General features: G+C 35.4%; 3 protein-coding genes across 7 annotated transcripts in view; all 3 read left to right on the forward strand.

Annotated features, from left to right (window-relative positions):
* Positions 1-36,165: 36,165 nt before the first annotated feature.
* On the forward strand, positions 36,166-40,646 carry LOC148547393 (G-type lectin S-receptor-like serine/threonine-protein kinase At4g27290). Its single transcript, XM_088496879.1, has 7 exons — positions 36,166-37,493; positions 37,614-37,754; positions 37,862-38,028; positions 38,503-38,713; positions 39,104-39,341; positions 39,636-39,786; positions 40,213-40,646. Exons 1-7 carry the CDS (start codon positions 36,212-36,214, stop codon positions 40,498-40,500), a joined length of 2,478 nt encoding a protein of 825 aa, XP_088353005.1. The 5' UTR covers positions 36,166-36,211; the 3' UTR covers positions 40,501-40,646.
* A 961-nt stretch (positions 40,647-41,607) lies between these two features.
* Positions 41,608-45,743, forward strand: LOC107610656 (G-type lectin S-receptor-like serine/threonine-protein kinase At4g27290). Of its 3 annotated transcripts, none has more exons than XM_088495972.1 (8): positions 41,608-41,809; positions 41,902-43,171; positions 43,436-43,582; positions 43,670-43,836; positions 44,231-44,441; positions 44,603-44,840; positions 45,100-45,250; positions 45,335-45,743. In XM_088495972.1, exons 2-8 carry the CDS (start codon positions 41,905-41,907, stop codon positions 45,638-45,640), a joined length of 2,487 nt encoding a protein of 828 aa, XP_088352098.1. In that variant the 5' UTR covers positions 41,608-41,809; positions 41,902-41,904; the 3' UTR covers positions 45,641-45,743. The 3 variants fall into 3 exon arrangements, with proteins under 3 accessions (XP_088352098.1, XP_088352099.1, XP_088352097.1); XM_088495971.1 differs by having other exon boundaries at positions 41,760-41,818; XM_088495973.1 differs by lacking the exon at positions 43,436-43,582 and having other exon boundaries at positions 41,660-41,809.
* A 22,762-nt stretch (positions 45,744-68,505) lies between these two features.
* Positions 68,506-72,089, forward strand: part of LOC107612459 (G-type lectin S-receptor-like serine/threonine-protein kinase At4g27290) — a 4,201-nt gene continuing 617 nt past the window's right edge. For 2 of the 3 annotated variants that reach the window (XR_015896867.1, XM_016314158.3), the window contains exons 1-7: positions 68,506-69,894; positions 70,001-70,141; positions 70,598-70,758; positions 70,933-71,143; positions 71,408-71,645; positions 71,742-71,892; positions 72,047-72,089. The exon at positions 72,047-72,089 is cut by the window's right edge. Coding sequence is in view for 2 of the 3 variants with exons in the window: in XM_016314158.3 (XP_016169644.1) it covers positions 68,613-69,894; positions 70,001-70,141; positions 70,598-70,758; positions 70,933-71,143; positions 71,408-71,645; positions 71,742-71,892; positions 72,047-72,089 (2,227 nt within the window). In the remaining variant the exon portion in view is untranslated. The remainder of the gene's footprint in view (positions 69,895-70,000; positions 70,142-70,597; positions 70,759-70,932; positions 71,144-71,407; positions 71,646-71,741; positions 71,893-72,046) is intronic. The other variant, XM_088497546.1, reaches the window with a different exon arrangement.

Consider the following 72,089-nt stretch of genomic DNA (forward strand, 5'->3'; position numbering starts at 1 on the left):
AGGAAGAGGTACAAAAAGAAAAAACTTTAATTTTTGGAAGACCAAGGAGAAAGGACCAGGGTTTGAAGTTTTTGTTCGGAGAAGGTTTCTCTGAGTAAATTTCATCAACTTGGATAGTGCTTTCTAGTTAAAAGAAGCATTTCACCAGAATGAGGAACGAAATCAAGGTCAAGTGAATCCGGTTCAACCTATAGCAACAGAGGCTGTTGAAGCATTAATCTCCTTCATGTTTTACAAATTGTAATTTCATTTTCAATGTATATCTTTCTGTAATTTCTTGAGTGAAAAAAGACTGAAAGAGAGGAATTAAGAAAAAGCCAAAGAGTGATAAAAGGCTGAGTGATACACTTGAGAGAAAAGCCTAGAGTGATTTCAGATTTCTTTAGGTTGTTTCTATTGTCTTGTATCCAGTACATGTGAGGTACCCCTTTCTTAGTTGGGTTAGCATTAAGAGTGAAGAGTTAGATATTAGCATAACCAAGTCAAGTTAGGTTAGAACTTGTGAGGAAAATGATTGTGTCAATCCTTTGGAATGGGTGTATGTAATACTTTAACTATAGTGAAAATTCCACCACTATTGTGGTGGAGACTAGATGTAGGTTGCATTGCACAAGGCAACTGAACCAGGATATACAATGGTGTCAGCTTCTCTCTTCCCTTCTCTGTTCTGTTTTCTGAAATTCATGAGACAAAACCAAATTGTCTCATAAATGTTCCATTGCTGAGTTCAAACAGATTCAGATTTAAAGTTTGAAATTAAAGGATTATTTCGTTAAAGTAAAAAAAGGCCATAGATTCAACCCCCCTTCTCTAAGCGTTCTACAACCTTCAATTGGTATCTAGAGCCAAGGTCTCTAGAATCAAGCGTCACCGCTTAGAGCAAAGGTCCAATGGCGAACAACTTGGGTACAACCACAGTTACCTATACTCTAACAGAAGGCCAGTCAAACAACAGTCCTCCCTTTTTCAACGGGAAGAACTATGCCTACTGGAAAGAAAGTATGCGGATCTTCATCCAATCCATTGATTACAACATATGGAAGATTGTTGTAAGTGGCCCCAAAATTCCAATAAAAATAAGTGCTGATGGAGTGGTGACTCCAAAAGAAGAAACTAAATGGAATGAAGATGACAAGAAGAAAGTCGAGCTGAATGCTAAAGCCGTCAACCTTCTTCACTGTGCTATCATCTTTGAAGAGTATTGAAAAGTGTCTAGATGCAAGACAGCCAAAGAAATTTGGGAGAAACTCTAGGTTACACACAAAGGCACTAAACAGGTCAAGAAAACGAGGATTGATATGCTGCAAAAAGAGTACGAGATGTTTAACATAAAGGATGGAGAAAGTATTGATGAAGTGTTTGAGAGATTCTCAATCATAATCAATAACCTTGATGCTATGGGTACAACCTACTCAGAACAAATCCTAGTGAGAAAAATCCTTAGAAGTCTCACAAAGGAATGGGAAACAAAGGTCACTATCTTAGTCGAAAGCAATAACTTAAGTCCCATAACCTATGATGAGCTAAAAGGGAAACTCCTTGCCTATGAAACCATAAATACAAACCAAGACTAAAAAAAAGGAATATCGCTTAAATCAAGAGTTGAATCAAAAGAAAGTGAGTCTAGTGATAGCTTTTCAGATGATGAATTTGTATTTTTTGCTAGGAGACTTAGAAGGATAATGAGGAACAAACGTAAGAACAAGGGCTCAAGCTCAAAGGAGTATAAGAAGGACTTGAGCAAAGTGGTATGTCACCATTGCAAGGAGGCTGGACGTTTCAAATACAATTGTCCAAAACTCAAGAAGGAGGACAAAGGGAAGAAAGAAAAGAAAAGAGTGCTCATGGCATCTTGGGAGGATCTTGAGAATGATTCGGATGAAGAGGAAGACTCCGAATGTGAAGCTCAAATATGCTACATGACTGGTGAAGATCAACTTGATGAGGTAAATTATTATGACTTGTCCATAGATGATTTACATGTTATCATTGATGATCTCACCCTCAATTCTGAAAAATTGCTGAACAAATATAATAAATGTAAATCTAAAAAAGAAATGTTGAAAGCTAAAAATGATTTTTTGAATGAGAAGGTGAAGGAATCCGAATGTGTTTTGGACATTATTGAGGAAAATAGATTTCTGAAATCTGAACTTGAGAAACTAAAAGGAAAGCACATTGTGGATCCTTCTCAAGAACTTATTGCTGAAAACGAAAGATTAAATGAAATGATTAAAAGATTGAATAGTGATTTAGCAAAGTTTGCTCATAGCTCTAGTAACTTGGACAAACTACTTGCAAATCAAAGACCATTATTTGAAAAATCTGGCTTAGGATATGTAACAAAAGATGATGCAGTTTTTTATAACTTCTCCACAAAATTCATGGCCTCTTCCTCAAAAACAAAATCCTTCATTAACAAATCTGGTATGGGACACGTTCCCACCTATGAAGAAGAATTTGGAAATTCTTATTTTGAGGAAACTAAATCATCTTTAAGAACTGAACCTATATCAAACAAATCAGGTCTGGGCTATATTTCAACCAATGAGGTTACATTCAAAAATTCATCTTTTCAAAACAGAACCTCATTTTCAAAAGGCCCATATGCTTTCAAAAATTCTGGTTTGAATGCTTTTGCAAAAAGGAACAATAACAAAAATCAATATGTCAAAAGAAATGCACATCTTCCAAAAACCATAAAAGCTAAGGTCTTTAATCATTTCCAGCATTATAATTCACATCCTTTTCAGCAACATGCTTCAGAAAATCATTGCTTTAATTGTAAAAAAAATTGGTCACTCTTACTTATAATGCTTCATTGAAAAAAGAAAAGTAGGAAATCAAATTTACAATATTGTTTGTGACATTAATGCACTTGGGCAACCAAGGTGGATTAACTTCAAAGGATCCAAATTAATTTGGATACCTAAGGTTGATTGAAATCTTATGTAGATGTGCCTAGCATCCAAGAAAAAGAAAGATATGTGGTATTTGGATAGTGAGTGTTCTAGGCACATGACTGGAAGGTCAACCTTGTTCATCAAACTCAACAAGTATGATGGAGGTTTTGTGACCTTTGGAGATGATGGAAAAGGTAAAATTATTGCTGTTGGAAAAGTAGGTGATAATCACTCTATTTTAATTGATGATGTCTTTTTGGTTAATGGTTTAAGGCATAATCTTTTGAGTATAAGACAATTGTGTGATTTGGGTTATTTAGTGACTTTCAAAAGATTGGAATGATGTGTTGTATATGAAAAGACCAATGATGTATTGTTTATAGCTAAGTGTTTCGATAATGTGTATGGACTTACTCTTGATAAACTCAAGGATCAAAATGTAGCTTGTTTTCACTCTAAAGAATCTGAAAAGTGGCAATGGCACAAGAGATCGGGCCATGCTAGCATATTTCAAATAAATAAGCTTGTCAAGAAAGGATTAGTGAGAGGTCTTCCTTTGATAAAATTTGACAAATATATCACTTGTGATGCTTGTCAAATGGAAAAACAAACAAAGAGTTTATTTAAATCAAAGGAAGACATTTCTACTAAAAGACCACTTGAATTGCTACATATTGATTTATTTGGTCCAACAAGAACTCAAAACTTAGGTGGTAAACACTATGGTTTAGTAATTGTGGATGACTACTCTAGGTTTGGTTGGGTTTTATTTCTTGCACACAAAAATGAAGCCTTTTCGGCCTTTGAAATTTTTAGCAAGAAAGTTCAAAATAAAAAGGATTTAAAGATCACCTCAATAAGAAGTGATCATGAAACTAAATTTGAAAACCAATTATTTGAATCCTTTTGTAAGGAATTTAGAATATCACATAACTTCTCTTGTCCAAGAACACCACAATAAAATGGTGTTGTGGAAAGAAGAAACAGATGTATTCAAGAAATGACAAGAGCCATGCTATGTGAGAGTAATGTTCCAAAATTCCTTTGGGCTGAAGTGATTAACACAGCTTGCCACATTTTGAATAGAACTATCATAAGAAAATTTTTGAAGAAAACACCTTATGAACTTTGGAAAGGTTACCCACCAAATTTAAATTACTTGCATATCTTTGGATGTAAATGTTTTGTTCTAAATAACAAAGATAATTTGGAAAAATTTGATCCAAAGGCATATGAGTGTTTATTTGTAGGATACTCCACAAATAGTAAAGCATATAGAGTTTATCATCAAGATGCTAGAATAATTGAGGAGTCCATACATGTTACATTTTGTGATACTAACTTGGTTTAAAATATTTTGGAGGATTGTGATGCAAGAAACCAGGATAAAAAAGATGATGAAAAGGCCAAAATCGTGAGAGTGAAAATTCTGAACTAAATGAATCTAAAACTGTAGCTGTAGAAAATCCTGCACGAGAAAATTCTGTTTTGTCTCATGAATCTGGTGAAAATCTTGAAACCACCAGTTCATTGAATCCCTCAGTGACCAAATCTGCTTCTAAATCCACAAGACCTCGTGAATGGAGATTCCTCAAGAACTATCCTCAGGAGTTTGTCATTGGGGATGTTTCACAAGGTGTCAAAACTCGTTCCTCCACTAGAAAAGTAAATGAAGAAACAAACATTGCTTTTCTCTCTCAAATGGAGCCTCAAAACATCAAGTAAACTCTTGATGACCCCTCTTGGGTAAAGGCAATGGAGGAAGGGCGTCATGAGTTTGAAAAGAACCAAGTTTGGACACTTGTGCCAATGCCAATTAGAATGAAAGTGACTGGTACCAAGTGGATATTTTGAAACAAGTTAGGAAAGGATGGTAGCATTACAAGAAACAAAGCAAGGCTAGTGGCACAAGGATATAACCAAGAGGAAGGAATAGATTTTGATGAATCCTTTGCCCCTGTTGCCCGAATGGAAGCCATAAGACTTCTTCTAGCTTATGCTGCTTATTGTGGTTTCAAATTGTATCAAATGAATGTGAAATGTGCTTTCTTGAATGGTGTGATAGATAGAGAAGTGTATGTGGCATAGCCACCTGGTTTTGAAAATAAAGAATTTTCTAACCATGTTTTCAAACTATCAAAAGCTCTATATGGTTTAAGGCAAGCTCCTAGAGCTTGGTATGAGAGACTTAGCTCTTTTCTTTTGAAAAATGATTTTCAAAGAGTCACCATGGACACTACTCTATTTATTAAGAATTCTAATGATTCTTTCATTCTAGTCCAAATTTATGTTGATGACATTATTTTTAGATCAGCCAATGAATCCCTTTGTACTGAATTTGGAAAACTTATGATAAGGGAATTTGACATGAGTATGATGGGTGAACTTAATTTTTTCCTTGGGCTTCAAATTAAGCAAACTAAAAATAGTATTTTTATTCATCAAGAGAAGTATGCCAAGGAACTAGTTAAGAAATTTGGTATGAAAAATGCCAAACCCATGGGAACTCCCATGCACCGTAATTCAAAATCAGAAAAGAGTGAAACTGAGAAAGATGTAGATGAGACTAGGTATAGAGGAATAATTAGCTCTCTTATGTACTTAACTTCCTCTAGACCTGACATTGTACAGAGTGTTGGAATGTGTTCTAGATTCCAATCCAAACCTAAAGAGTCACATCTTTCAGCAGTTAAGAGGATCATTAGATATGTTCATGGCACATCCAATTTTGGTCTATAGTATCCTAAGATTGATGATTTTTCTGCAGTTGGTTATTGTGATGCAGATTTTGCTAGAGATAGAGTGGATAGAAGGAGTACATCAGGCATATGCTATTTTCTTGGGAAGTCTCTAAATGTTTGGTCTAGTAAGAAGTAGTCCACGGTGGCTTTATCCACTACAGAGGCTGAGTATATTGCTTCTTCTTCCTGTTGTTCTCAGCTTATTTGGTTGAAGACTCAACTTTTTTATTATAAATTAAATGTACATAACATTCCCTTGCTATGTGACAATATGAGTGCCATCAATATTTTCAAAAATCCAGTTTTACACTCTAGAACTAAATATATTGAGGTGAGATTTCACTCAATAAGAGAACATGTTTAAAGAGGGAATATTAGCATTCAATTTATTAAATAAGAAGATCAATTAGCAGATATTTTCACCAAACCTCTAGCTGAAGACAGATTTTGCAAGCTTAGGACAAATTTAGGGATTTTAAATCATGATTCATTGTTTGCGCATTACTAATGTGTTTGTTGAAGTTTTTGTCTCACAAGTTGGGATGAGACCATTCTGGGCAAATGAAGAATTTAGGGATGTCAACGGGGCAGGGCGGGGGCGGGGATGTCTCCCTGTTCCCCATCCCCGCCCTCAGACTTGCTCCCCATCCCCGTCCCTATTCCCTGCTATGGGGGAATATTGCTCCCCATCCCCATTCCCCATCTACATAATAGTTCTAACTAATTATTAATTTTATATGAATAGAGCTACAAGTATCTATCTTATACAAAAACTGCAAGATTTTATACAAAAAAATCTAAATGACACGATGGTGACTTCTTTCGAAATGACGCAATGGGGGGACGCAACAATGAGCTAAAGGACAAAGCAGTAGACGAGGTGGGAGACGCGGCAACAGAGAAGAGAATGGACACGACAGCAGAGTTACAAAAAGGAACGCCGCAAATAAAAATTATGACGCGGTAAGGGTGATGGTACGGTGAGGTGTGACGATTGATGAGCGGATAATTTATACACTTTTTGGCATTGTGTTTAGTATGTTTTTAGTATATTTTAGTGAGTTTTTATTATGTTTTTATTAGTTTTTATTCAAAAATCACATTTCTAGACTTTACTATGAATTTGTGTATTTTTTCTGTGATTTCAGGTATTTTCTGGCTGAAATTGAGGGACCTGAGCAAAAATCTGATTCAGAGGCTGAAAAAGGACTGCAGATGCTGTTGGATTCTGACCTCCCTGCACTCGAAGTGGATTTTCTGGAGCTAAAAAAGCCCAATTGGCACGCTCTCAATTGCGTTGGAAAGTAGACATCCTGGGCTTTCCAGCAATATATAATAGTTCATACTTTGCCTGAGATTTGATGGCCTAAACCGGCGTTCCAAGTCAGCATAAAAATTCTGGCGTCAAAACGCCAGAACTGGCATAAAAGCTGGAGTTAAACACCCAAACTGGCACAAAAGCTGGCGTTTAACTCCAAGAAAAGTCTCTACATGTAAAAGCTTCAATGCTCAACCCAAACACACACTAAGTGGGCCCTGGAAGTGGATTTCTACACTAACTATTCTAGCTTACTCATTTTCTGTAACCCTAGGTCACTAGTTTATTATAAAAACTACTTTTAGTGATTTATTTTGTACCTCATGACATTTCATTTCTGAATTTGTATCTTCTACAGCATGAGTCTCTAAACCCCATGGTTGGGGGGTGAGGAGCTCTGCTGTGTTTTGATGAATTAATGCAATTACTACTGTTTTTCATTCAATCACGCTTGCTTCTATTCTAAGATATTTACTCGCACTTCAACTTGGTGAATGTGATGATCCGTGACACTCATCACCATTCTCAACCTATGAACGCGTGCCTGACAACCACCTCCGTTCTACCTTAGACTGAGTGCATATCTCTTAGCCTCCTGATTCAGATCAGAGTCTTCGTGGTATAGGCTAGAATTATTAGCAGCCATTCTTGAGATCCGGAAAGTCTAAACCTTGTCTGTGGTATTCTGAGTAGGATCTGGGAAGGGATGACTGTGACGAGCTTCAAACTCGTGAGTGTTGGGCATAGTGACAGATGCAAAAGGATCAATGGATCCTATTCCAACACGATCGAGAACCGACAGATGATTAGCCGTGCGGTGACAGTGCATTTGGACCATTTTCACTGAGAGGACGGATGGTAGCCATTGACAACGGTGATCCACCAACATACAGCTTGCCATGGAAGGAGCCTTGCGTGCGTGAAGAAGAAGACAGTAGGAAAGCAGAGATTCAGAAGATAGAGCATCTCCAAAACCTCAACCTATTCGCCATTATTGCATAACAAGTATTTATTTCATGTTCTTTTACTCTTTACAATTAAATATGAGAATTATTGATATCCTGACTAAGAGTTACAAGATAACCATAGCTTGCTTCAAGCCAACAATCTCCGTGGGATCGACCCTTACTCACGTAAAGTATTACTTGGACGACCCAGTGCACTTGCTGGTTAGTTGTGCGGAGTTATGAAAAGTGTAATCATAATTTTGTGCACCAAGTTTTTGGCGCCATTGCCGGGAATTGTTCGAGTTTGGACAACTGACGGTTTATCTTGTTGCTTAGATTAGGAATAATTTATTTTTGTTGGTTTAGAGTCTTTTATTTGAGTTTAGTTTCATATTTTAAGTTTGGTGTTAATTGCATGCTTTTATTTTCTTTCAATTTTTTGAATTTGCATGTTCTTAGTTCTTTCTTGATCTTTAAAAATTCTAAGTTCGGTGTCCCTTGTGCTTTTATTTACTTAAAAATTTTTCAAAAATTTGTTCTTGGTGTTCATCTTGATCTTCAAAGTGTTCTTGGTGTTCATCTTGACATTCAAAGTTTTCTTGTTTGTTCTCTTTGTTTTGATCTAAAATTTCTAAGTTTAGTGTCATTTTGTTGTTTTTCTCTTTCCTCATTAAAATTCAAAAAAAAAATACTTTTTCCTTATTTTACTCATAAATTTCGAAATTTTGCATTAAATTAGTCAAAGATTTTCAAAATCATATATTTTTTTTAGTCAAGTCAAAATTCTAATTTCGAAAATTGATCTTTTCAAATCTTTTTCAAAAATCAAATCTTTTTAATTTCTTCAATCATATCTTTTTTTTTAAATTGCAATCATATCTTCTCAATAATATCTTTTTCAAAATAATTTTCAATCATATCTTTTTGATTGCTAATTTCAAAATCTTTTTAATTAAATAATTTAGTTATCAATTTGCTTTTATTTCATTTTCTTCTAATTTTCGAAACTTTTATTTTATCTTCCATTTATTTTGTTTTATTTTATTCGGTTACTTTTAGTTAAATAAAATAAAAAAAAAATTTAAAAATATAATTTATTTGCAATTCATATCATCAATTCTCTTTTCTCCATCATGGACATAAGTGGAAATGAACGGTCCAGAAGGACTCTGGGGTCATATGCTAACCCCATTACAGCTGCATATGGGAGTAGCATCTGTATACCTCCCATCAAAGCAAGCATTTTTGAGCTAAATCCTCAGCTCATTATCATGGTGCAGCAAAATTGCCAGTATTCCGGTCTTCCACAGAAAGAACCTACTGAGTTTCTGGCACAGTTCTTACAAATTGCTGACACAGTACGTGATAAAGAAGTGGATCAGGATGTCTACAGATTATTACTGTTTCCATTTGCTGTAAAAGATCAAGCTAAGAGGTGGTTAAATAATCAACCCACAGCAAGCATAAAAACATGGAGACAGTTATCAGAAAAATTCCTGAATCAATTTTACCCTCCAAAAAGGATGACACAGCTGAGGCTGGACATCCAAGGCTTTAAACAAGAGGATCATGAATCCCTTTATAATGCTTGGGAGAGGTACAGAGGGATGCTAAGGAAATGCCCCTCTGAAATGTTTTCAGAGTGGGTACAGTTAGACATCTTCTACTATGGGCTTACAGAAAGAGCTCAAATGTCTCTAGATCACTCGGCTGGTGGATCTATACACATGAGAAAGACAATTGAAGAGGCTCAAGAACTCATAGATACGGTTGCTAGAAATCAACATCTATACTCAAGCAGTGAGTCCTCATTAAAAGAAAAGGCTAGAGCAGTAACTACTGATCCTAATCCTCAAGAACAGATCGTTGAACTTAATCAGCAATTGCTCCTTATGACAAAACAATTAGCAGAATTTAAAGAGATGCTCCAAGACACTAAAAATGCTAACAAGAATATGGAAGCACAATTGAATCAAACAAGACAGCAACTATCTAAACAGATAACAGAAGAATGCCAAGCTGTTCAACTAAGGAGCGGGAAGACATTGAATAATTCAGCTCAAAGTAGCAGAAAGCCAAAAAGGGAACAACTGACAGAGGATGAACAAACCACTGTCCAAAATCTCTCTGAGGACAGAAAGAGCCCAGAAAGGAATAATTCTGGCGTTCAAACGCCAGAAAATGGTGAAAAATTGGCGTCAAACGCCCAGTGGATGCCCACTTCTGGCGTTCAAACACCAGAAAAGGGAGAAAAGTTGGCGTTGAACGCCCATTCCTTGCCCAGTTCTGGCGTTCAAACGCCAGAAAAGGGTGGGAAGCTGGCGTTAAACGCCCATCCAGCACCCAATCCTGGCGTTCAAACGCCAATGAGGGATCAGACACCTGCAAGTGCTGATAGTAACCCCTCTAAGAAGGCTTCTCCAACCACCTCTGTAGGGAATAAACCTGCAGCAACTAAGGTTGAAGAATATAAAGCCAAGATGCCTTATCCACAGAAACTCTGCTAAGCGGAACAGGATAAACAATTTGCCTACTTTGCAGACTATCTCAGGACTCTTGAGATAAAGATCCTGTTTGTAGAGGCACTTGAGCAAATACCCTCTTATGCTAAGTTCATGAAAGAGATCTTAAGTCATAAGAAGGATTGGAAAGAAACTGAAAAAGTGTTTCTCACTGAAGAATGCACTGCAGTCATTCTGAAAAGCTTACCAGAGAAGCTTAAAGATCCAGGAAGTTTTATGATACCATGCACATTAGAGAAAGACAGCTCTATGTGACCTTGGAGCAAGTATCAACCTAATACCTGCATCCATTATCAGAAAGCTTGGCTTGACTGAAGAAGTCAAACCAACCCAAATATGTCCTCAACTTGCTAATGGCTCCATTAAATATCCATCACGCATAATTGAGGACATGATTGTCAAGGTTGGTCCATTTACCTTTCCCACTGACTTTGTAGTGCTGGAAATGGAGGAGCACAAGAGTGCAACTCTCATTCTAGGAAGACCTTTCCTAGCAACTAGACGAACTCTTATTGATGTACAAAAAGGGAAAGTGACCCTAAGAGTCAATGAGGATGAGTTTAAGTTAAATGCTGTCAAAGCTATGCAGCATCCAGACACATCAAATGACTGCATGAGTGCTGATATTATTGACTCTTTGGTGGAAGAGATCAATATGACTGAAAGTCTGGAATCATAGCTAGAGGACATCTTTAAAGATGTTCAGCCAGATCTGGAGGAATCAGAGGAAATAAAAGAACCTCTAAAAATTCCTCAGGAAGAGGAGAAACCTCCCAAACCCGAGTTCAAACCACTACCACCATCCCTGAAATATGCATTTCTGGGAGAAGGTGACACTTTTCCAGTGATCATAAGCTCTGCTTTAAATCCACAGGAAGAGAAAGCACTAATTCACGTGCTAAGAATGCACAAGACAGCTCTTGGTTGGTCCATAAGTGATCTTAAGGGCATTAGCCCAGCAAGATGCATGCACAAGATCCTATTGGAGGATGATGCTAAGCCAGTGGTTCAACCACAGAGGCGGCTGAATCCAGCCATGAAGGAGGTGGTGCAGAAAGAGGTCACTAAGTTACTAGAGGCTGGGATTATTTATCCTATTTCAGATAGCCCCTGGGTGAGCCCTGTCCAAGTTGTCCCCAAGAAGGGAGGCATGACAGTGGTTCATAATTAAAAGAATGAACTAGTTCCTACAAGAACAGTTACAGGGTGGCGTATGTGTATTGACTACAGAAGGCTCAATACAGCCATCAGAAAGGATCATTTTCCTTTACCATTCATAGACCAAATGCTAGAGAGACTAGCAGGTCATGAATACTACTGCTTTTTGGATGGCTATTCAGGGTACAACCAAATTGCAGTGGATCCTCAAGACCAAGAGAAAACAGCATTCACATGTCCATCTGGAGTATTTGCCTATAGAAGGATGCCTTTTGGTCTGTGCAATGCACCTGCAACCTTTCAGAGGTGCATGCTCTCTATCTTTTCTGATATGATAGAGAAGTTTCTGGAGGTCTTCATGGATGACTTCTCAGTATTTGGAGACTCATTCAGCTCCTGTCTTAATCATCTAGCACTTGTCCTGAAAAGGTGCTAAGAGACTAACCTGGTCTTAAACTGGGAAAAATGTCACTTTATGGTGACTGAAGGAATTGTCCTTGGGCACAAAATTTCAAGCAATGGAATAGAGGTGGATAAAGCCAAGGTAGAGGTAATCAAAAAATTACCACCACCTGCCAATGTTAAGGTAATCAGAAGCTTTCTGGGGCTTGTAGGATTCTATAGGATGTTTATAAAGGATTTTTCAAAAATTGCAAAACCTCTGAGCAATCTGCTAGCTGCTGACACACCATTTGTATTTGACACAGAGTGTCTGCAGGCATTTGAAACCCTGAAAGCTAAGCTGGTCACAGCACCAGTCATCTCTGCACCTGACTGGACATTACCATTCGAATTAATATGTGATGCCAGTGACCATGTCATTGGTGCAGTGTTGGGACAAAGGTAGAACAAGCTTCTGCACGTCATTTACTATGCCAGTCGTGTTCTCAATGAAGCACAGAAGAACTACACAACCACAGAGAAAGAGCTGCTTGCGGTGGTTTATGCCATTGACAAGTTTAGATCCTATTTAGTAGGATCAAAAGTGATTGTGTACACTGACCATGCTGCTCTTAAATATCTACTCACAAAGCAGGATTCAAAACCCAGGCTCATAAGATGGGTGTTGCTTCTGCAAGAGTTTGATATAGAAATAAGAGACAGAAAAGGGGACAGAGAACCAGGTAGCTGATCACCTGTCCCGAATAGAACCAGTAGCAGGGGCGTCCCTCCCTCCTACTGAGATCTCCAAGACCTTTCCGGATGAGCAACTCTTCGCCATTCAGGAAGCACCATAGTTTGCAGACATTGCAAATTATAAAGCTGTGAGGTTCATACCCAAGGAGTACAGCAGGGCGCAAATGACAAAACTAATTTCTGATGCAAAGTACTACTTATGGGATAAACCATATCTCTTTAAGAGATGTGCAAACGGAATGATCCGCAGATGCATACCTAGAGAGAAGGCACAGAAGATCCTATGGCATTGCCATGGATCACAGTATGGAGGATATTTCGGAGGTGAGAGAACAGCCACTAAGGTCCTCCAATGTGGCTTCTACTGGCCTACTATCTATAAAGATGCTTGAGAATTTGTGCGTAACTGTGACAGTTGCCAAAGAGCTGGCAACTTGCCTCATGGTTACGCCATGCCTCAACAAGGGAATCTTAGAGATTAAGTTGTTTGATGTATGGGGAATTGATTTCATGGGTCCTTTTCCACCATCATACTCAAACACTTACATTCTGGTGGCAGTAGACTACGTATCTAAATGGGTAGAAGTAATTGCCACACCCACTAATGATACTAAGACTGTGCTAAAGTTCCTCCAGAAATATATCTTCAGCAGATTTGGTGTTCCCAGAGTATTAATCAGTGACGGAGGCACTCATTTCTGCAATAAACAGCTTTACTCTGCTATGGTCTGATATGGAATTAGCCACAAAGTAGCAACTCCATATCATCCACAGACAAATGGGCAAGCTGAAGTCTCTAATAGAGAACTAAAAAGAATCCTGGAACGGACTGTAATTGCCCGTAGAAGGGATTGGGCAAAGAGCTTGGATGATGCTCTGTGGGCATACAAAACAGCCTTAAAGACCCCTATAGGAACCTCTCCATACCAGCTTGTGTATGGCAAGGCCTATCATCTGCCCGTGGAACTGGAACATAAGGCCTACTGGGCAACTAGATTCCTAAACCTGGATGCTAAGTTAGCTGGAGAGAAAAGATTGCTCCAGCTGAATGAGCTAGAGGAATTCAGACTCAATGCTTTTGAAAATACAAAAATTTATAAGGAAAAAGCAAAAATATGGCATGACAAGAAACTGTCATCTAGAGTCTTTGAGCCAGGACAAAAGGTTCTGCTGTTTAACTCTAGACTCAGATTATTCTCCGAGAAATTAAAATCCCGGTAGAGGGGACCATATGTGATTACAGGTGTATCACCATATGGATATGTTGAGCTTCAGGATATTGACTCTGACAAAAAGTTTATTGTTAATGGACAGAGAATCAAACATTATCTTGAAAGCAATTTTGAGCAAGAATGCTCAAAACTGAGACTAGAATAAAACTCAGTCAAGGTCCAGCTAAAGACAATAAAGAAGCACTTGCTGGGAGGCAACCCAGCCATTAGCAAGTTATTTGCTTTTTAAGTAATACCTATAGAAGTTTGATATAAAGTGTCTTCAAGATTAATCATCAAATTGTAGGAATTCACAGAGTTACAGAAGGATTCAGTGCAAAAAGCAGAGAAAAAGAGTTCACTGGCAAGAAAATGCCAGAAAGGGGCATTTTGGGCGTTAAACGCTAGAATGGATACCATTCTGGGCATTTAATGCCAGTAAAGATACCATTTTGGGCGTTAAACGCCAGAATGGGCACCATTCTGGGCGTTTAACGCCATAATTGCAACATCCTGGGCATTCAGAAAACGCCCAGTAACAAAAGATTTCTGGCGTTTAACGCCAGCCAGGGTACCTGGCTAGGCGTTAAACGCCCACAATGGCCAACATATGGGCGTTAAACGCCAGAATGGATACCATTCTAGGCGTTTAACGCCAAAAAGGCAGGGGGAGGAGATTTTATTTTCCACTTCAAAATTTTTTAAACTTTCATGTTTTGATTCATAAATTTCTGCATAAACATGTTACAAATTTTCATCATTCACCTTCAATTTTCAAAAATTCAATAATTTTCTAAATTCCTTTACAATTTTCTTTCATATCCTTTCCAAATCTTCTTCAAAAACTCAAGTATCTTCTCAATTTCTTTCCATATCTTTTCCAACTCATCCTATCATCTTTTAATTCTTAGATGCATCAACAAATTTTCAGATTTAACTCCTTTGTATCTTTTCCACCTTAAAAATCTCATCTTTTTCATATAATGATTCTATTTTTTTTTCTTTTCTTTCACCAATCATATCCTTGTGTCATATCTTTTTCAAATTTTTGAAATCCCTCCCGTCCACTTATAAATACACATTCGGCCATCCCCATCTCTCCACCATTCGAATTTGCCTCTCCTCCTATTACTCTCCTTTCCTTTCTTTTGCTTAAGGGCAAGCAAACCTCTAAGTTTGGTGTGTCTTTCTGTGATCACCGAGCTAAGACTCATTAAGATCATGGCTCCTAAGGGAAAACAAACCAACTCAAGAGGCAAGAAAGAGAATAATCCAAAGAGTCTTTGGAATCAAGAGAGGTTCTTTACCAAAGAACATGCAGACCATTACCATAAAATAATGGGTATGAGGTCAGTGATCCCGGAAGTTAAATTCAATCTGAAAGAAGACGAATATCCAGAGATCCAAGAGCAAATTCAAAACAGAGGATGGAAAATTCTAGGTAATCCTGAGACAAAGGTTGGAAGAAATATGGTTTAGGAATTCTACTCAAATTTGTGGCTAACAGATAAGCAGAGAATAACTGGAACCGCCTTTCATACCTACCGAACTATGGTCAGAGGGAGGATTATTTACTTCCACCTGGACAAAATAAGAGAGGTCTTCAAACTGCCTCAACTACAAGATGATCCAGAATCCTTTAATAGGAGAATGGTGAGAGTAGATAAGGGGTTGGACCAAGTTCTAGAGGACATATGCCTCCCTAGAACTAAGTGGATAACCAATTCAAAAGGTGTCCCAAACCAACTCAAGAGAGGAGATCTCAAACCAGTCGTAAGAGGCTGGTTAGACTTCATTGGGCGTTCTATACTGCTCACTAGCAACCGCTCTGAGGTCACTGTCAAAAGAGCAGTGATGATTCATTGTATTATGCTGGGAAACGAAGTGGAGATTCATCATCTAATTTCTTGTGAGATTTACAAAATTGCAAACAAGAACTCCACTGAAGCCAAACTGGCTTACCCAAGCTTAATTTCTCTGCTATGTAAAGATGCTGGGGTGAGGATGGGAGTAGATGAATTCATCCCAATCGAACACCCAATCACTAAGAAGTCAATAGAAGGACAACAAGTGCAAGATAACTCTATTAAAAGGAGGGCACAGGAGTTCCTCCCAGAAATCCCTGAAATTGACTACTGGACCCGCCTAGAAGTATCTGTCACCAAGCTGCAAGAAGCTGTGGATCAACTTAAGGAAGAACAGTAGAATCAAAACTGCATGCTCTACAAGCTGCTTAAGGAACAGGAGAAGCAGGGGCGTGAGCTACAGGAGCTGAAGCGCCGAAGCTCTCCCTTAAAGGACCAAACACCGCACAGATTGAAGGAGCATCTACTTCTCAAAATCAAGGTTGTTGAGTCCTAACTCTGTGATAACCTTTATTATTAGGAATCTATTTTAAGAGTCACTTATTTTTTGTTTTTAATTTTCTGTCTTCTATTATTATTGGTCTGCTCTTATATTTATTTTTGAGTCTTAATTTTTATTCCATGATTAATAAAATTTAAAGTTTATGTCTTAAAGCTATTAATGTCCTATGAATCCATCACCTTTCTTAAACGAAAAATGTTTTTAATCACAAAAGAACAAGAAGTACATGATTTCGAATTCATCCTTGAAATTAGTTTAATTATTTTGATGTGGTGACAATACTTTTTGTTTTCTGAATGAATGCTTGAACAGTGCATATGTCTTTTGAATTTGTTGTTTATGAATGTTAAAATTGTTGGCTCTTGAAAGAATGATGGAAAAGGAGAAATGTTATTGATAATCTAAAAAATCATAAAATTGATTCTTGAAGCAAGAAAAAGCAGTAAAAAGCTTGCAAAAAAAATATAATAAAAGAAAAAGAAAAAGCAAGCAGAAAAAGTCAATAAGCCTTTAAACCAAAAGGCAAGGGTAATAAAAAGGATCCAAGGCTTTGAGCATCAGTGGATAGGAGGGCCCACAGGAATAAAATCCTGGCCTAAGCGGCTAAATCAAGCTGTCCCTAACCATGTGCTTGTGGTGCGAAGGTGTCAAGTAAAAACTTGGGACTGGGCAGTTAAAGTCATGGTCCAAAGCAAAAAGAGTGTGCTTAAGAGCTCTGGACACCTCTAATTGGGGACTCTAGCAAAGCTGGGTCACAATCTGAAAAGGTTCATCCAGTTATGTGTTTGTGGCATTTATGTATCCGGTGGTAATACTGGAAAACAAAATGCTTAGGGTCATGGCCAAGACTTATAAAGTAACTATTCCGAAGGTTACCTGAAAATGTAGGTCGATCTCGGTTGAGATCTTCTGTACTGATCGGAGCTAACGTGTCCGGCTGGTGGGTGGCGACCAGAGCTGTTGCGTCCGACTTGTGGGATTGAGAATGCTGCTGATCCTTCGTCACCGGAGGGTGGTGGTACCTGCAAGGGACTCCGATGCTTAAGTTAGCAAGGGTATTAAGCAGGTTTTTAGTAGAATCAGAGTATGAGTTATACCTGGGTGCTCCAGTGTATTTATAGTAGTGTGGGCTGACCTTTCTGATAAGATAAGTTAGTTATCTTATCTTATCTTATCTTATTTTGAGTGAAGTCAGCTTATCTTCAAGGGAACCGCCTTTATCTCTATAGGCTTGGATTGCCTTTGGATTTGGGTCGTGTTCCTCTATTTGGGCCCTTTATTGGGCTTTCCTGTCGATTTGGCCGACCTCTTTGAGAAGAGGTCGGATAGCCTGACCTGAAGAGGTCGGTCACTTTGTCACTGAACATCTCGGGTCGGATAGCTCGACCCAGGGTGTGAATAGTGCCCCTGCTCGAGCTCGGTCTTTCTTTTTGAGGTTGAGTCTTAGACTTCAATCCTTCTCTGGTGAAGCCAAACTCGAGCATTTGTCGACTTCTTTCTTTTATAGAATTTTTGAATGTGGAACATTTTCCTCTGAAAGCGCGCGCTTTTATAGTAGCGTTCTGTTCTTGGGAACGTGCGAGGGTTTAATACCTTCATTAATTGGTTTTAATTGCCCCGTTTCCTTGGCTTTTATTTTGAAATTTGCACACAGAAACGGTTTCTCTTCTTCATTTCTCTTCGTAACTTCTCCCTTCATTCTCTCGCTTTCTGTTTCTCGCCTGCATTTTGCCTTTTCTTGCGTTGCGGCATCATTCCACGATCCGGCGATTCCGTCTTTCCCTCTTCAACTCCTCCGGTTTTTCCAGGTTGGTTCTATTTACAGTTTTTTCACTTTGCTCTGTCTTTTGGCTTTCTGGTAAGTCCTTGATATTTGACTGCATGTCGAAAAAGCTTGAACCTTTCTATGATCTTGTGTTTGCTTGTCGCTGTAATGTGTTTTATCTGTCTTTCTTTTTTATTTTTACGCATACTCCTGGTATTTCTGTTTGAGGCTTCCTAGGGTTTTGCACGTTCTACTGCATCTTCTGACATCAAGGTTGAAAAAACTGTATCTTGCTTTATTCAAAAGATTGTCCCTTGATTTCTGCCCTGTTTGGTGGCTTTCCTCACTGCTGATCTTTGTAGATAACGATACTTGTTAAGATTTTCTTTGTTTGTTTGGGGTGCATCTTTGATGACTACTTCTTCTGGACATTTTGTTGCTATCTGCTTTCATTTTTTATTTTGGATTGGGACGGTGAGTCTGGGAGGTAGCTCATTTGGATGGCCGCGTTTGATTTGTGGCTTGTGGCCTTCGAGGTGTTTGTTTTGGTTGTAGACAAGAGAGGGTTTGTTGTTTTCTTGTGTCGAGACGTACGCTTGTTTTTCCTAAATCCTTGTCCTGTTGACTGCCTCCAAAGGATGCCCCTTGATCTTTTTGGTATGGGTCCAGGGGTTTCCTTTGTTGCTTGTACTGTACTGGATTATGTTGGCCGAGTTATTCTGATTTTGTCCAGGATGTTTTTTAGTAATCCAATCTTCTTTTCTTATTTGTAGGACTAGTTTGGCCATGTCTTCTCGCAATAACATTGTAGAGATGTCTTCTAAAGTTTTCGAGGGAATGTCCGATTGGCTGGACTCCCTTGTCTTAATGTGTGTCTCTGTGGTGGATGCTGAGTTTTGTGTAGAGCTAAGGAAACGTCATAGGGTTTGTGGTGGTGGTGCCCGAGAGAGGGATTATGAGCTTGTAGCGCCCGACTCTGACGAGAGGGTTAGTTTTCCTACTTCGGTCGAGGGGGAGCGTCCCTTCTTCTACGCCTATGAATATTTCTTCAGCCAGTTGGATATTACTTTTTCCTTTTCTGCTTTCGAGACCGACTTCTTGTGGTCGTGTAACATTGCCCCATCCTAGCTTCATCTGAATTCCTGGGGTTTTATCAAGATTTTTCAGCTGCTTTGCCAAGAGTTAGATGTAACACCCTCTCAGACTCTTTTCCTCTATCTTTTTGTTTTTGCCAAGCCTGGAGCTTCTTCCAAAAAGAAGGCTTCTTGGGTTTCTTTCAGGTCTGCCCAGGGGCATAAAGTTTTTGCCATGTATGATGAATCTTTTAAGGATTTTAAGAATTATTTCTTTAGAGTCCGCGCTGTTGAGGGTGTCCGCCCCTTTTTTCTTGATGAGAATGACGAGCCTGCTTTCCCTCTAGAATGGCAAAAGGATGTGAGAGTGTCTCGTTATACCTGGGAGATGCTTGACGAGGTTGAACGGGCTTTTGTAATTGTTCTTGAAGATTTATGAGGGGAACCACTCCATCTTGATACAAAAAAGTTTTTGAGTGACCCGTCTTTGGTTCGAACTGCTTTGGGTACTCTCTGATTTGTTTCTGTACTTGTTTCTTAGTTTTGCTTCTTCTTTTTGTGATTGTAACCCATTACTGTGGTTGATTCTGTATTTTCAGAGATGTCTAAAAATAATGATTCCATGAAGGCCTTCAAAAAGGCAAGGAAGGCTGCTGCTGCTCAAAATATCTCGGCCAAGGTGACAGGAGAGGGATCTTCTCAAGTTCAGGTGAAGCTGCCCGTGCCGAGTTCTCCTGGACCGAGGAAGGTGATCTCCACTCCTCGAGTTCGTCTGGCTGACCCTCCACAGACTTCTGCTGCTACTTCTGGTGCTCCTCCCAACAAGAAACAAAAAACAATTGAGCCTTTCAACCTTGATGCTCCTGACTTCGATGCGGTGTAGTTTGTTGATCAGCAAATCGGTCCTTATGGTGCCCTCCCCATGGATGATGTATCACTCCTTCGCCATTTAGATTTTATAACTCGGAGTAGCATTAAGATGGCATATATGGGGGCTGCCCTATATCGAACTGCCTAAAATCTTCCCCTTCACGCTACCAAAGCCTTCATGGAGGAGGCTAAACAGGAGTTCGATCGGATGAAGGGCTTGAAGGAGAAGCTTGAAGTAAAAGTAGCAAAACTGGAGAAGGAACTAAAGAACGAGAAGGCTAGCTCTCTTGCCCTGACAGCTTCTGTGAGGTTGGCCGAGGACACTGCATTGAGGCATAAAGACAGTTACGTCACATCCTATCGGGAGGTGATGCGTCTGAGGGAGGAGTTGGAGTCTGCCCGAGTTGATTACTCTGAGCTTCAAGGTCACCTTGTCGGCAGCGTAAATGCTGCTTTTGATAACCCGAAGGAGCAGGTTCAAGTTCTTGCTCCTGAGGTTGACCTTACTCTCTTCAGCTTGGACAATGTTGTGAGGGATGGTAAGATTGTCCCCGACGACCCGGATGATGATGATGTCGGACCTCCCTCTGCGCCTGATGCTAAAGTGTCGACTTCTACAGTTCCTCCAGCTGAGGTCGGTCATCCTGTATCCGATCCGGACTGTCAAATCCTGAATCGGGATGATGGGACCGTGGATGTTGTGCCCGTTCAGATTCGCCCTCCTTCACCCTATGCTGATGCTCCCGGGAAGGCTTCTGATGTTTAACTAAACTTTGTTATTTTGATTGTGTAAATAGCCCGGCTTGTGGGCTTTTAAACTCTTTATTTTGTAAATTTCATTTTGCTAACTGTTGACACTTGTTTAGTTGCTATTTTAGCAACTTTAGGCTAAAAAACAAAAAATAGCTTCCAAGTTCTTGGGGCTGATTTGAGTAGCCCCTTTGAATTTTTTTTTATCACAACTTCGCGCCTTTAATATCATGTCGATCTTTATCTCGTCTAGGCACTTTTTCTAGGCTTTTGGTAGTGCCGGAGCCTTGTCGCTCGATCTCTTTGAGTTGCTTTGTGCTTGTGATCTTTGATTCTTTTTGAGGCAACAAACGAAAATCCTGTTTTGTTTGGACCTTTTGTGAGATCTCTGCCAAGTATCACTTTTGTAGTTTTCGCACTTTATGTGGGTCGACCTCGTCATGTCGGGTCCTTCCTTATGTGAACCAATTTCGTCGTGTCGGATCAAGTTATTTCGTAATCCTCTTTCTTGGACTTTTGTTCAAGTCTCTTTCAGGAATTACGTTTATAACTTTAGGTTTTGGACCGACTTCGTCGTGTCGGGCTCTTCTAAGTTATTTTTGTAATCCTCTTTCTTGGACCTTGTTCAGGTCTCTTTCAGGGATTACTTTAATGACTTTGTTTTTTGGGCCGACTTCGTCATGTCGGGCCCTTCTAAGTTATTTTTGTAATCCTCTTTCTTGGACCTTGTTCAGGTCTCTTTCAGGGATTACTTTAATAACTTTGTTTTTTTGGGCCGACTTCGTCATGTCGGGCCCTTCTAAGTTATTTTTGTAATCCTCTTTCTTGAACCTTGTTCAGGTCTCTTTCAGGGATTACTTTTATAACTTTATGTTTTGGGCCGACTTTGTCATGTCGGGCCCTTCTAAGTTATTTTTGTAATCCTCTTTCTTGGACCTTGTTCAGGTCTCTTTCAGGGATTACTTTTATAACTTTATGTTTTGGGCCGACTTTGTCATGTCAGGCCCTTCTAAGTTAAAGTAATCCTCTTTAATAGGGTTGGCCAGACCTCTTTCCAGGGTTTACTTATAACTTGGGTTGACTTGGTCCGACTTCTTAACATCGGCCAGTCTTTAAGTTATTATTTAGCAATCCATAAGACCTCGTCAGGTTCTTTTTCCGGATCACTTTCGATAACTTCTTGCATTATTCTGTTTTCATCTTTGCCGATTTGTAGAGGATGGTTTCAATCTTCGTTTGACCTTTAGATGAATTATGTTTTCATCTCTGTTGGTCTTTATCGTGATCGTGCAGTGAATTTATTTTTCACTTTCTACCGATTTGTTGCTTTATAATCGGACGATGAATGTTTCAGATTAATGCGTCTTGAGAATTTGTAGAATATCTAAAATATATTTTATTCAAAGGAAAATGCAAATATATACATGCGGGAGTTTTTCATCCCTTTAAGTCGGATAGTTTGTAGATCTTAGCTTGGTACCTCATTAAAAAACCTTTTCAAGAAAAAGAGTGTACCTTATACCAAGATCCTTTATCATCCCTAACTATAGTACCTTCTTAGGTTGCAGGAGTGCCATGATCTAGGAAGCTCTCGTCCATCGAGTTCGGACAGTCTGTAATAGCCCTTCCCAAGTACTTCTATGACTCGATATGGTCCTTTCCAGTTTGCTGCCAGCTTTCCTTTTCTAGGTCGAGTTGTTCCGATATCATTTCGGATTAGGGTGAGGTCATTTTCCGCAAAACCTCGTAGCACTACTTTTTGATTATATCTTGAAGTCATTCGACGCTTTAGTGCTTCTTCCCTGATCCGAGCTCTTTCCTGGACTTCCGGGAGTAGGTCGAGTTCTTCCCTTTGCAGTTGGGAGTTGGCTTCTTCATTGTAGTGGACTACTCTAGGCAACCCTTCTTCAATTTCTACCGGGATCATTGCCTCCACTCCGTATGCTAATCGGAAGGGTGATTCCTTTGTGGTGGAATGTGGCGTTGTTCGATATGCCCATAGGACTTATGGGAGTTCCTCAGCCCAAGCTCCCTTTGCGTCCTGTAATCTCCATTTTAACCCGGCCAATATGACTTTGTTGGCAGCTTCGGCTTGTCCATTGGCTTGGGGATGTTCGACGGAGGTGAACTGGTGCTTTATGTTCAGATCGGCTACTAATTTTCTGAAGCCTGCATCTGTGAATTTGGTGCCATTGTCTGTGGTGATGGAGTATGGGACCCCGAACCTTGTGACAATGTTTCTATATAGGAATTTTCGATTTCTTTGAGCAGTAGCATTAGCTAGGGGTTCTGCCTCGATCCACTTTGTAAAGTAGTCTACCCCTACTATGAGGAATTTCACTTGTCCCGATCCCTGAGGAAAGGGTCCGAGAAGGTCGAGTTCCCATTTTGCAAATGGCCAAGGTGAGGTTACGCTGATGAGCTCTTCTGGTGTGGCGATGTGAAAGTTGGCATGCTTTTGACATAGTGGACATGTCTTTACGAACTCTGTGGCCTCCTTTTGTAGCGTTGGCCAATAAAATCCTGCCCGAAGTACTTTTTTGGTGAGTGCTTGTGCTCCGAGATGATTGCCACAGATGCCGCTGTGTACTTCTTCTAGAACTTCCTTTGTGTTGGAAGTTGGTACACATTTCAACAATGGGATTGAAATTCCTCTTTTATAAAGAGTATTGTTTATGATGGTGTAGTATTGTGCCTCCCGTTTTAACCTCTTTGCCTCCTTCTCATCCGTAGGAAGTGTTTCTGTTTTGAGGTAGTTAATTATGGGAGTAATCTATCCTTTATCTAGACCTGTTATGGCTAGGACTTTCTCCTCTTCTGAGATTGACGGGTTCTATAGTGTTTCCTGGATGAGGCTTCTATTGTTGTCCCCTGGTTTAGTGCTGGCTAATTTTGAGAGTGCATCAGTCCGGGCATTTTGTTCACTGGGTATGTGACGGATCTCATACTCCCCGAGTTGTCTGAGTTGTTCCCTGGTTTTATCCAAGTACTTTTTCATGGTGGGGTCCTTGACTTGGTAGCTTCCTGCTATTTGTGAATTGACCACCTGGGAATCGCTGAAGATGATGAGTCTTTGAGCCCCGACCTCTTTAGCTAGCTTCAAACCAGCTAGTAGTGCCTCATATTCAGCTTGGTTGTTTGAGGCAGGGAACCTGAATTTGAGAGAGAGTTCGATTTGGGTTCCTTGATTACTTTCAATTATCATGCCCGCACCACTTCCCGTTTTATTTGAGGATCCATTCACGTAAAGATTCCATTCTGAGGGGATTTCCGAGGTGTCTGTAAATTCTGCAATGAAGTCGGCCAAGTACTGTGATTTGATCGCTGTCCGAGCTTCATATTGTAGGTCGAACTCAGATAACTCGACCGCCCATTGTAAGATTCGGCCTGCTAGATCTGTTTTCTATAATATCCCTTTTATGGGCTGGTTGGTCCGAACCTTAATGGTGTGAGCTTGGAAGTACGGGCGAAGTCGTCGAGATGTTAGTATGAGAGCATAGGCAAACTTTTCTATTTTTTGGTAGTTCAGCTCGGATCCTTGTAATGCTTTACTGATGAAGTATACGGGTTGTTGCCCACTGTCGTCTTCTCAGACTAATGCCGAGGCTACTGCCCGGCTTCCTACCGCGAGGTATAGTATGAGTGGTTCTCCTTCTCGTGGCCGAGATAGTATAGGTGGCCGTCCTAGAAATCTTTTGAAATCTTGGAAGGCTTGTTCGCACTCTGTTGTCCATTTGAACTTTTTTCCTTTCCTTAGAATAGCATAGAAGGGAAGAGATCTTATCGCTGATCCCGCTAGAAATCTGGACAAGGCTGCCAACCTCCCGTTGAGTTGTTGTACCTCTTTGACACAAGTTGGGCTCTTCATGTTGAGTATGGCCTGGAATTTATCCGGATTTGCCTCAATTCCTCTTTGTGTGAGCATAAAACCTAAGAATTTGCCCGCTTCTACTACAAAGGTGTATTTTGCAGGATTGAGTCACATGCCATTCTTTCTTATAGTGTCGAACACTTGGACCAGGTCGGACAATAATGTCTCTTCACTTTGTGTCTTTATCAACATGTCGTCCATGTAGACTTCCATGATTTTTCCGATATGATCAGAAAAGACTTTATTCATTAGCCTTTGATAAGTAGCTCCCGCGTTCTTAAGACCAAAAGGCATCACAATGCAGCAATAATTTGCTTTTGGTGTTAAAAACGAGGCCTTTTCTTGATCTGGTGGATACATGGGGATTTGATTGTATCCGGAATATGCATCCATAAACGAGAGGTATTTATATCTGGAGGAGGCATCTACCAGGGCGTCGATGCTTGGGAGTAGATAAGGGTCTTTTGGGCAGGCTTTGTTGAGATCTGTATAGTCGGTGCACATTCGCCACTTCCTGTTTGATTTTTTCACCAAGACGACATTAGCTAACCATAGTGGGTACTTGACTTCTCTTATGAAACCTGCCTCCAGTAGAGCTTGTACCTGCTCTTTCACAGCTTGGGATCTTTCGGGTCCGAGCTTTCTATGCCTCTATTGTACTGGCCGAGATCCAGGGTAGACTGCTAGCTTATGACACATTAACTCGGGGTCTATGCCTGGCATGTCTGCAGCCTTCCACGCAAAGAGGTCGACGTTGACCAGTAAGAACTGTACAAGTGATTCTTTTATGTCTCCTTTTAGAGTCGTGCCAATATTGGTTGTTTTGTCCGGGATGTCCCCGATCTGGACTTTCTCTATTTCACCTTCAGGTTGTGGACGGAGTTCTTCTCGCCTCTGAACTCCACCAAGTTCGATTGTGTGGAATTCTTCTCCTCTACCTCTGAGGTTTAGACTTTCGTTATAACAGCAGCGCGCCATCTTCTGATCTGCTTTTATCGTAGCTATCCCTTCTGCGGTTGGGAATTTCATGCATAGATGTGGAGTTGAAACTATTGCGCTGAGTTGATTTAATGTTGTCCGACCTATTAGGGCATTGTAGGCTGAACTCACGTTGACCACGATGTAGTCTATTTTGAGTGTTCTGGATTGATTTCCTTTTCCAAAGGTTGTGTGTAGCGGGACGTATCCCCGTGGTTGTACTGGAGTGTCTCCCAGTCCGAACAGGCTGTTTGGATATGCTTTGAGCTCTTTTTCTTCTAAGCCGAGCTTATCGAAGGCAGTTTTGAATAAGATGTCGGCGGAGCTTCCTTGGTCTACTAATGTGCAGTGGAGATTGGCATTTTCCAATATGATGGTGATGACCATGGGATCATCGTGTCTTGAGATGATACCGGATGCGTCTTCTTTGGTGAACGTGTTTGCAGGGATGTCGGGCGCCTCCTCCTTTCCTTCGACATGATATACTTCTTTAAGATATCTTTTGCGGGATGATTTGGAGATTCCTCCTCCTGCAAATCCTCCGTGTATCATATGGACATGTCTTTCTGGCGTACGAGGTGATCGCTCGGTTCGTCCAACCTCCTCGTCCCTCCTCCTTTTTCTTTGCTCATCGTCTTGTGTGGCCAAATACCGATCTAGTTTTCCTTCTCTTACTAACTTTTCTATGACATTTTTTAGATCAAAGCATTCGTTGGTGGAATGTCCACGAACACGATGGTATTCACAATACTCGTTTCGGTTTCCTCCTCCTCTTTTGCCTTTGAGTGGTCGAGCTGTGGGTATTTTTTCTGTGTGGCAGACTTCTTTGTAAACATTCACCAGGGACACCCTAAGAGGGGTGTAATTATGGTATTTTTTTATTTTTTCCCCTTGTCGATCTTCCTTTTTTTTGGACTCTTTGTCTTTGTCTCTGTAGGCGAATCCGGATTTTGAGGTTTCTCCTAGTCGAGAATTTTCTTCCATGTTGATCTATTTTTCCGCTCGTTCCTACACTTCATCCAGAGATGTGGGGTACTTCTTTGATATGGATTGGCTAAAAGGTCCCTCTCGTAGGCCATTAATGAGGCCCATGATGGCGGCCTCTGTTGGTAGACTTTGTATGTCTAGGCATGTTTTGTTGAATCTTTCCATGTAGTTGTGAAGACTTTCCCGATCTCCTTGCTTGATTCCTAATAGACTGGGGGCGTGCTTAGCCTTGTCTTTTTGGAAGGAGAATCTGGCCAGGAACTTTTTGGCTAAGTCATCGAAGCTTGAGATGGACTTCGGAGGTAGGTTGTCGAACTATCTAATTGTTGTTTTCGTGAGAGTTGTTGGAAAAGCTTTGCAGCGAACTGCACCTGAGGCGTCGGTGAGGTACATCCTACTTCTGAAGTTGTTGATGTGATGGTTAGGATCTGTAGTGCCATCGTACAAAGTCATATTCAGAAGTTTGAAGTCCTTAGGAATTTTGGTCTTCATGATTTCCCTAGTGAATGGATCTTGATCTTTGCGTGAGTTGTTCTCAGGGGTGGTCCGAGTAGCTTTTGCTTTGAGATCGGCTTCGAGTTTTAGAAGTTTATCTTCTAAGTCTCGACGTCGCCTTACTTCTCTTTGTATATCCTTCTCAACTTCTCGTTGGCGCTGTGTTTCTTTTTCCAGTTGCTTTAAACGATCTTGAAGCGCTTCTATTACTCCCGGATTTGATGAGTTTTTGTCCCCGTTAGATTCCGGGGTATCTTTCAGTGTATTGCCCGCGTTTTTGTGCGGTGTTCTATCCTCTAGATCTGAGTCGTGGTCGTTGTCATGGTCGTCCGCCATAGTGATAGGATGACTTCCAGGTCCCCGGCAACGGTGCCAATGTTCCGAGGATTACCTGAAACTGTAGGTCGATCTCGGTCGAGATCTTCTATACTGATCAGAGCTAACGTGTCTGGCTGGTGGGTGGCGACCGGAGCTGTTGCGTCCGACTTGTGGGATTGAGAATGTTGCTGATCCTTCGTCACCGGAGGGTGGTGGTATCTGCAAGGGACTCCGATGCTTAAGTTAGCAAGGGTATTAAGCAGGTTTTTAGTAGAATCAGAGTATGAGTTATACCTGGGTGTTCCAGTGTATTTATAGTAGTGTGGGCTGACCTTTCTGATAATATAAGTTAGTTATCTTATCTTATCTTATCTTATTTTGAGTGAAGTCAGCTTATCTTCAAGGGAACCGCCTTTATCTCTATAGGCTTGGATTGCCTTTGGATTTGGGTTGTGTTCCTCTATTTGGGCCCTTATTGGGCTTTCCTGTCAATGTGGCCGACCTCTTTGAGAAGAGGTCGGATAGCCTGACCTGAAGAGGTCGGTCGCTTTGTCACTGAATATCTCGAGTTGGATAGCTCGACCCAGGGTGTGAACAGTAACTGTGTTCAAGAATCAACAATACTGAACTAGGAGAATCAATAACACTATCTAAATTCTGAGTTCCTAAAGATGCCAATCATTCTAAACTTCAAGGGATAAAGTGAGATGCCAAAACTGTTCAGAGGCAAAAAGTTACTAGTCCCGCTCATCTAATTGGAGCTAAGTTTCATTGAGAATTTGGAATTTAGAGTGTATTCTCTTCTTTTTATCCTATTTGGTTTTCATTTGTTTGGGAACAAGCAACAATTTAAGTTTGGTGTTGTGATGAGCGGATAATTTATACGCTTTTTGGCATTATTTTTAGTATGTTTTTAGTATATTTTAGTAAGTTTTTATTATGTTTTTATTAGTTTTTATTCAAAAATCACATTTCTGGACTTTACTATGAGTTTGTGTGTTTTTTCTGTGATTTCAGGTATTTTCTGGCTGAAATTGAGGGACCTGAGCAAAAATCTTATTCAGAAGCTAAAAAAGGACTGTAGATGCTGTTGGATTCTGACCTTCCTGCACTCAAAGTAGATTTTCTGGAACTACAGAAGCCCAATTGGTGCGCTCTCAATTGCATTAGAAAGTAGACATCCTGGGCTTTCCAGCAAGATATAATAGTCCATACTTTGCCCGAGATTTGATGGCTCAAACCAGCGTTCCAAGTCAGCATAAAAATTCTAGCGTCAAAACGCCAGAACTGGCATAAAAGCTGGAGTTAAACGCCCAAACTGGCACAAAAGCTGGCGTTTAACTCCAAGAAAAGTCTCTACATGTGAAAGCTTCAATGCTCAGCCCAAGCACACACCAAGTGGGCCCCGGAAGTGGATTTCTACACTAACTATTCTAGCTTACTCATTTTCTGTAACCCTAGGTCACTAGTTTATTATAAAAACTACTTTTAGTGATTCATTTTGTACCTCATGACATTTCATTTCTGAATTTGTATCTTCTACAGCATGAGTCTCTAAACCCCAAGGTTGAGGGTGAGGAGCTCTGCTGTGTTTTGATGAATTAATGCAATTACTACTGTTTTTCATTCAATCACGCTTGCTTCTATTCTAAGATATTTACTCGCACTTCAACTTGGTGAATGTGATGATCCATGACACTCATCACCATTCTCAACCTATGAACGCGTGCCTGATAACCACCTCTATTCTACCTTAGACTGAGTGCATATCTCTTAGCTTCCTGATTCAGATCAGAGTCTTCGTGATATAGGCTAGAATTATTGGCAACCATTCTTGAGATCTGGAAAGTCTAAACCTTGTCTGTGGTATTCCGAGTAGGATCTGGGAAGGGATGACTGTGACGAGCTTTAAACTCGCGAGTGTTGGGCGTAGTGACAGACGCAAAAGGATCAATGGATCATATTCCGACACGATCAAGAACCGACAGATGATTAGCCATGCGGTGACAGCGCATTTGGACCATTTTCACTGAGAGGACGGATGGTAGCCATTGACAATGGTGATCCACCAACATACAGCTTGCCATGGAAGGAGCCTTGCGTGCGTGAAGAAGAAGACAGTAGAAAAGCAGAGATTCAGAAGATAGAGCATCTCCAAAACCTCAACCTATTCGCCATTATTGCATAACAAGTATTTATTTCATGTTCTTTTACTCTTTACAATTAAATCTGAGAATTATTGATATCCTGACTAAGAGTTACAAGATAACCATAGCTTGCTTCAAGCCGACAATCTCCGTGGGATCGACCCTTACTCATGTAAGGTATTACTTGGACGACCCAGTGCACTTGCTGGTTAGTTGTGCAGAGTTATGAAAAGTGTAATCACAATTTCGTGCACCAACGATGCAGTGAGAAGGGTGGCAAGGGGGTGGTTGCAAAGAGGTTGGATGGAGTATGGAGAGCGTTATGGATCTCTGAATTAAAGAAGGGTTATGCAAATAAAGATTAGGAGTTTTGGATTTCTATATGTGTGTGTGTGTGTGTGTGTGTGAGTGAGAAATGACTAAAAAACATATATTAGAAATAAACTATTAAGGATAATTCAGGAAATTCATAAATTTCGGGGAATAGCGGGGACGGGGCGGGGATCCCCGCTCGGGTCCCCGCGTCTGCTTCGGGAAAATTTTGTCCCCCATCCCCATCCCCGCGGGGAAAATTCCCCACAATCAGATCCCCATTCAGGGCAGTCCTCGCAGGGATCCCTGCGTCTCAGGGAGTTTTGCCATCCCTAGAAGAATTATCTCTCTGAACTTAAATTTCTGGGCTCTAATACACGTGCTGAATCATCTGGGCCAACCCTAAAATTCAGATTCTGAGTGGCCCAATATGTTTCCTTAAACCCAACCATCTCTGGCCCCAATGAGTGTTACATGTGATGGTCCAATGTGTTTCCTTAAATTCTTGTGATTTTGTGTATTTTGTCTTTAATGAAAAAGTTTCATTTAAATCAGTTTTTATTCTTTTAAAATATTTATTTTTCTCAAATCAAATCACTTTTTCCTGATGTCAAGTCTTTTCAAAGTTAAATCATAAGTGATGCAGTTGCATGTTTCAAGAAACCTTTTTTCTTGGTGCGGTTACCAACCTTCTGGCTTCTCCCTTCATAACTTCTTCCTCCAACCCTTTGGTTTTTTCTCCCACTACCTTTAGTGCTTCTCTTCGTTCAAAACCAAGGTCTATCCAAATAAGGAAGAAAATTGTTCTTCAAAAACCTCCTCGTGAAAAGGTTTTCAAGCTCCCAGCAAAATCAAAACCTTCCACACGCTCTCAAGACCGAACCTTTACTCCATCACCTTCTCCTCCTTGCATAGATCCCATGGCTCGCACAAAGAACCCTTTGAGGTCTCCTCCCTCCTTCAAGCAAACCACTCCTCCCAGCGCTCCTTCCAAACCTAGTACATCAAAGGGGAAGCACATTGCTACTCAGGAACCAGCGCCTGAGCCATCTCAGCCTAAGTCTAGGTTTGTTCCCACTCGTCCTTAGAGAGGTAAACCTCGTATTCCTCTTAAATCTGTTAAGGAACCTGATATTGATCCCTTTGCACACAAATCACACTTCATAACATCCCATTCAAACTATAACCCTCACCGTTTTAGATCTGCCATGAATAATGATTTCTAAGAAGGGGTTATTGCTCATCGCACCTTGTGTCCTACGTTTCTTGTTGATTTATCAAATCTGAAAAAGAAAGGTTTTGAGTTTGTTAATAATCTTATTTTTCTGGACTGGAACCACATTTTTAAAATCCAAAAACCTGTTTACCCCAATATTAGTCAAGGAATTTTATGCAAACATGACTTACCATGAGGGGACTGCCCATTTGACATAATTCTGAATAATGAAACCATCAATGATTCTCTGAAATACACTGATGTTGGTGCATGTGCCTATACATCTGGTAAATGGGATGAAGGGGTAGGTCTATCTTTCAGTGATGCTCTCGTCTATGTATGTGAACATATTTCTTTGATTGATGGCATCACTCCAACTCACAAAGCCCTGGGTTATACTCGTGCTCAATTGCATCACATAGTGAACCATATCATCCTTCCTCAGAGTGGCTCATATCAAAGGGTGTCTTACACTAATACTCTAGTTTTGTATGCTATTCTCACAAAATCAGAAATCTCTTTTGCATATTTAATGGTAAGATATATGTTTGATTGTGTTAGAAGTGAGAAAAAGGATAAAGCTCTTCCTTATGGCATGTTCTTAACCTGTATTTTTGAATATTTTGGTGTTGACTTGTCAAATGAGTCATATGAAAATAGATACTCTTATCTAAAAGGAGGTGGTTCAATGAAACAACAGAAAAAGGGACCCACTCGTTTTGAAAGGGTGGTTCTTGATGATGATGATGATGATTTCATTCCTGAGGAATCTCCTCCTCCATCCACCACGGGAACTTCGGCCTCAACTGGACACAAAACTGGTCTATATGAAGTTGTTAAGGATGTGGTACAGGAATTTGTTTCTCAATCCAACCATCTGATTGCAATGAGCAAAGAAAAGAGGAAACTTGCTATGAAACATGAGAACTTCTTTAGAAAATCAAAGAGATAGAGTGGCCATTTTCATGAAATTCATTGACAATCTCCAAGAGGATGACAATATTGCCACTAATCCTGAAGAAGATGGTAATTCTGAAGAGGATGGTTCGGATGTCTGAAATTGTCTCATATTGCTGGAGCCTTTTGTTCACTTTTGTCTCATAAAAACTGTTGTTGTTTATTTTTGAACTACTCTATGTCTTTTTCGGATGACTGTAATACTTTTAACAACTGTTGCACTTAATTTCAGTTAACTCCCTATTTTGGACTTTGAACTAATATTTTGTTGCAGGTTTTAATTTAATTTTGTTCCACCGTTGATGACAAAAGGGGGAGTAGTAGCATATGGAGTTGAATTTTGAATTTTTGAATTTTTGTTGCTGCTGTGATTTTTGGCATGTGAATTTGAATTTTCTTTACATGATCTATTGATGTTTTGCCTTTGATAGTCTTGATGCTCTATTTTGTTTAAGGTTGAACGGTTTTGAACTAAATATTAGTTATTATTGCTGATATGGTTTGTTCAGTTTTGGAATGCACAGTTGAGTGTTTGCACACTCACTTGATTCAACTTCATAAGATGATAAACTGTTTGAAAAACCTTGCTGATTGCTTCATCCATGGATAACATATTATAGATAGTCCACTATTGTGTTTCCTATGAGAATATGCAAACAGGAAAGATGACAAGAGCACAAATCTAGGGAGAGCAACTCTTGAAAGAAAAAGGGGGAGCAACACAAAATCAAGTGACATCACTCAAAGGGAAGTTTCCTAACTTTATCCAAATTCAATTCCATTTGATCAATGTCATAATTATATTTGTCATCAAGGAGGAAATTGTTGAGTTAAGAAATTAATTAATTTCAATTGATGATGACAAACATTATTTTATTGGGTTAATCATCTAATTTGTTTTTAATCATGTTTGATAAAATGATGCAGGCCAAAATTAAAAGAAACAGTAGCCCAAATACAAGGAATCAAAATCATTGCTGGTAGGTCTTTCAAACCAACCAAGCTTAAAAGAAAACAAAGCAAAGAATTCAGATGGGCTAAATGAAACAACTCCAACCCAAGCCCAAGAAGACTCATTCAAGCTGAAGCCTTCCAAAGCTCATCACAAGTTTGCTTCAGTCAGAACCAGATAGAGAGAGAGAGAGAGAGAGAGAGAGAGAGAGAGAGAGAGAGAGAGAGAGAGAGAGAGAGAGAGAGAGAGAGAGAGAGAGAGAGAGCTTCCTCCTGCTCATTTTATCAAAGAAGAAAGAAAGAGAAGGGTTAAGCAAAAAGCAAATGTCTAATCGCCAAAATCAAACTGTGTTAAGCTAAGTCAGAAGATAAAGATGATTCATTTGCATTAGCATGCAATTTATTTTCTTCACTCCCTCTACAACTCTCTACGACACCATTTTGGGATAAATGAAAAAAGGTATTTTTGATCTATGTTGCTGTAAATCAATAGTTCACAAAATTGCTTGGAGCCAAAGCACATTCTTAATGGTATGGATTTGGGGCATATCACTGAACAATAATCCATGCTGCTCAGTTGACCTCGGTCAAGTAAGAAAATCATAAATGAAATCCCTAATTTTGGGGATTAATTGAAAAAAGTAAAATGACAACTTTGGGAAGCACACAGCTCAAGGAGTTGACTAAAGAAAGATCCAACACAACAACTTAGGAAGAGGTACAAAAAGAAAAAACTTTAATTTTTGGAAGACCAAGGAGAAAGGACCAGGGTTTGAAGTTTTTGTTCGGAGAAGGTTTCTCTGAGTAGAGTTCATCAACTTGGACAGTGCTTTCTAGTTAAAAGAAGTATTCCGCCAGAATGAGGAACGAAATCAAAGTCAAGTGAATCCGGTTCAACCTATAGCATCAGAGGCTGTTGAAGCATTAATCTCATTCATGTTTTACAGATTGTAATTTCATTTTCAATATATATCTTTCTGTAATTTTTTGAGTGGAAAAAGGCTGAAAGAGAGGAATCAAGAAAAAGGCAAAGAGTGATAAAAGGCTGAGTGATACACTTGCGAGAAAAGCTTAGAGTGATTTCAGATTTTTTTTAGGTTGTTTCTATTGTCTTGTATCCAGTACTTGTGAGGTACCCTTTTCTTAGTTGGGTTAGCACTAAGAGTGAAGAGTTAGGTATTAGCATAACCAAATCAAGTTAGATTAGAACTTGAGAGGTAAATGATTGTGTCAATCCTTTAAAATTGGTGTATATAATACTTTAACGAAAGAATAAAACCTAAAATAGAGGGCAATTTGTGAGATAATGCTCCAGAAATTCAAAAAGCAATCATGACTTACGAGGCAATGGCTTAATAAGCCAAAAGTAAAAAAGACAAGAAGATGATGAAATATAGGAAAAGATGGCACCGTGCTCCGCGGTTTGCAACAGAAAATCTAACATTATTATTAATCGACTTTTATTTATTTGTTTATTTTTACTACAATTAGGTGATTATTATGGGAAATAAGACCAAGGCTGCCGGAATTTTTTACTATTTGGAAATCAGTTACTTAATTAAGACCCCGTGTCTGAACAAGAAAATTTGTTAACATAAAAATTTCATAAGGATTATTATTGTCTTGAACCTAAAAGATACAGACTAACTAAGGGAAAAAAGAAGAAGAAAAATATTGAAAATATTAAAAATTGTGACAAAGAAAAATTACATTCGTAAAAAATTTAATTATTTCAATTAGTGTTATATTTATTCTAGTTCTTAAAATCATATCATTATTGAGTGTATAAATGAAAAGAAAATTAATACGATCTAAATAGTATAAATATAGTAAATATTTTTAAAGCCTTAAAAAATTAAAAATAGAACGATTATTATTATCAAAGGGATGAAGTAAATGTTAACTATTGAATTGATAAAAGATGGTATTAGATATTATAAAAAGATTATTGTTAAATTCGTAATTTTATTACATATTAACTTTATTGTCTTGAAGAGTAATTAAATTTTCACTTTTTCTTTCTTCATCTTATCCATCTCAAGACAAATTCCATCACAGGATACATAAACAATACAATGTCACACGTAATTTGTTTTCAAACTTAAGAAATACGTCTTGGAAGTCAATACTAGAGAGGAAGTCAGTCAACTCAACAAATAACCACAAGCCCATAACTAGTAGTATACACTAATTTATCATCACAAAATAGATCTTTTATACGGTAAAATATTGTCTTGATTTCTAATATTTTAATTCAATTTTAATTTAATTTCTATCATTTTAATCATCGTATTTTAGTCTAAAAAAGTTTTAAATGTCATATTTTAATCATACAAAATTTTAAACAAATTTAATGTTGTTTCACTATTAAATTTGATACGAATAATTAGCGTAATGAGAAATCAATAAGATTTAATTTTAATATGTAAGTAAAATTAATTCATCGAATGATAATCAATATAAAAGGTTTTTATTAAATTCTAAAGGATTGATGATTCACAGATAGCATTTGAAATTTATTTACAAGAAAAAAATTGAAAAGAAAAAACATTTTAAAAAAATTTTAGGTATATTTTTCTAATACATGAAAGAAGATATAAGTTAACAGTAACATTGTTAACGACTTAATATACACATCATTCATCGCATTAACTATTTATTTAAAATATTATGGACTAAATTAAAATTTAACATAAATATTAAAGATTAAAATAATAATTTACTCTATTTTATATTATTAATTCTATTATTTATGCTTCTTTAGGATAACATTACTCAATTTTATTCTTTATACCTAGGTGCATCTTTTCATGGCAGCCTAACTAAAATAACCATATTACATTGATACAAAATATTAACAACTATATCAATTACTCTTATAGTATATATATTGGAACAATTATATTACGTATATATTAAAATTAATTATTAAAATAAAATATATATTAAAATATAAAATACATTAAAAATGAGTTAAATAATATATATATTTATATATAAATATATAATTTTAATATTAAAATACAAATTAATATAAAATAAATATTAAAAATAAGTTAAATAATATGTATTTAATATTATACACAAATACATTGCGATTGATTTAATAACTAATTTTTTGGGCGGATATAACATTTTTAATACTCAAAATCTTCCATGTATCTTAGCTTCTAGTATTCTAGTTGTTTATGTATTCGTCCCTCATAAAGCTATTGCTATGGAAAGGTTCATCACCTTGCTTCTGTTGTGCTTTTCATTGTTGCACGATACTGCCATTTCCATTACCATAGAAACCATTAGCACTTCACAATCCCTCACTGATGCTGACATCATGCTTTCACCTAGCAGAACCTTTGCATTGGGATTCTTCAGTAGTCCAGAAAATTCCAAAAATCGTTACCTTGGAATATGGTACAATAGAGTATCAACAACCACCGTTGTATGGGTTGCCAATAGAAACAAACCACTCTACCACTCATCCGGAGAGTTGAAGATCGCCAAAGACGGGATTCTAGAGCTTTACAACAGTAGCACCATTGCTTGGTCTTCCAACTCATCAAGATTTTCACAGAAACCCGTTATTGCGGTTCTTTTGGATTCTGGTAACTTCGTTGTGAAGGAAGCAGTCAGAAACAATGACGATTCAACAAGTTTTCTTTGGCAGAGTTTTGATTACCCTGGTGACACTTTGCTACCAGGGATGAAGCTTGGAATCGATTTAACAACCGGCATGAATAGGTACCTAACTTCGTGGACAAGCCGCGATGATCCATCTTCAGGCAACTACACATTTCAGCTTGATATCACTGGGTATCCGCGATTATGTATAAGAAATGGCGAATCCAAGGAGCATTGTGGTGGATCTTGGAATGGTGTTCGGTTTAGTGGAATTCCTCTGCTAAAACAGAATTCCATATTCAACTATTACTTTGTCTCTAACCAAGAAGAGATATATTATACATTTGAGCTTGTTAATAGCTCAGTCTATTCAAGGTTTTCGCTAACCGTGGATGGAATCATGACGCGTTATGTCTGGAATGCTAAGAATCAAAGCTGGAGCATCTATCTAGCAGTACCAAAGGACTTGTGTGATTATTATGGCAAATGCGGCGTGTATGGTAGTTGTAACATAGACAACTCCCCAGTATGTGGATGCTTGAAAGGATTTGAACCTAGGGTCCCAGAAGAATGGAATCAAGCTGATTGGTCTAATGGCTGCAACAGAACTAATTCGTTAAGCTGTCGCGGAGATGGATTCGCGAAATTTTCTAGTCTCAAGTTACCGGACACAGAGAGGACATCATGGTTAAACAAAACTCTGAGCCTTGTGGAATGTGCTGAAATCTGCATCAGAAACTGCTCTTGCACTGCTTATGCTGCATTAGATATCAGGAAAGAGGCAAGTGGATGTTTACTGTGGTATGGTGACTTAATAGATATTAGAGTACTGAATGATCCACAACAAGATATTTATGTCAGAATGTCAAAGAAAGATCTAGGTAGGTTTTGAAGTTCATCATTTCATCTTTATCTCCCAATTTTGGAAGTACCTTCTTTCTGTTTCTCTTTTGTTATTGTTTTCAGGATATCATATCTTCTGTTTGTTTGTGGTTTTCTAGATGAAGATGAAAATTTGAAACACAAATCCGACATCCGAAAGCTGCAGATTATTGTTTCTAGCTCAGTCATATCTGTAGGGATTTTGATCCTCTGTCTATCCTTCACCCTGTATAGATGCAAGAAGTACAAAAAAAACTATAGTAAGTCACTTTAATGGGCATGAGAAAATTTAATTAGCAGATTTCTTTTATTTTTGTTATGCTTTGCTATTTGATCTTTACATGTTGCTTTTGCTTACTAAATTAAGGAAGCATGAGAGGCAAACCAGAAACAGATGCACATGCAATACAAGAGCATCAAAAGGAGGAAGAACTAGATCTACCCTTGTTTGATTTAGCTACAGTTATTTCTGCAACCGATAACTTCTCTATCAATAACATCTTGGGAAAAGGTGGTTTTGGAACTGTTTATCAGGTAATATTGTATATCAGCCAAGTTTTCAGCTTCAGTACATGATTTATGAATGCACGAACCCGGAATGTCAAAATCTTTGTAATATTTTTCCTATGTTGTGCTACTCATGCTTAAAAATAACTGGCTATTCGTTAATACTATGATGCTCAAGTGATTTAGTCTGGGTATTAATGAAAGGCTAGGAAATTTAATTTATTGAGATGACCAACAAGTACATCATTTGAAAAGAAACACTTTTTTGTTTCTCTAGTAAATAATTTTTGTAAAACAAAAAGTTTCAAACTAGAAAATTTTGCATTTGATATTGAATTAAGATCATCATATATAGGTTGCCATTATGTTAACAGTATTTAACTTAAGAAGCCCAACTGAATCTAGGATCCAATTCACCATTATGTTAACAAACATTTAGCTCAAGTATGTTTCTTCCAAAGATTGATGTTCCCATCAAATATATATTATTGCAATATTCAGGGTATGCTGGAAGATGGAAGAGAAATAGCTGTTAAGAGACTCTCAGAAAATACTAGACAAGGTCTTCAAGAGTTCAAAAGTGAAGTAATGCATATAGTCAAACTTCAGCATAGGAATTTGGTGAAGCTTCTAGGATGTTGCATTGAAGCAGATGAAAGGATGTTGGTGTATGAGTTTATGCCAAATAAAAGCTTGGACTACTTCATATTTGGTTTGTTTCCACTTGATACTTAGTTTTGGTTTCATTTACTGTTGAATATTTTCTAAAGTTTGGGTAATAGATCTTATAGATTTCTACCAGATGTAGTTAGAGTAACTAGTTTAATGTTTAGCAATCATAAAATGAAGGGAAATAAAATTTCTTCAAAACTAATTTCCCTAATGTTGGTTAAGTTGTTTTCCCTAAAATGAACTGTCTAGTGTCTAAACTATGAGCTACAAAAACTACTTCAATATCAAAATTTGGCTAATCAATTGTCAACTTTTATCATTTTTATATGATTTGAAATCTCCCAAAATAATCAGTCTATAACATCAGTATCATATCCCCTTCTCACATAGATTAAGTGACATGTGCTCTATTCCTTTTTTTTTTTTCCAGATAATGAGAGGAGCATATTATTAGATTGGCCTCAACGCTTTCTTATCATTATTGGCATTGCACGAGGTCTTCTTTATCTCCATCAAGATTCAAGACATAGAATAATTCATAGAGATCTTAAAGCTGGAAATATTTTGTTAGATAATGAAATGAATGCTAAGATTTCTGACTTTGGATTAGCCCGAAGCTTTGCAGGAAATGAAAATGAAGCAAGTACAGTAACTATTGTTGGAACTTAGTAAGTAGTTGATTACTTTGTAAGTAGTTAAAAATCAGCTTTCTAACAAAAAAAAAAATTTCATATATTTGTATAAATTTTAAAAAATAGCCAAAATTTCAAAAATATTGGTTCACAAACTTTTTTGAAAAAGCTAAACAAATTAGCTACCGATTAAGATTAGTTTTTGACTTCTTTTTAACTATATACAAAATCAAATTGTTTTTTTTTTTTTTTTTGAAAATAGAAACCAACACAACCAATAATTTTACCTTGTTTTGAAGATGTATGTTCATGTTTTGTGGTTTTGTGCAGTGGATATTTATCACCAGAGTATCTTATTGATGGAATATTCTCAACAAAATCTGATGTCTACAGTTTTGGTGTGCTACTATTAGAGATTGTTAGTGGAAAGAGAAATAGAGGATTCAGCAATAAAAATCATCGCTTTAATCTTTTAGGGCATGTAAGCTTTACTTTTATTTTTTCTTGTTATCTATCGACTATGAATGCTTAACTTATTATTTGGTTTTAGCCTATAAGAACATCCTTTTCAGGTAAATATAGTTCAACCATTTCCAGCATTTACTTTTTATCCTTATAACAATTCAATTTTGATATATGTTCATAAATTTTCAAAAACTTTTAGTCTTATTAATCCTTGAAAAATTATGATAATTTGGTTTTGTTATTCTGAAAATAATATATTTTGGAAGACCTAAACCGAATTATCATCTATAATTTTGCAGGAATTGATAGGGACTTTTGCAAAATACTTTGATAAAAAAATGTTTGTATAGATCAAAATTAAAATTTATGATATTTATTAATCCTATTATTATTAGAGTTTAACTTTAATATATTTATCATTTAATTGATTGAATCTATTCAGGTGTGGACATTTTTCATGGAAGGTAACTGCATAGAAATAGTTGACACATCCATCAGAAATGCAGCCAATTTATCCGAAGTCATGAGAGCAATTCATGTGGGCCTATTATGTGTGCAACAAAGTCCAGAAGACAGGCCGAGCATGTCGTATGTGCTTATGATGCTGAGTAGTGAATGGATATTGCCTCAACCAAAAATGCCTGGCTTCTTTACCGAGAGAGATTTGGTTGGTAGCAGCACCACTTCATCAATTAATGGACTCACAATCACTCAGATGGTTCCACGGTAGATCTTGTTTTTTCAGGAGAAAAATTTAAGTAGCATAGTTAAGCTGTTTAGGATTATTTTATTAACCTGTTTATGGAAATAATATAAATATATGAGCAACTAAATTTGCAATTAAATTTGAACTATAATCAAATGATATAATTCAAGTTTATATATGTTAGATTAGAGTTTTCTTTTGTTTATAAATGAAAATAAAAATTTTAAAAGAAGGATAAAGTTAAGACAAAACATTTTCCGCGGTCAACAATATTTATGTGGCATCATAATCAACGATTCGTAGTGACTCCACAATGGAGGAATTCTATTGCCAACCATGGATTCTATTTGTGCTCCTAGTGTTAGAAATCATGTCCAAGTATTTTGGGAATCTTGATCACACCAAATCACCAATCTATTGTTACAACTTAAAATTTTATTGAGAAATTCTATTTTTGGTAAAGTGGTCTTATGTATAATCTTATTCATATCAATAAAAACATATTTTTCATTAAAATAAATTTTCAGTGAAAAGTCAGGGAAAAGTGACCAAAGATAGATAAAAAAAAAACAAAGAGATGATTATTTTTTACGACTTAAAATATAACTTATAATATTAATTTTAATTTATTGCTTCAATTTCTGTGCAATAATCTAAAATAAATAAATAAATATAAACTGCCAAAGCATCATATAATTATGAAAAAAAAAATATGAATCAATGTATTCTTAGTCTCATCCATTATTTTTTAATGTTTTATTATTAGTATAATATTTAAAAGAGATAAATTAACATATATAAAAAAATCAAACACGCTACTTATCATAATGAGATGGAATGCAGTATGAACTCTTAGAATTAATGTGCAACTGTCATTGTTCCATAATATCTTCCTCTGTCATGTTCATTTTATTCAAGTCTTTCATATTAAGAAAAGAAAGAGTGATCAAGACTGAAGTCAATAAAAGTTAACAAACAAATAAAAAAATAGTTAATTATCACTATATTCTATTATCAGAAGTCAAAAACTATCATCATAAAATTGTTTCTGGTCAGAAAACGCGGCCAGGAAGTGGTGCAGACAATTTTTTTTTCCCAATAATATACAAGAAACAGTAGAAAAAATTACACATAATCCACAAAATTTTCAAAGGCAGATATAATATTGTGTTTTGTTCACGTTGACTGACTTAGTCAAAGAAAATATTTCCAAGTTTTCAGGTCACTAAATTCAAACAGTGTTCTGTCACTCACATGAGTTTCATTTAATGCTAATCATAGATATTCAATCCAGCATTCTACATCATCAGAAGCTGGAAAATGACATGAATATGTAAGACATGTATGCTATTTTCTCTTAGTCTTTGATTATTAGGTTAATTTGTACATCATCTTGATTATTTATTTAATATTTTTTTTTAACAGGGAATGAACATGAGCATAATGATGAAAAGCTTCTTCACCTTGCTTCTGTTTGGTTTTTTCTCTGTTCTGAACAATATGGTGGCTTCTACTGCAAGCGATGCTATTGATACCTTGCAATCCATAAGTGATAATAAGGGTGACACCATGGTTTCAGCTGATGAAACCTTTGCACTTGGATTCTTCAGCCCAAGAAATTCCAAGAACCGTTACATTGGGATTTGGTATAACAAAGTCCCAATACAGACAGTTGTATGGGTTGCCAACAAGGATAACCCCCTCACTGACTCCTCAGGGGTCTTGAAGGTCAACGCCACCGGAATTCTCCTCCTTCTCAACGGTAACAAGGAAGTAATATGGTCCTCCAACACAACCGGACCGGCGAAAGATCCGGTTGCAAAGCTTTTGAGTTCTGGAAATCTTGTGCTGCAAGAAAGAAGCAACAACAGAGCGGACGGCTTTTTATGGCAGAGTTTCGACTATCCATCCGACACGCTTCTGCCTGGACAGAAGTTTGGAGTGAATCTAGTCACAGGACTGAACCGATACTTGACATCGTGGAAGAATTCGGATGACCCTTCTCGCGGTAACTATACTTATGGACTGGATATCCATGGGTACCCGCAGTTATTTATAAGGGAAGGTAGTGCCAAAAGATTTCGTTTCGGATCATGGAATGGTGTTCAGGTTAGCGGGGTAGCTCAGTTGACAGAGAATCCAATATTCATTTATGAATTTAGTTATAATGAGGAAGAAGCATATTTTATATATGAGCTAATCAATAGTTCAGTTCTTCATAGGCTTCGATTGTCACCAGATGGATTTAGCCACCGTACTACTTGGAGCTATGAAAAAATGGAATGGATCACTTTTTTCCACATACCAGCGGATTCCTGTGATTACTATGCAAAATGTGGTGGTTATGCTAGCTGTAATGTAAACAAATCTCCTATATGTAATTGCTTGGATAAATTTGTGCAAAATGGAACAAAATGTGTAAGGAAAACTTCACTGAACTGCCATGAAGACGGGTTCTTGAAGTATTCGGGGCTAAAATTACCGGACACAGATAAATCATGGTTTGATAGAACCATTAGCCTTGAAGAGTGCAGGATTTTGTGCTTGAAGAACTGCTCATGTACAGCTTATGCACCTTTAGATATCAGCAGCGGTGCAAGGGGGTGTTTACTTTGGTTTGATGATTTGATGGATATGAAAGAGTTGAATTCATCTCTTCAAGATGTTTACATAAGGATGGCAAAGACAGAATTAGGTACACCATCTATTCCTCAAGCTTTGTTTTGTTTCGATTGCCTTTTTAATTTGTTGAGTTTAATTTTAATGTATTGACAATATAAACCGTTTAATCACATCTGTTCTTTTGGTTGATCATTCATACGGTCGATGTAAAAGTAGTTATTTCTATTAATATAGTGTTACGTAATTTGATGCACATGTAAAATTGTTTTACGTTGATAGAGTATCAAAATTACTATTTCACAATTTCTCTATTTTCTTATAATGCATGCTTTCTTAGGAAGTTTAGAAGTGCAGAAATCAAACAAATCCAACACTAGGAGGAAGCAAGAGGCTATCATTATAAGCTCCTCTTTGTTGTCTTTTGGGGTTTTAGTCTCTTGCTTGGCATTGGTCTTTTATAAATGGAAGACAAGGCAACAAGGCAGTTAAGTGATTTATTGAATTGTGTTAACATTGAACATGTTCTACATTTCTTTTGTTCTGATATTAAACACAACATGTTACTTTGCAGGAAATATGAGAAGAAATCAAGAAACAAAAGCAAGTGTAACAAATGATGAACAGCATGAGGAAGATATAGATTTACCCTTGTTTGACATTTCTACAATTGCTTCAGCAACAAATAACTTTTCAAGTGATAACATACTGGGACAAGGTGGTTTTGGATTAGTCTATAAGGTAACCAAATGTTAAAATCGCCATTTCTAGAATCTAGAATGCATAAATTCTTAGTTAATTTATTATATATTACTAATTTTACAACCAAAATGTGTTATTTCTCATTCTCTTATTATAATTGAAAATCTTTTTCTCCAAAATTAAAGAATTCTCTCATCTTCTCTTTCCTTTTCTCTATCTCTCTCATTCTTTCACTCATTCTGTCTCTCTTATATATTATTATCAATGACTAATTACAAATTTGACAATCAAAATATATAACATGGCATTCTCTAATTGCATTCAAATTAAACTAAAATTAAAATTAAAATATTAAAATTGAAATATAACTATATTATATATTATATTTATATATTACTAACTAATTAATAACTAAAATTGTTATAACTTTCAGGGTATTTTAGAAGATGGAAGAGAAATAGCTGTCAAAAGACGTTCACAGAATTCAACCCAAGGACTCAAAGAATTCAAAAATGAAGTTAAGCATGTTTCTAAACTTCAGCACAGGAATTTAGTGAAGCTACTAGGGTGCTGTATTCAAGCAACAGAGAGGCTTCTGATTTATGAATTTATGCCCAATAAGAGCTTGGACTTCTTCATATTTGGTTTGATTCTATAAGCCTTATGCATTGTTCGAAATAACTTTCTTAAAGTTTATCTTTTATGTTGTTAAAATTTAAAAATGCAGCTAGTCCTTGTTGCACAATTCTTTCAAAGTCACAGTTGATAATCTTAGAAAAATTTTCTAACTTGGGAATTATAACAGATGAACAGAAGGCTAAGTTACTAGGTTGGCCGACACGTTTGCATATAATCAATGGAATTGCTCGAGGTCTTCTTTACCTTCATCAAGATTCAAGACATAGAATAGTTCATAGAGATCTCAAAGCCGCCAATGTATTGTTAGATGCAGAAATGAACCCAAAAGTATCGGACTTTGGATTGGCTAGAAGCTTCGGAGGAAATGAAGTTGAAGCAAGCACACAAAATGTGGTTGGAACCTAGTAAGTCTTTTGAACAATCAACATAATAATGCATCAACTTGTCTAGTTTCTATCATAATACCACTCCTCCCAAAAGCTTAAATTAATAGGAAGAGATACATAAATAGTTATATCTCTAACATGCACCTTAAGCAAAAGTCTCTCTTTGAATTTTTTTTTATTTTTTTTGCCGAGGCTTTCTTTCTCTTTTCATTTGCTTTATGTTTATGTTTATGTTCTTTCTTTTTTTCTAAATAACTTTTGGAATATGAATGTGCAGTGGATATCTATCACCAGAGTATGTAATCGATGGAGTGTACTCGACAAAATCCGATGTATTTAGCTTTGGTGTGTTGGTATTGGAAATCGTAAGTGGGAAGAGAAACCGAGGCTTCAATCATCAAGATCACCACTTTAACCTTCTTGGTCATGTAAGCATGGACTTGAATTATAATTAATCAAGCTTGATATACTGCTAAGTTCTATTATCAACCAAATGTATAAAAAATGTGCAGGCATGGAGATTGTTTACAGAAGGCAAAGGCTATGAAATAGTTTGTAATGCAATAAGAGACACATCGAATTTATCTCCGGTTCTAAGATTGATCCATATAGGACTACTATGTGTGCAGCAGAATCCAGATGACAGACCAAGCATGTCAAGTGTGGTTTTAATGCTGAGTAGTGAATCTGCATTACCTCAACCTAAAATGCCTGGATTCTTTACAGAGAGAGAGATGGGAGGTGATGTTTCTTCATCAAGTAGTTATAAAGCAGTCTCAAATAATGATTATACAGTTAGTCTATTGGAAGCTCGATAGACGAAGATAGGTGGCATTTTCGTGTATTTTATTTAATTAGAATGAGACCCGGCGTTGTCCGAATTTAAATAAATAATAAAAGTGATTAATAATACTATAAAAATAATTTTAAATACATAAATATAAATGCAAATTATAAATAATTTTTTGAAAAGTATATTTCTTGAAATTATGGAACTTTAATTATATGAAAATATATGAGTCATAAACATTTCAAGGTTTTATGCAAATATAGTTATTTGTATAATCTCTAAAGTTATCTTTACTAATTTATGTTTCAAAAATTAAAATATTTTATATCTATATTATTAAATATTTTGATAAGTATTTTTCATTGAATAAGATTAAAATATAAACATTTAAATAAAATAAAATAATATTAAATAACTATCTTAACTTGAATCAATTCAAAAATAACTGTTGTAAAGACCGAATACAAATTATAATTTTATCTAATATTATTATAGTTATTTGAATGTTTTATAATATTATTAAAGTGCATGCAAAAAAGTATTGAATTATTACTTAATTAAGCATAAAATTGATTGTAATAGTCTAAAATTAAGAATTAGTAATAATATTTCTTTTCCTATCAAACAAATTATATAAGAATAGTTTGACGTCTTTTAATTATACTATTATAGTATAAGGCTATAAGTCTTGGGTATATCTAAAATAAGCACAATAATTATGTGTTTATTGGATGCGTCACATTTATATAGATCATTAGATTTTATTAGATGAAAATCAAAGATTAATATGAAAGAAGAGTATTGATGGACTCTAATAAATACAGAATATCGTAGTACATAAATAAATGCTTTAATGGTAATACTTTAATACACAATACTTTAAATGGCAACAAAATCTTTTATTCTTAAAAAATTAAATATAAAACATATAAATACAAAAATATGAGTATTTTTTATTCAATAAGACTAATTATTATGCAAGAAATTTTTATGATATTAAAAAATTATATTAAAATAAAATTTTAAACTATAACATAAAAATATAAAATAATTAAAATTTTATTTTATCTTATTTGACAAATAATTAGATTATTATATTCAAAATTTATTAACTAACTAATTTTATTAAAAATATTATTGTATAATATAATTTTTCATTAAAATATTTTAAAAATATAATTTATTTAAAATATTATACATAATACATAAAAATATTAACCTTTTTATTTTTTTCAATTTTTTTCAAAAAACAGAATAAATAATATAATTCTAAAAACATGTCTATCATATTATATATTTACTTATATTAGTAAGATCTAAACTAATCAAACTTACGTAATTAAAAATATAAAATATATAAAAAAAAATAAAATGTACACTAGTTTTTCATATATATATATAAACCTGGTCAAATTAGAGAATAAAAAATTTAACTAAAACAATAAAAAATATTTGGAAATAATAAAAATAAAAAATGATCTTACTATAAATATATAATTTTAAATATTATATATATCAAACTATAAATGTTAAATTTTACAAAATAATTTTGAATTATTATCTACTTAATATTACCACAAAATAAATATGAATAAGAAAGACTAGATGAGAGAACCATAAGATGGCATATATATTAGAGGATTTAAAGAATAAAGGAATATATATCAATTTTATATCAGTTACTATTATATAAACATATGATACATATACGTAGTTGATATATATTATTTATTCAGTTTTTTATAAAAAAATAAAAAAATATATTTTCATGTATTATATATAATATTTTAAATAAACTATATTTTGACTAATATTTGATAAAAAAAATTATATTATATAATAATATTTTTAACAAGAGTAGTTAATTAATAAATATTGAATATAATAATCTAATTATTTATCAAGTAATATAAAATAAAATATGATTAATTTTATATTTTTATATTGGAGTTTAAAATATTATTTTAATATAATTTTTTAATATTACAAAAAAATTACATAATAATTAATTTTAATAAATAAAAAATTTTATTTTTTGTATTTATATGTTTTACTTTTTTAATTGTGTAAGCTTGATTAGTTTATCTCTTACTAATATAAGTAAATATATAATGTGATAGGCATGTATTTAGAATTATATTATTTTTTTTCTACAAAAAATGAAAAAATGAAAAAGGTTAATGTTTTTATGTATTATATATAATATTTTAAATAAATTATATTTTCAAAATATTTTGATGAAAAATTATTTTATATAATAATATCTTTAACAAAATTAGTTAGTTAATAAATTTTGAATATAATAATCTAATTATTTGTGAAGTAATATAAAATAAAATTTTAGTTATTTTATATTTTTTGTTACAATTTAAAATTTTATTTTAATATAACTTTTTAATATTATAAAATTTTTTTGCATAATAATTAATTTTATTGAATAAAGAATACTCATATTTTTGTATTTATATGTTTTATATTTAGTTATTTAAGAATAAAAGATTTTGTTGTCATTTAAAGTATTGTGTATTAAAGTATTACCATTTAAAGCATTTATTTATATACTAGGATATTCTGTATTTTTTAGAGTCCATCATTATTCTTCTTTTATATTTGCCTTTGATTTTTATTTAATAAAATCTAATGATCTATATAAATGTGGCGCATCTAATAAGCACATAATTGTTAGGCTCATTTTAAACATACTTGTAACGGTTTTATCAGTTTTTATTTTTTGAAACATTCTAGCATATCCATTTCCTATAAATTATTTTTAAAAAATTGTGATGGTAAAAACAAATGAATAATCAATTTATTTTGTGTCTCTACAAAAGATTGAAGATATTTTATTTAATCTATAATTTTAGGATCTAACACATGTAATGCTTTAGATAAAAAAAAACTTTATTAATTATTGTGAGAACCGTTACAAAATATGAATTGAATAATGAAAAGAATATTTAACATTATTAAAAAGAGATTTTAATTGCGAGGATTATGTTGCTAATTATTATGAATACTGTTACATGCAAGAATTGACACTGAGGTTGAAAAAATATATATATTTGGTTTCATAATAGAATTACATCTATAGTAATATGCTGATATGGCGAAATTCTAAAGAATCTATATGTCATTACCTAAAAGAGAAAGTATAGTTGAACAATATAAATATTAAACAAAGTGAGCAACGGTTTAAAATAAGAATGATTTAAATTAGGTTAATAATTAATTAGATTTATTTAAATGTTTGAATTTAAATCATTAGAATTAGTTAATAACATGTTCTAAAATACGTTGTAACCATTTGCAATTTCCACCATCACCGGAGAGAGCACCAACTCAAGATGACCGACCACCACCACTGGAGAGGGCGCCAACCCAAGGTGATCGAAGTCGCAATTGCCGCCAAGCGTGCCTTTCCTTCCGAGAACACTACTGTTCCTGCATCCCGTGCAGCCTTACGTTTTTCACAAATTCGTACTACCACTGTCATTGTGATTCACGATACTAGAACTGCCGCCGTAACTACTGGCTCATGACTGCTGAAGGTGGCACCGCTGTTGCTAACCCAAGCTCATTACCTGTTTTTTGTGTTGAAGGCATGCTATTGAGATTGTTGATGGAGTTATCATTGGGTGAAAAAATTTCTAATGCCCCATCAGCCTACACTAGTGATCATTCCAATCAATCAGATGGCAATATTGTAAATCTGAGCATTGATGAGAGTCAACGTGATGATAAATTATGCAGTGAAAGTTTTATACGCCATGCAGATGTTTATTTTTCATGCAAATGGGATGTTTATTATTCATGTAAATTGGATGTCTATATACAAATGGGATGTTTATTCTTAATACGAAACGGCTCACCTGCACTCGAAATTCATAATGTCGGGAGACAGTAGCGCTGGGGAGCTTTTTCGCCGGCGAAGGAGACTGCATGCTGGGGTAGGTGACGGATGAACGAGTTAGAAGGGGGTGTAATTAGGTCAAAATGAAATTAGATAAAGAGAAAGTTTAGGGCCAGCACTTTTATTAAAATTTGGCCAGCACTTAACCAGCAAAAGAAAAGTAAATAATCCTATACTATTGGATGAAATCTCACATTATTAAAAATACTAATGATGAATAATTGATGGTTACAAATTGTAACATCCTAATGCTTTTAAACTGAGATTAACTTTATCTGGATTATATTTAGTAGGTGATATTCTAAAATCTATGCGAAATTTTGTTTCTTTTTAAAACAAATATGAAATATTTATATAAAATAATTTATATAAAAAAATTGAATAACTAGTCTTTATTAGAAGAGTTACTAGTTGAAAAATATACGTGAATCTAGAAATACTAACATGAAAAACGGGCGTGCTAAACTATGAAGGCACAACAATGACAGGCTTTACTCATATCATAACAAGAAACATCATAGTTACAATTGCAATCACTCAATAAAAATAAAACAAGACACACAAAAAATCCTAATTCTCTTAATTTGTATAACTATGGCTAAAACAATCGCATGTCCTTCCTTCCTAAGGTAAATGCTTAATGTTTTGTATCTACGTCCTCGATAGCTTGCTCCCACTAGTGCACTCGTCTTTTCACCTCAACTGAGCAGTGTATTGCTTTGTACTGCATCGTTCCTGAAGATGGTACGGAGAGAGGGGTGAGAAACAAAAGTTTCTCAGTAGTTTATCTATATGGTGTCATCGTATCCATCCCCAGCCACTCCGAGTTTTTAAAATAAAAACAGTGATGATGCAATGTTGTTCAATTATTATTTTCAAAAGTTCTTATTAGTCGGAGTGGTGTGACTTTTAGATGCTTCTCATTTACTTATGTTATGACATGTGTAATACATATAAAATGCCTATAGCGTTAAAACATAAACTCGTAAACCTTAGTTTGATTTCTCCTACGCCATAAAGCAAGGCAAAATAAATAGTAAATAAGAGAAGAATAGTAACATTGACATAGAAAAGTCAAACAGAATAGATCTGAATAAAATCAAGACCTTAACGAATATCATAGATTTCAAAAAGGAACTTTGGATAAAAGAAGGATCTTTGAATGCAATAATAAACATAATCATAAATCAAAAAGATAAAAGAAGAACAATCATGATCATACTTTTCATTGTACTTTTCATTACTTTTTCTCATGGCTTTTATGGAAGGTATTGAACTCAAACTGGTATAAAAGTGGGAGTCCCCTTCCCTTACCGAAGGTTCTTATCCCAAACGTTTTGGTGATCACCTTCCCTTACTGAAGGATCATCTCGATCGATCACCTTCCCTTACCGAAGGATCATATCGATATCTTGTCTTTGGGGGTCACCTTCCCTTACCGAAGGATCATTTCCTCAGTTCAATTTACAATCAAGGTTATTTAGACATACACAAGAAGGGAGTCATATCAAAAAAAGATATATTATTATATAAAATTGATAGGATAGTCCCCTTCCCTTACCGAAGGTTCTTATCCCAAACGTTTCCGATCACCTTCCCTTACCGAAGGATCATCTCGATCGATCACCTTCCCTTACCGAAAGATCATATCAATATCTTGTCTTTGGGGGTCACCTTCCCTTACCAAAGGATTATTCCCTCGGTTCAATTTACAATCAAGGTTATTTAGACATACACAAGAAGGGAGTCATATCAAAAAAGATATATTATTATATAAAATTGATGGGATAGTCTCCTTCCCTTACCGAAGGTTCTTATCCCAAACGTTTTCTGATCACCTTTCCTTACCGAAGGATCATCTCGATTATCTTGTCTTTGGGGGTCACCTTCCCTTACCAAAGGATCATTCCCTCAGTTCTTTAATGCACATAAGATTTTTATTATAATGTATGATGCGTATGAAGAAAAGAGACATTATATCATGACGTGCAATGCTAAAAAACATTTAAGATATGACATATAAAAATTAGCACAAAATCCCCTACCTCGAGTGAAGTTTCGATAGGTATTCTGATGCAAATAGATGCAGTTTGTTAGTGAAGAGAGACTTATTCCATAGCTAGACTTTTGTGTATACTAGAATGTTTTGTATAGAAAAAAGGAATAGAATGAGAAAGGAAGGATCAAATAGCTCTCAGGTATGTGCAGATTATGTTAGGAGGCATTTAGGTGAAATCTGCAATCTGAATCGTCACTTTGTGAGCCCTATAATGTTTTCTACTTTTTGAATTTGGAAATAGCTATTAGAGATAAATTTATAGAGAATTGAATTATCTTTAAAACGAATCTTAAATGAAGTCAATCGGATAATCACAGCTTGAGATATTCCCGAAATACTGTTAGTATATCAGGCTGGCTAATAAGAGCGCGATTTTCTACTATGAACTTGTAACCGATTTATCTATCTAATTTAATTTGAATTTGATTTTATACTGAACTTAAAGAATAGAGTTAGTATTCTTATATTTTCATATAACTAAATATCATTCAAATCTAATAAATGTATAATTAATTATGACTATATTTTAAAAGGTTGTTTATTGTCGGTTAGAGATTTACTACCACTAATGCTTTCATATGTTTAAATTTTAAATTCAAATCTTAAATCATTAATTAATTAGTTATTAAAAAAAATGACTTGATTCAAAAAGTTGGGATGTTACACAAATCACAAAATTTACTACCTCCTAGCACTCGATAAAAGTGGTGAATTTATGATGAAAGTGAAATTGAATGGTTAGCAAACTTGAAATACGGCTTGTTATTCATATTGTTTATACCTCTCATTATTCATCTAGCGAGATTGTTACTTAAATATAGAATGACTTTGATATAAAATGATTTTGGAATTAACTTTTATATAGATAAAATAGATAGATTAATGTTTATTCTTATGTTAAACTAACAAAACTGTTCTTCCTTATTAAGCTCTTGTTACATTTGTGATTTTGGACTTTGGAAATGAATACAAATGTCTATGCATAAGCTATGTTGATTGGGAAAAAAAACTTAAAAGACTAATAATTTTAATTTTTATTGGCCAATATTTTTAAAAATATAATATTTTTAGTTTAATATTTTAATATTATTTTTTTATTAATAATTTTAAATATTAATGACTAACAGCTAACTAAAAAATAACAACTTGTATTGGCCTTATAACATTGTTTTTGTTGATTTTTTCACTGTTGGCCATCTAGTTATTTCTACCTCTTTGAAATTAAAAAAAAAAAAAATTCAAAAGCCAATCACCTTTAGCGAGTTAATAGTCAAAATTGTCTCTAAAAGATATATCGATCTTCATTTTAGTCCTCGAAAGATAAAATTAATCGAAATTGTCTCCGAAAGATACATGACTTGGTCACGTTAGTCCTTCTGTCAGTTGGATGATGATGTGTCATGTTAAGTGTCACGTGGCATGATGATGTGGTGGGTTAATGCCACGTGTCACAAGATGATTGGTTAATGTGTCAGATCAGTGACACCTGATGCGCCACATGTCAGATCAGTGACACGTGGCACTTGACATGTGATGGTTTCAGTGGCTAAGAGAGGGGGGTTGAATCTTAGCCCCCCTTTTTTGTTGCTAACACTTACTGAACTCAGAGGAGACTTTTCTGTTTTGGCTCGTCTCTGGACACGAGACTTTTTCTTTTATCTCGTCCCTAGCCACGAGACTTTTTGTTTTGTCTCATCACTTGGCACGAGACATTTTTCGTTTTTGCTCCTGTGCATTAGAAAACAGAAATGGAGTAGAAGAGAAGAAAGATTACACCCAGATATATCCTGGTTCAGCTGCTAAGTGCAGTGCAGCCTACATCCAGTCTCCATCACAACAATGATGGAATTTCACTATAATCAACCTGATTACAAACTGTAAAGTGCTAACCCAACTTACAAGGGGATTCCCACAGAATCATGAAATACAACATAGATGAACAAAGGAACTCTAAGACATCTATGGCTTTTTCTTTTAATTTTGCACTCTCTGCCTTTTTCCGCTCTATGGCTTTTTCATACAAACCTCACTGTTTGCCTTTTTCCATGAGACTCAAGACATGACAAAATTAAACAGAAAAATACAAAACAGAATACATTGAAGGAGAAGAGAAAAACTGTTAGCTCAGGTAGCTCTGAGAACTCTGTGCCTTGCACTCTCAAATTCTCTCCTTGCTCCAAACAGTGGCTGTTCTCTCTTTTTAAAGAAGAGGGAAGCCTCCACACTTGAAGCCAACACCCAAACCAACTTCTTCCTCCTTCAACAAACAGAACCGGTTCGGCCACATAGAGTGAGAAGAGATAACCATGCAAAACCCAACATGCAATTACCTCTGGTCCTTTCTTGATCATCACCCTTCATCAATCCGAGCTCTCCATCCTTGGCTTGTTCTCCAAGATGGATTTCTGGCCCTTGATGCTTCATGATGATAATGACTTCATCTGCTTCAATCTCTGCCTTAACCATCACTTCGCCACTCTAGCTACTCCCTGTGGTGGTTAAACAGAATCAAAGACAAGCCATGCTTCAATATCTCCCTTGCTGGCCGAATCTTTACCTTCCATTTTTGAGCATGAAGAACTCAAGATAACCTCACCAAATCTAACCACATTTGGTGAGTATCTTAGCCACAGCTCATTTTTATTTTAGTATGTTTTCTTGCCATCATTAGCTTGATGGTCTTGATGCATGCAACTTCTTCCTTTTCTTGGTTGATGAGCATAGCGTCCATAGCTTCCTGGACAAGGACCGAAGGAAGAAGAAGAAAGAGATGAGAGAGAATGTGAAGTTAAAGTAAAAGCAATTAAATGAAACTGAAACATATTGATAGATTGCTTTTACTTCCCTTGCTTTGAGTAGCGTATAGCATTAATCATAATGATTCCCTATCAAATCAAAGTCAAGTTCTCTCTCATGTTTCCAATGCTAGCTTATTAAGTTTTGAAATCCATTCTTAGCAAGTAATGGAATCCGTTGGAAAGCATGAAGCTTATTTGCTTTCTTAGTTTCGGACCAGGCTTGGAACCATTCATCACTAATAAGACTTAGGCTTGTAGTATTGAAATTAAAGCTGGCCCAGTTAGTTAACATTTGCTTTCCTGATGAAATTTGTTTCGGATCAAGCATGAGAAAATTAACCATGGGCTTGGTTGTAACAACATTAAGCTTGGCCCATCAATAAAAATTCAGCCACTTATTATAAACCATGCATCAAGGCTGATTGTTGGGCTTAAACCAAAAGCTCATTTTTCGGCCCAACATAAAATCTGCACAACAAAATTATTAATTTAGTAAGTATGAATTAAGATCAAATTAATAATTTTGTAATTAAATATTTTAATAATTTTTGTTCATCATCAAAATTAAATAAGAGTTTTCCAAACTCATCAATCTCCCCCTTGATGACAAACATTATTAAAATTGAAATGGAAAGAAATTTAGATATTGAGTAAAGAATACTCCCTTTGAATTTGAATTTCTCCCCCTTTCTAAATGTCACATAGCTCCCCCTTGATGCATGCTTATTTTACCAAGGGAAGCACTAACCTGTAACATTTAAATCAAGCTTCAAGTAACAATGTTATTTAGCATATTTTATGATGCTAAATGCTTGATCTATGAGTAGTTTTAATTGATAATCAAAACTCATTTGATATCATAAACTGATTTACTGCTCAAACTTAAACAAAAATCTATCCAAATATTTTTCCAAATATTTCTTGTTAGTATATCAGAGCAAAACAAAATGATGGGAAAATTATTTGAAGTACACATGATCAAAACAAGGCAGTTTTAATATATTACACAATTTAAAGGAACTGCCAAAAATAAGTTTTCAATCCAACAAGTTTATCAATGGTGAATCAACAGCCAGGCATCAAGGATAAATCAAACATCATTATAAACCAAATGCCAAATGAGTATTAACTAATCATGATAAACCAAATGCTTCATGTAGTTCAAACAGCAGTGACCACAGTAAAACAAATGCTATAACAACATTCATTCTTTGAACACATGCATTCTTTGAATCAAGGGTGATCATAAATTTTTAATTTTGAAAATTTCATCCCCTGTTCTCATCCCCTGTTTTTCCAGCCCATGTTTTGTTCCAATTTCAATTTTGGAACATAAATTTCCTCTCCCTTTTGTCATCATGGGGGCGCCTGCACAAAACATGATCAACATAGCAAAATATTCAAAGTAAAGTAGCAAAATTATATCATAGTATCCTAGAGATTATCCTAGAGCAGTGAGTATCAAGTCATGCTTCTACAAAAAACAGATTGAGCCTAATGGAGCCAATATCAAACAGAGTAAAAACAGTCATTTAATCAGAAAAATTAATATCTTCTTCCTCAGCGCCTCCTTCACTTTCATCTTTCAGACCCTCCTTAAGAGATGCTAGCATCAGGCCGACCCTTTCTTTGTAATTTTTCCAAGCTTTCTCGCTTTCAGAGGCTTGCTTGTGAGTCTCTTTGTGAGATTGAATCATCATATCTGCCATGTTGGAGAATTCACCCAAAATTTCTTTGATGGATTTGACCGTTTTGGAAGACTCTGGCCGAGTCTCATTGTCACTGTCTGAAGCCACATATTTGTCCCCTTTGGTTCCTTTAGTCGCTCCTCCTCCTCTAATGGAGGATACTTTGTTTTCCACTGCCTCATTCAACAGATCAACTTTAAAGTATTCAAAAATTCTTGTTAAAAACATACCATAAGGCAGATTAGCCTTTTTGGTGCTTCTAACAGAATCCCACATATGCCTAATCATGATATAGCCAAAAGATATAGGAGTAGAGGTAACTAAAGCAAATAATATGAGACAGTCAGAAAATGTTACTCGGTTGTGTGAGCCACTTTGGGGAGTCAAGATATGGGTGATGATTCGGTGAAGCAGAGAGTTGACTGGTCCTAGAGCTTTGTGGGTTGGAATCGTTCCATGCAAGCCAGAAAGGTTCTCGCAAATGTGCTGAAGAACTGCTTTGTATGAAACGCCAACTTGTGTGTCCCATTTGTCTACCATATATGCTCATGGTCCTTCATCCTTGAAGCCCAGGGCCGCTCCAATGGTCTCAGAATCAAGGGCTATTTGAACCCTTTTGACATAGGAATGAAGAGTGCCATCAATGAGTCGCATATTGGCGTAGAACTCTCGGACAAGGCCAGGATAGACTGGTTTTTGAATGAGAAGAAGAGGCTTCCAGTTGAGGAGTTCAAACAGAGAGGAGATGTTGATGCCCTTGTTAGTGAGAGTGTCGAGATTCACAAGGTAGGTTGTACATAGATGACGTTTTTCCATAACCTCATTGTGAAACTCAAAAGAAGTGCAAGAGTTGAATCTGCTAGGATCAAAGTGGAAGTGAGACTTGCCATACTTGTTTCTGAATTCCAGGGATTCCAAGTTTGGTGGTTCGGTGGTGTCATGAAGAGCAAAACCCTTCGACTTTTGAGCACTCTTCCCGGATGCATGGGGAGTTGATCTCTTTGGTGGTGATTGTGGAGGGGAAGGAATGGGAGAAGTATGAGACTCCTCTTCTTCCGTCACGGGAACACTTTTCTTCTTCCTTGAGGAAGTTTTTGTGGCAATGACTTTTCTTCTCATTGTGTCTGTGCATTTTGATGGGGGTGAGGGTGATGAAGATGATGTAGAATGTATGTGAATGTGTGTGTGTGATTGTGGAGTAGACTGTTTTTGAGAGAATAGAAGCCTTTCACTTTTTCTTGGCGCGGTTTTCTTTTTCATGGTGATGGAGGAATGAAATATGAAAGGTTATGGAGATAACCGAATTGAGTGGAAGGGAGATGTAAGGTAAGTGACGCATTTAATGAGGGTTGGAGAGAGAATATGGAGTGAGTAATGACCATTAGTGGGCGGTTAATGACCATTATGGGTGGTTATTACCCAAAAAAATGATTTCCCTTTTAACTTTTGAAATCTAAAACTGAAAAGTTGTTGCCTTAAATCAAGGGATTAGATGGAGAGAAGGATTTTGATTTGACAATAACCACTTCCAAAAAGATTTGATGACACAAGAAGAAGATTCTTATTTGTAGAGAGATAACTACCATAACTGTTAAGGTGGGGTCAAGGAATTTTGGTGGGGCCCATAAAATTTGAATTCTGCATTGCCTCCCCCTTGATTATAGCTCCTCTAGCAATCTTGCATTTTTATCTCGTCCAAACCTACGAGACAAAACTGGGCAGAGTAAAAAATTCACAAGTTTTCAATGAAACTTAAATCAAACATTCCCAAACTTTTTCTCAAGGTACAGAATCTGTCTTCACAGAGGGGTTTTGTAAAAATATCAGCAATTTGGTCTTCAGATTTTACAAATTGAATATCAATAGTACCCTTTTGCACATGTTCCCTAATAAAGTGATATTTTATCTCAATGTGCTTAGTTCTTGAGTGCAAAACAGGATTTTTTGAAATGTTTATAGCACTCATATTATCACAAAATAAGGGTATACTATTGATTTTTAATTTGTAATCTTCCAATTGTGTTTTTAACCAAATTAATTGGGTGCAACATGCAGATGCGGAAATGTATTCTGCTTCAGCGGTGGATAAAGCCACTGTGGCTTATTTCTTGATTGACCACATGTTGAGTGAGCTTCCAAGGAAGCAACACATTCCGGACGTGTTTCTTCTATCCACTCTATCTCCCGCATAATCTGCATCACAAAACCCTACTGCACAAAATTCATCAGATTTAGGATACCACAAGCCATAATCACAAGTTCCCTTAATGTATCTAATGATGCGTTTAACAGCCGTAAGATGGGATTCTCTTGGGTGAGATTGAAATCTTGAGCATACACCCACACTTTGAACAATATCCGGTCTAGAGGAGGTAAGGTACATGAGTGAACCTATCATTCCCCTATACCTTGTTTCATCCACATCTTGACCATCATCATCCTTTTCAAGTTTTGTGTTAGGATGCATTGGTGTACCCATTACTTTGGAATTTTCTAGGCCAAACTTTTTAATAAGTTCTTTTGCATATTTTCTTTGGTAAATAAAAGTACCACTAGGAGTTTGTTTAATTTGGAGGCCAAGAAAGAAAGTAAGCTCTCCCGTTAAACTCATTTCAAACTCACTAGTCATGAGTTTTCCAAACTCTTCGCACAAGGAAATTTTGGCCGAACCAAATACAATGTCATCAACAGAAACTTGAACAAGGAGTATATCATCATTAGATGCTTTAATGAATAAAGTAGTGTCGGTGGTACCCCTTTGAAATTTATTTTCCAACAAGAAGGCACTAAGCCTTTCATACCAAGCTCTTGGAGCTTGTCTAAGACCATAAAGAGCTTTAGTTAATTTGAAAACATGATTTGGAAACTCTTTATGTTCAAAACCGGGGGGTTGTGCCACATACACTTCTCTATCAATAAAGCCATTAAGGAAAGCACATTTAACATCCATTTGAAACATTTTAAAACCCTTATGGACGGCATAGCCAAGAAGCAACCGAATTGCTTCCATTCTAGCTACCGGAGCAAAAGACTCATCAAAATCTATACCCTCTTCTTGATCGTAACCATGGGCCACTAATCTAGCCTTGTTACGAACAACTTGTCCATCCTCACCAAGTTTATTTTTAAATACCCACTTAGTACCCGTTACCTTCATACCATCCAAATAAGGTACTAATGTCCAAACCTCATTCTTGTCGAATTGAGCTAGCTCCTCTTGCATGGCCTTGACCCATGATGGATCTTCAAGAGCTTGTTTGACATTGTTGGGCTCCATTTGTGACAAGAAAGCAAAGTTGCTAGGTTCGGTTTACCTTTTGGTGGAGGATCTTGTTGTTACACCATGAGAGGGATCACCAATGATGAAATCATGAGGATAACCCCTCATAGACTTCCATTCTCTAGGCTTTCGGACAGGTGTAGAGCTTTGATGAACTTCTGGTGGTCTCACTGTTTCAGTTGCTCGTGCCTGCTCAGGAGACAAAATGGAAGTGTCTCCTCCAATCTGACGAGACAGAACCGGGCTGACAGATTCTTTATTTTGCACAGATTTGGGATTTTCTTCATTCGCTTCACAATCTGAATCAATATCCTTCACAATATTGGGAATTAAGTTAGAATCACAAAAAGTAACATGTATGGATTCCTCTATTGTCCTATGCTCCTTGAGATAAACTCTATAGGCCTTGCTTGTGGTGGAATATCCAACAAACATTCCTTCATATGATTTTGGATCAAATTTTCCAAGGTTTTCCTTATTGTTAAGCACAAAGCATTTGCATCCAAAAACATGAAAATACTTAAGATTTGGAGGGGTACCTTTCCATAGCTCATATGGTGTTTCCTTTAACCCTTTTCTAATGATTGTTCTATTCAAAATATAACATGCTGTGTTCACAGCTTCAGCCCATAAGAATTTAGGAATTTCACTCTCACATAACATAGCCCTAGTCATTTCTTGAAGGCTTCTATTCCTTCTTTCAACCACCCCATTTTGTTGGGGGGTTCTAGGGCATGAAAAATTATGAGAAATCCCTAAGTCATCACAGAATTTTTCAAAATCTTGATTTTCAAATTCTCTTCCATGACCACTTCTCAAATGGGCAATTTTCAAATCCTTTTCATTTTGAATTTTCTTAAAAAGGGGTGGAAAAAGCATGAAAGGCATCATTCTTATGAGCAAGGAAAAGTACCCAACCAAATCTAGAGTAATCATCTACCACCACAAGACCATAGTGTTTACCTCCTAAACTTTGAGTTTTAGTAGGACCAAAAAGATCAATATGTAACATTTCTAATGGCCTTTTGGTTGAGATTCCGTCTTTTGATTTAAAAGAGGATTTTACTTGTTTGCCCAATTGGCAAGCATCACAAGTAAGATCCTTATCAAACTTGATGTTTGGAATTCCTCTAACCAAATTTCTTTTGACTAGCTTAGAAATTTGATACATGCTAGCATGTCCCAACTTTCTATGCCAAAGCCATTTTTCAGATTCAAAAGATGTAAAGCATGTTACATTTTGTTCCTTTAAATCCTCAAGAGTTAATCCATACATATTGTTGCATCTTTTAGCTTCAAGAAGAACATTCCCAGTTTTCTCACACACAACTAAACAAACAAATTTCTTAAAAATAACTTCAAAACCCAAATCACAAAGTTGACTAACACTAAGTAAATTATGTTTCAAGCCATGTACAAGGAGAACATCATTTATACAAGATGAGAGATTTTTACCCACTTTTCCAACAGCCACAATTTTTCCTTTTGCATCATCACCGAAAGTGACAAGCCCTCCATCATATTCATCAAGCTTTATGAAGAAGGTTGTCTTTCCGGTCATATGCCTAGAGCATCCGCTATCCATATACCACATATTTTCCTTCCTTTTGGATGCTAGGCACACCTACAAAACAAGCTCAAGTAACCTTAGGTATCCAAATCTTTTTGGATCCTTTTACGTTAAACCATCTTCTATGTCCTAAGCCGTTGTAATCAAAAACAATTTTATAAACCTTGTCACCGACCATTCTTTCACCGAAAAAGCATTGAATGGGAAAGTGTCCATTCCGATTGCATAGTCTACAAAATCTTGGAGTTGATGTTTTGTTAAAGTAGGTGGGATCTTGAAATCTTGTATTATTAGAAGATGAAGCAATATTTTCAAAATGTGAATTTTCAGATTTATAGAACCCCAACCCAGCCTTATCATAAAGAGGTTTTTGACTAGCCAAGATGTGATTCAGACTTTCGGAACTTTGGGTGAACTTGGCTAAGTCTTCCTTAAGTCTTTTAACCTCTTTAAGCAACTCTTCATTTTGCTTAAAACAATCCACATATGCAAGAACAGAATGGTTACTTTCACAGCTTCTAACTTGGGCTCTTAACTGCTTATTTTCTTCAACAAGATCACAAGCAGTTTCGGCCTCTCTCACTTTTTCTTTTAGAAAACTGTTTTCAGCCTTAAGAATGGTGTTTTGTTGTTCAAGTTCTTGATTTTCCAGCAAAAAATATCTTACTTTTTCAGAGAGGTGGTCTATCATAAGATGAAGATCTTCAGTGTTAGGGTTATGAAAGACTACCTGATCTATGTGGTCTGCCATGAGACATGTTTGTGACTTGGTCTCGGTTTCTTCATCATCATCATCAGAGTCATTCTCCAAGTCTTCCCATGAGGCCATCAGTCCTTTCTTCTTTTCTTTTTTCGGCTTTTCTTCCTTCTTTAGCTTGGGACAGTCAGATTTGAAATGCCCCATTTCCTTGCAATTGTAGCAAGTTACTTTGCTAAGGTATTTCTTCACTCTCCTTTTGCTACTGCCTTTGCCTTTGAGCTTAGCCATTTTCCTGAATTTTTTTGCAAACAACACAAACTCATTTTCAGAAGAGTTATTACTGGATTCTTTATCCAGAGGGTTAGTCATAGAAGAAAAAGCAATTCCTTTCTTTTTTGAATCTTTTTTCAAATAGGTGTTTTCAAAAGCAAGAAGATTTCCTCTCAAATCATCAAGTGTCATGGAATCTAAGCTACTGCTCTCAGAAATAATTAAAGCTTTAGTTTTCCACTCTTTTGTGAGACATCTCAACACTCTTCTCACTAGCACAGATTCAGAGTGTGTAATTCCCAGAGCATCTAAGCCAACAATGATGGAATTGAACCGTTTGAACAGTTCATCAATGGACTCTCCTTCCTTCATTGCAAACATTTCATACTCTCTATTCAACATGTCTGTCCGAGTCTTCTTTACAATGGTGGTTCCTTCATGGGTGATTTGCAATTTGTCCCAGATTTCCTTTGCCGTTGTGCATCTTGATACCCGTCGATATTCCTTGAAGCTGATAGCACAATTGAGTAGGTTTACTGCCTTGGCATTTAACTCCACCTTCTTCCTATCTTCCTCGGTCCATCTTGCTTCTGGTTTGAGAGAGACAACTCCTTCGGCACTTGTAACAGTTGGATATTGTGGTCCTTCCAAGATGATTTTCCATAGTCTGTAATCCACTGCTTGTACAAATATCTTCATCCTCTCCTTCCAATAGGTATAATTTTTCCCATTGAAAAGAGGGGGTCTATTGCTTGATTGACCTTTAGTCAGATTATAGGACACCACATTTGCGCCACTGTTTTCTGCCATGAGGATCTTTGCTCCAAGCTGCAAAGCTTGATCTCTTTGAGACCAAGCTCTGATACCAATTGATGGTTTCAGTGGCTAAGAAAGGGGGGGTTGAATCTTAGCCCCCTTTTTTGTTGCTAACACTTGCTGAACTCAGAGGAGACTTTTCTGTTTTGGCTCATCTCTGGACACGAGACTTTTTCTTTTATCTCGTCCCTAGCCACGAGACTTTTTGTTTTGTCTCGTCACTTGGCACGAGACATTTTTCGTTTTTGCTCCTGTGCAGTAGAAAACAGAAATGGAGTAGAAGAGAAGAAAGATTACACCCAGATATATCCTGGTTCAGCTACTAAGTGCAGTGCAGTCTACATCCAGTCTCCATCACAACAATGATGGAATTTCACTATAATCAACCTGATTACAAACTGTAAAGTGCTAACCCAACTTACAAGGGGATTCCCATAGAATCATGAAACACAACATAGATGAACAAAGGAACTCTAAGACATCTATGGCTTTTTCTTTTAATTTTGCACTCTCTGCCTTTTTCCGCTCTATGGCTTTTTCATACAAACCTCACTGTTTGCCTTTTTCCATGAGACTCAAGACATGACAAAATTAAACAGAAAAATACAAAACAGAATACATTGAAGGAGAAGAGAAAAATTGTTAGCTCAGGTAGCTCTGAGAACTCTGTGCCTTGCACTCTCAAATTCTCTCCTTGCTCCAAACAGTGGCTGTTCTCTCTTTTTAAAGAAGAGGGAAGCCTCCACACTTGAAGCCAACACCCAAACCAACTTCTTCCTCCTTCAACAAACAGAACCGGTTCGGTCACATAGAGAGAGAAGAGATAACCATGCAAAACCCAACATGCAATTACCTCTGGTCCTTTCTTGATCATCACCCTTCATCAATCCGAGCTCTCCATCCTTGGCTTGTTCTCCAAGATGGATTTTTGGCCCTTGATGCTTCATGATGATAATGACTTCATCTGCTTCAATCTCTGCCTTAACCATCACTTCGCCACTCTAGCTACTCCCTGTGGTGGTTAAACAGAATCAAAGATAAGCCATGCTTCAAGAATCTCCCTTGCTGGCCGAATCTTTACCTTCTATTTTTGAGCATGAAGAACTCAAGATAACCTCACCAAATCTAACCACATTTGGTGAGTATCTTAGCCACAGCTCATTTTTATTTTAGTATGTTTTCTTGCCATCATTAGCTTGATGGTCTTGATGCATGCAACTTCTTCCTTTTCTTGGTTGATGAGCATAGCGTCCATAGCTTCCTGGACAAGGACCGAAGGAGGAAGAAGAAAGAGATGAGAGAGAATGTGAAGTTAAAGTAAAAGCAATTAAATGAAACTGAAACATATTGATAGATTACTTTTACTTTCCTTGCTTTGAGTAGCGTATAGCATTAATCATAATGATTCCCTATCAAATCAAAGTCAAGTTCTCTCTCATGTTTCCAATGCTAGCTTATTAAGTTTTGAAATCCATTCTTAGCAAGCAATGAAATCCGTTGGAAAGCATGAAGCCTATTTGCTTTCTTAGTTTCGGACCAGGCTTGGAACCATTCATCACTAATAAGACTTGGGCTTGTAGTATTGAAATTAAAGCTGGCCCAATTAGTTAACATTTGCTTTCCTGATGAAATTTGTTTCGGATCAAGCATGAAAAAATTAACCATGGGCTTGGTTGTAACAACATTAAGCTTGGCTCATCAATAAAAATTCAGCCACTTATTATAAACCATGCATCAATGCTGATTGTTGGGCTTAAACCAAAAGCTCATTTTTCGGCCCAACATAAAATCTGCACAACAAAATTATTAATTTAGTAAGTATGAATTAAGATCAAATTAATAATTTTATAATTAAATATTTTAATAATGTTTGTTCATCATCAAAATTAAATAAGAGTTTTCCAAACTCATCAACATGTAAAAAAGTTATTTATAATCAAAATAGTCCTTGAAAGTTCAGACGTAAGTCATTTTCATCCCTAAAATTTTAAAAACTAATCAAATTAGTACTTATATAATTTTTTTTCTTGATAATATTAAATTTAAAATATTTTTTGATACTACTAATTTTAATAGAAATGTAATTGACAAACAAAAAATTAGTAATTGTATTTTTATTCTTAAAAATTTTTTCAATAAAATTATCTCTCTCTTTTAATTCTTCTCAAAATCTCTCTTATTCTTTTCTATTCTAAAACTTTTTCTTATATTATTACATTTTGTTGGAATATATATATACTCAAAATTAAAATATATGTATTTGTTAACCTAAACAAAATTATATGCTCAAAATAAAAATTTATGTATATTAACCTAAACAAAGTTATACTAATATTTTTTTTCTACTACATTTTTTTTCCACTACCGTATTACTTACATATAGGATGTAATGGTAGTGATGTTAAAAGAAAAATTATAATCTATCTCAAACATAAGAAACACACAAAAATTTATTATGACCTTTGCATGTAATACGCTTAAGAAGCAATTTATTTAGCATATATAATAATAATAATAATAATTAAGCAACAAATTTTTAATATTTTGTAAAGTTTGAAATTGAAGCAAAATTTGTGGATCTTCTTGAATTTTGACTTTTAATATCACTACCATTACATCCTATATGTAAGTAATACTGTAGTGAAAAAAAATGTAGTAGAAAAAAAATAATGGTATAACTTTGTTTAGGTTAACATACATAAATTTTGATTTTGAGTATATAACTTTATTTAGATTAATAAATACATACATTTTAATTTTGAGTATATATATATATTCCAACAAAATGTAATAATGTAAAAAAAAAAATTTAGAATAGAAAAGAATAAGAGAGATTTTGAGAAGAATTAAAGGAGAGAGATAATTTTATTAAAAAAATTTTTAAGAAGAAAATATATAATTACTAATCTTTTATTTGTCAATTACATTTCTATTAAAATTAGTAGTATAAAAAAATATTTCAAATTTAATATTATCAAAAAAATAAAATAAATTATATAAGAAATTTGATTAATTTTTAAAATTTTAGGGATAAAAATGACTTACGTTTGAACTTTTAAGGACTATTTTGATTATAAATAACTTTTTTACATGTTAAGTGACCACGTGTCACTGACACGTCAACCAATCATTTTATGACACGTGGTATTAACCCACTACGTCATCATGCCACGTGACACTTAACGTGACACGTCATCATTCAACTGACGGAATGACTAATGTGACCAAATCGTATATTTTTTGTGGACAATTTCGATTAATTTTATCTTTCGAAGACCAAAATAAAAATCGAAGTATCTTTCAAGAATAATTTTGACTATTAACTCCAATTTGTTTTATGTGAAATAAATTTACATGAAGTTTACTTGAACTATAATATAAATCAACTTAAAAGTAATATCGAATAAAAATATTAAGTCCGACTAAGTTTTGTATATCCTTAACTATAGTTATGATAACTATATGACCCCATAAAAGTATATTTTTTATTATTAAATAATAAAAAATATAGTTTTAATTTCAAATATATTTTTTAAATATTATCAACATTTTATTACCAATGAAATAGCCATATTCAAAGGCACGTTTGCCGTACCACGTTGAATGTCTTCTTATCCTAAGGCTATAAAACATTAAAACCATAGAAAAATCAAGGCTCGTAGCTTGACCATGGCTAAAAGATTTGACAAGTGCATTTAGTATATTTAAGAAAGTTTTAACTCTAAGACTGCAATCCTAAAGCTAAAATTAGTGAGTGCCGGTAGGCATGAAATACCCTAAAGTATTATTGAGTCTAAATCAGGTGTACGTCGGTGAAAGGCTATCAAACACATACTTTATTGAGTTATTATACTTGTATATTGAATATATTTTAGATGCAACATTCATCACACACTTGTATTGATATATGTATTTATTTAATAGTATTATGCTCGGTCGTATTTTAATAAAAATTAAAATTTTTTTATCAAACATATTTAAATTTATTTAAATATTATTACGTGTCAATTTATTTAGTCTTATTTTTAGTATGTATTTTTTAAATAAGTTTAGAAATAATATATATTATTATTTATTAAAATAAAAAAATATATTTAAATATTTTATATAATTAAAAAAGACATTAAAAATAATTAAAAAATTAATTTATATTTTAATATCAATAAAATATCAAAATATTATTATAATTTATTTAAAAAATACTTTACATTATATATATGTGTATATTCTCGTATCTTATAAAATTTTAAAATTTGTGTGTTTACATATCTTGTATCGTATTGTATCCCATATCCGTGCCAGTGTTCATAAGTCAAATATTTTATTTTGAATTTGGCTATTTAAAAGGTCTTACCAAATTTAAAATCTTTAAAAAAATAACAAAACTTTTTATTACTTTTGCAAAAGTTTTAATTATGTTACAATAGTGTATTAACAGTACCAAAGTATTTATTAATCTATATCTTTTAATAAATTAAAAATATGTAATAATAATAAATATAAAATTAGTCAAGATAATAAGTATAATATATTAAAACTAAAAGGTCATAAGATTCAACTTTTGGATTCAACAAAATGTTTTTTTTTTTTTTATAGATTATATATGATTTATGATGAAGGATATTTTAGGAAAAAATTATATACCAGCTCTCTTTTTTATTTCTATTATATATACTAGTATATTAATAAGGGAGCCATTCACATAAAGATGCTTAAAACATCTATTTTTTAAAGATATTTTTTATTAATTAAAATTTAATACATATAATTGATTAAATTATATTATTTTTATCAAAATTAGATCAAACAATTTGATTTGGTCAAAAAATTGATAAACCAAACCTTGAACCGATCTAAATTAATATTCCTTTTTATAAAAAATGATTACAATAATCCTATTATAAAAAATGACTAAAATATTCTTATTATATATATTTTTTAATTTTAAAAATCCTAAATCCTAACCCTATAATGACACAGAGAAAAAAAATGTTAAAATTTAGGATTTTCAATATATATATATATATATATATATATATATATATATATATATATATGAGTATTTTAGTCATTTTTTATAATATAGATAATATAGTTATTTTTTATAAAAAAAATATTAATTTAGACCGGTTCAAGATATAGTTTATCAATTTTTTGGCCAAATCAATTTATCTGATCTAATTTTGATAAAATAATATGATTTAATAATCAATTATATATATTAAATTTTAATTACTTAAAAACATCTTTAAAAAAAAATATTTTAAGCGTCTTTATTTAAGTGGCTCCCTATTAATAAACACACATTAATCCACCTTTTTATAAATTAAGTATGAAGAATAATAATACATTCAAAATTAGTTAAGATGACAAATATGTTATAATAAAATTAAAAAGTCATGCATTTAACTCTTGGTGTTAATAATTTTTTTAATAGATTATACATGATAAAGAGTATTTTGCCAAAGAAAAATAGTATGCCAACTCTCATATTCTCATTATATATATAGTATAGAAGTATAGATATAGATTTTTATTTAATAAATTAAATATAGATATGCATGATTGGCTTAGTACATTAATTAGAAAGTAAGAAGTTAGTTTAAAATAAACAATATGAATCTCTATTTAAATCCTAATAAAGCAATAAAATTTTTAGGCATAACAAGTAAGTCCGTATACGAAACAAAAAAAATTAATAATAATTAGTCTATTCTAAATATTGATGACGGTCATTACTTTGAATTTGAACAAGTATGTTCGTAAGTCGTAACGCACATTAATCTAACTTTGCCAGTCTAAGAATGTCAGCTAGTGTGTGCTGCATCTTATCTCTAGTTCTTTATCTACTAATCCCCTAACGAAATAAGCAACGACAATTTAAAAAAAGAAAAAAAAAGTAAGCACCAATGGAAAGGTTTCCTTTGTTTCTATTGTGCTTCTCATTGATGCACGATGCTGCCATTTCCAGTACAATAGAAAGCATTAGTACTACACAGTCCCTGACTGATGGTGACACCATGGTTTCAGCCGGTGGAACCTTTGCAGTTGGATTCTTAAGTATTCCAGAAGGTTCCAAGAACCGTTACCTCGGGATATGGTACAATAAAGTGCCATCTAACACAGTAGCATGGATTGCCAATAGAAACGCTCCACTTAATGACTCGTCCGGGGTCTTGAAGATCACTGCCAATGGAACTCTTGCTCTTCATACTCATAACGATACCATCATTTGGCATTCCAACTCATCAGAATTCGCGCAGCGACCGGTTGCAGTGCTTTTAGATTCAGGGAACCTGGTTGTGAAGGAAGATGGGAGCAATGATGATGATTTGAAGAGTTTCATTTGGCAGAGTTTTGATTACCCTTATGACACGCTACTGCCAGGGATGAAACTGGGAAGTGACTTAACTACAGGCCTTACAAGGTACCTAACATCACCGATTAGCTCTGATGATCCTTCTGAAGGTAGCTATACTTTGCAGCTTGATATTGTTGGATATCCACAATTTTGTATAAGAAATGGCGAATCCAGGACATATTGTGCTGGACCTTGGAACGGTGTTCGGTTCGGCGGAATTCCCCAGTTAAAACATAATACTATATACACCTATTACTTTGTTTACAACAAGGAAGAGATATATTACTCGTATGAGCTTGAGAATAGCGCTGTATATTCAAGGTTTGTGCTAACCGCAGACGGATCAATGATTCGTTATGTGTGGAGTGTTACGAATAAGAGTTGGAGTGTCTATCTAACATTACCAACTGATATCTGTGATGATTATGGTAAATGTGGAGCATATGGTATCTGTAATGTAGCCAATTCCCCTGTATGTGGTTGCTTATTGACAGGATTTGAACCTAAAGTCCCTGAAGAATGGAATCAGACGGATTGGTCTGATGGTTGTGTTCGAATCAATAAATTGAATTGCCAGGATGATGGATTTGTACAGTTGTCTGGTGTGAAGTTACCAAACACACAAAGAGCATCAGGGTTAAATAATAGCATGAGTCTTGAGGAGTGTGCTAATTTATGCATGAAGAATTGCTCCTGCACGGCTTATGCTTCCTTGGATATCAGGAATGGAGGAAGTGGGTGTTTATTCTGGTATGATGAGCTGATAGATATTAGAGTTCTGAGTGATCCACAGCAAGATCTTTTTGTCAGAATGTCAAGGAAAGATATAGGTATAGAAATTCGTCTCACAATTTAACAAGTTCCTTCTTTCTATATTTCTTTTTGCATTGTTTTCTTAGTTGTAAATGTTCAATTGTATTTTTTATTTTTTTCTAGATGAAATTTTGAAGTCAAAACATAAATCCAAGAACAAGAAGGTGCTGATTATTGCTTTCAGCTCAGTCATATCGGTAGGAATTTTGATCCTATGCCTATCCTTCATCGTATATAGAAGAAAGAAGAACAAGATAAACTATAGTAAGTCACTTCTGCAGCCTCATGTTTCATGACTTCAAAATTATTTCTGTCAGACAAATTAGTTCCTTCATCGCCTTTAATAAAATTTTTAATATGCGTACTAGACAAAGTCACTAATAAATTTTATTAGAAAATAATTAGGTCTCAAAAATTATCATTATAAGAGTCTCCCTTATGCAGGGATCAATTTGCCTCAAGAATTTCTAGAGTAACTAAAATTTGTTTGGAACCATAGTGTCAGATCTAATTAATAGAAAATTAACCTATAGATGAATTTGATGTAAATTTACAATAATATTATAACATTAGGGATAAATGGAGGCTCTATAGTAAGTAGCAACAGGATTATCTAGCAACATATTTTAAGAGGCATGAGAAAATCTAATCCAAAGATTTCTGCAATCTTTCATCTGCCATGCTATTTTTGTTCTTTTCTTAATGCTTACTGCTTTGTAGGAAGCATGAGACACAATACAGAAAGATATGCACATGCAATAGAAGACCAGGAGGAAGACCTTGATCTACCATTGTTTGATATGGCTACACTTATTTCTGCAACCAATAACTTCTCCACCAATAAAATATTAGGAAAAGGTGGTTATGGAACTGTTTATCAGGTAAGACAAAATATCAGTACATGAACTTGGAATTTCAAAATCTTGCTATATAATCTGTTCTCTTCAGCCACTCCTGCTTGTAAGTTAAAATGGTTAGTGCTTTATACTTAATAGTATGAACTTAAGCATATTGTTCTAAAAGTGGATATTCACATCAAATACCGCAATATTCAGGGTACACTGAAAGATGGAAGAGAAATAGCTGTTAAGAGGCTCTCAGAAAATTCTAGACAAGGTCTTCAGGAGTTCAAAAGTGAAGTGATGAATGTAGTCAAACTTCAGCACAGGAATTTGGTGAAGCTTCTAGGGTGTTGCATTCAAGCAGAAGAAAGGATGCTGATCTATGAGTTTATGCCAAATAAAAGCTTGGACTACTTCATATTTGGTTTGTTTCTAAGTAGATACTTTAGTTTTGATTTTTTATTTACCAACAATTGTTTTCTAGTTTGGGTAATAGATCTACATGCACATAAGTTCCATGGTTCCTAGGACATTTTCTCTTGACATGTTAAGGGCAATACAGTTTCTTCTAAAACATTGTGGGATATGTTGTTCCCCTAAAAGAATATGTTCAAAATTTGAGCTACAAATACTACTTTAATCTGAAACTCAGCCTTACTTTCTTTTTTCCTTTATATACATATATAAGATAAAGAGAGAAGCACGCAACTACTTTGGCCTCAGCGTTTCCTTATTATTGTTGGGATTGCACGGGGTGTTCTCTATCTCCATCAAGATTCAAGACATAGAATAGTTCACAGAGATCTCAAGGCTAGCAATGTTCTACTAGATGACGAAATGAACGCCAAAATCTCTGATTTTGGACTAGCCAGAAGCTTTAAAGGAAATGAAAATGAAGCAAACACAACAAGAGTTGTTGGAACTTAGTAAGTAATTGATTTCTTAACATGTTTCTATATATGTATAGAGAGAAAATTCCTGCCTTGTTCTGAAGCTGATACTTGTATGTTGATGTTTTGTAGTGGCTATCTATCTCCAGAGTACCTAATTGATGGAATTTTCTCAACAAAGTCTGATGTTTATAGCTTTGGTGTGCTTGTATTAGAGATAGTAAGTGGAAAAAGAAATAGAGGGTTCAGCGATAAAAATCATCGCTTTAATCTTCTCGGACATGTAAGGCTTAACTTTTGTTTGTTATTCATATCTATTTTGTTCGTTACAAACCAAATAATATATGTTCCTTCACCTAATTCATGTCCTAACTTTACCTGGTGTGGCAAAACTTGTTATTCTATTAAGTATTAACTAAATAAATGGACACATACAGGTATGGACACTCTTCATGGATGGTAATTGTTCAGAAATAATCG

The sequence above is a fragment of the Arachis ipaensis genome, chromosome B8 (assembly GCF_059453495.1).
Source record: "Arachis ipaensis isolate K30076 ecotype BB chromosome B8, ASM5945349v1, whole genome shotgun sequence".
NCBI classification, from domain to species: domain Eukaryota; kingdom Viridiplantae; phylum Streptophyta; class Magnoliopsida; order Fabales; family Fabaceae; genus Arachis; species Arachis ipaensis.

Excerpts from the sequence above, each read along its gene's own strand:
- LOC107610656 (XM_088495972.1), top strand. The coding sequence starts at position 41,905 with ATGAACATGAGCATAATGATGAAAAGCTTCTTCACCTTGCTTCTGTTT. Across the intron at positions 43,837-44,230 it reads GTTTTGGATTAGTCTATAAG|GGTATTTTAGAAGATGGAAG; the intron begins GTAACCAAATGT and ends TATAACTTTCAG. Across the intron at positions 44,442-44,602 it reads CTTGGACTTCTTCATATTTG|ATGAACAGAAGGCTAAGTTA; the intron begins GTTTGATTCTAT and ends GAATTATAACAG.
- LOC148547393 (XM_088496879.1), top strand. The coding sequence starts at position 36,212 with ATGGAAAGGTTCATCACCTTGCTTCTGTTGTGCTTTTCATTGTTGCAC. Across the intron at positions 37,494-37,613 it reads AATGTCAAAGAAAGATCTAG|ATGAAGATGAAAATTTGAAA; the intron begins GTAGGTTTTGAA and ends GTGGTTTTCTAG. Across the intron at positions 37,755-37,861 it reads GAAGTACAAAAAAAACTATA|GAAGCATGAGAGGCAAACCA; the intron begins GTAAGTCACTTT and ends TACTAAATTAAG.